Source organism: Cardiocondyla obscurior, linkage group LG24 (assembly GCF_019399895.1).
Source record: "Cardiocondyla obscurior isolate alpha-2009 linkage group LG24, Cobs3.1, whole genome shotgun sequence".
Lineage (NCBI taxonomy): Eukaryota > Metazoa > Arthropoda > Insecta > Hymenoptera > Formicidae > Cardiocondyla > Cardiocondyla obscurior.
This window is the reverse complement of record NC_091887.1, coordinates 3,630,455-3,702,185: the sequence shown is the minus strand read 5'-3', so window position 1 is coordinate 3,702,185 and position 71,731 is coordinate 3,630,455. Positions and strand designations below refer to the sequence as shown.

General features: G+C 38.7%; 1 protein-coding gene and 1 long non-coding RNA gene across 2 annotated transcripts; one reads left to right on the top strand and one right to left on the bottom strand.

Annotated features, from left to right (window-relative positions):
- Positions 1 to 16,177: 16,177 nt before the first annotated feature.
- LOC139111459 (uncharacterized) lies at positions 16,178 to 17,291 on the top strand. The gene is made up of 2 exons (XM_070671750.1): positions 16,178 to 16,476; positions 16,580 to 17,291. Exons 1-2 carry the CDS (start codon positions 16,351 to 16,353, stop codon positions 17,180 to 17,182), a joined length of 729 nt encoding a protein of 242 aa, XP_070527851.1. The 5' UTR covers positions 16,178 to 16,350; the 3' UTR covers positions 17,183 to 17,291.
- Positions 17,292 to 24,624: 7,333 nt separating this feature from the next.
- LOC139111419 (uncharacterized) lies at positions 24,625 to 34,665 on the bottom strand. The gene is made up of 2 exons (XR_011547196.1): positions 34,419 to 34,665; positions 24,625 to 24,735 (listed from the first exon to the last, which is right to left on the bottom strand). It is a non-coding gene; the product is annotated as an uncharacterized lncRNA (long non-coding RNA).
- Between the last annotated feature and the right edge of the window lie 37,066 nt (positions 34,666 to 71,731).

Sequence of the window (71,731 nt, the reverse complement as noted above, 5' to 3'; positions counted from 1 at the left end):
GGACCGGGACTCTGGTACACTGAGCAGTGAGTCCTTTTTTTAGTTCAATTGCACTTTTGTTTAATTCTATGTGTTGATTTGTGGCTCGCAGTTTCGCTAAATTATGCTATTTTCTTACGGCGAGCATAGAGACACTCGCCGTTAACGTATGGTACCCGAAAAATGGGAGAAATACAAGTCAGTGGGGACAGTGCTTTAAATCGTAAATATATAACCACTTCTTCTGAATAAAACTTCGAACTTAGAAGAGACAAAACGACGGAAGTAAAGAAGCTGTACACCTAATTCTAAAATGTTTTTACTTTTAATTTACATAATCTAGAGGACGAGATATAATAATACAAAATATAATATAAAAATTTAAGAACAAATTATAAATTACTTGAGGAGGCCTAAACCGTTAGTAAATACAGAAGATCTCATTAATACTATCTAGCGTGCGAATGTAAGAATCACATATCTTTTCTTATATTCGGACCAATGAACAATCAAGAGGCACGATAGTGCTTCGCGTCAATATAGACGCAGCGCACTACCGTGCGTCTTATACGCGAATCAAAGTTTTGAGAAATCCATATATGTTCGAATCTTAATAACTGCTGAACCAATCGCTTTTAAATAGGTCCATCGTGTAGATTAAGGTCGATTTATATAAAAAGTGTTTTTATTTTTTTGTTTAATTAACTACGAACTGAAATATCGTGATTTAATTTTCTTTTATAAGAGTAAAATAATTAAGATTCTCCGTCTTACTTTCCGGCACAAATCTTGTCCTTTTCATTTTTGCGCCGTTAGATGGTGCGGATAATTTATCGATCGACTCATTATCAGTTTATTGACATGTCACTGACGTTTGAGGTTATTAGTGATATAAAAAAGCGCCAAGTATAAGCGCGCGAAATTAAAATTACTATAAAATGAATAAAATCACCCCCAAAACTAGACCCCCCGAAAAAAACATAAAATATTTATTGTAATATTGAATTCGCGTAATTCTCAATCCCCCAAAATTACCTTTTTTTAAAAAAAGGTATAAAAAAAGCGCCAAGTATACGTGCGCGAAATTAAAATTACTACAAAATAAATAAAATTACAATCAAAACTAGACCCCCTAAAAAGAAATAAAATGTTTACTGTAATATTGAATCGCGTAATTCTCAATCCCCCCAAAATTACCTTTTTTTAAAATAATTTTATTTAACAAAATTGCATGCATAAACCAATAAGTAAGCAAAAGGTATCAATAATTTAATACACAATTTTATAAAGAACCATATTTAAAAAGCGATTAGTTGAATTATTGTTGAAATCCGAAAATCAAAATACAAAAGATTAAAAGACATGGCGTAATAACACGGTCAATTTGGCTGTATGTATATGTAACGGCGTAGTACTCTGTAACACTCGTATTAAAATTCACATTTTTATTCAAGGAGAAAAACAATAATTTTTTTTTCAAAAAATAAGAATTTGCTTAAAGCATTTGATTCTATGTATAAGAATAAAAGTAGGTGTATCTGAGCGGTTCTGGATCACTACGTGTTAGTGTATCCGTGTGACCTATGGCGAGGGGTAATGACGTCACGCGGGGAGGGGGGTGTTAATCGTTCCCTCTCGCTCGCACTCGTTCGCGCCGCCCATCATCTCCTCTCGCTCGCACCCGTTGAACGCATGGAGCGGTTCTGGATCACTACGTGTTAGAGTATCCATGTGACCTAGGGCGAGGGGTGATGATGTCACGCGGGGAGAGGGGGTGTTAACGGTTCTGGGTCCGTGAGACCTAGGGCAAGGGGTAATGACGTCATGCGGGGAGGGGTGGGTATTTATAAATCGCCCCTGTGTCGGCGATTCTAGGAACGAATTGTTTAGAAAATAATAACATCATCGAAACTCTGAAATGCAATATTATTTTTAAAAATGATAAGCGTGTCGTCGCGCAGCATGTTTGCGGCATCGCGACTTTCAAAGGAGTCGCGATTTTTCAAAGGAGTCGCGATTTTAAAAAGGGTCGTGTGGCGTCGCGGCGGCAACGGGCGGCGACGGCGGCGGCAAGCGGCGGATCGCAAGGTATCGCGCCCAGCGTCCCCTCTCGCTCGCACTCGTTCGCGCCGCCCATCGTCTCCTCTCGCTCGCACCCGTTGAACGCACAAGTGTCGCGCGCCCAGCGGTTTCTCTCGCTCGCACTCGTTGAACGCAAAGTATGGCGCGCTCATCGTTCCCTCTCGCTCGCACTCGTTAAGCGCCGCCTATCGTTTATCAACGATTCTTTTATGCGCTTATACGATTCGAATGCGGGTGACGCTGTACACACCCCCCGGGTAATCGCTCCTCCTTATCTTATTTCTTTCTCTCTCAGATACATACGTTACATACGAACAAGGCGGATTCACGAGGTGGACTTACGCCTCACAATTATAAGAAGATGAAGGATGGAATAGAAATAATTAAAAATGTTACATAAAGACTACAAAGTATATATTTTCTAAATATGCGATACAATATATTTCATTATACTGTTTTCTTACACATTTATTATAATCGCAAGCATTTCACAATCTATAATTTGTTGTTCGTCGAAGGAATCGCTGCTGCGTACAGCGCTCACCGCTTCGGTACGACTTCTTGATGCGGAAGCGATTTTACAAAATTGCTCGTATTTGTCGTCGATCTTCGGTAGGGCTTTGGTGAGTACGTTGAATTTCAAAGCGACGCAATCATCAAAATCCAACATTCGCGTGAACGTAGCCTCGGTCATAGCCATACGTGCGTCGAGAGATTCAAGTCGCACAAGTTTCATTTCATTCATATAACATATTCGCACTGTGAGCGAACCTATGTTCAAACAGTCGTATGGTTGCTTCGGTCGATCGCGAAGCATATTCTGAATTGTCCATCGATGCTCGCAGAGTTCCTTCCAGGTGTCAAGCAACATCGACAATTCATCTCCTCGATTATCGCCTACGATGATCTCCACAAAACTACGCGGACCAACGTTCACGCCGATCTCGAGATATTTGTATCCCGTGCGGGTCAGCGGGTATCGCCTGCATAGTAAGCGCGTCACGTATCGTTTCGGTGGATCGCTGGAAATTAAATAAGAACAATCGTGAATATTAATATATTAATTTTAAAGTAAATAATTTTTATAATAAAAAATACTTACTCGTGAGATGAGGAGGGTTCATTACCGCAATCAATTCGACGCACTTTGTAGCAATTTCTCTCGGTGTAATACATTGTCGTATTCGTAATCGTAGACGTTGTCGTAATCGTTGCTGCTGTTGCGGCCAAAGCGAAAAATGTACTGATCGCACGATCAGAGGGTACCTCGAGTCGAGGACGGTTGTAAAAATCCCCTCTTTCATTATTTAAAATTTTGCATAGAGTGGGGTAATATAAAACGCAGTTAGACAAATTATCGGAGAGGGTAATTAAGAGAAAGTGATTGGTAGAAGGTAATTGAGAGAGGGTAATTAGGAGAGGGGTAAAATAATCCAAAGGCGCAGAAGTATAAGTATGAAAAAAAAGTTTATTCAAAAATTATACATTATCATCATTTTGACGGTTACGCCACCAATTGTACAATTTAAATACATTTTGCACGGCGCAATTTTTGGAATGTCTCCTACAGCGGAAAGTATTCGAATCGTTTAAATCGCTAAGTGATTCAACATGTTCGAAATCATCTTCGATGTTTCTGACGATCAGATTGTCCGTGTAGAATTTGTGACCATCGTCATAGTCGCCGTAGTAATCCTCTTCAAGCATATCTCGCAGCCAATCGCGTTTCTCGAGTCCTTTGACGTATACGATGGCGTGATCGTAGCAATCTTCCTCGTTCTGTAGGGCCCTGATGATCTGGCGTTTAGCCTGATTGTACGGAACGTCCCCGTCTTCCCACGCTATACCGTGATGATTTCGTACCAACCAGGTAACGAGGCGTCTGTCGTCTCGCGATACAACACCCCATGGCATAGGCTTTGCAAAGACGTAATGCGCAAGAACGGTACCACCTCGCAGCACCGCCGCTTCCTTCACGATGAAACGTCGTCCGATGGGATATCCTTGGAGATCGACGAACGTTGGCGTGGACATGATGATGATGATGATGATAACGATGCGACTCGATCGGAGGAAATTTCGTTACTGAACACGCGCGAGCGTATTCATCAATCTTTGTTTAATCCCCTCTTTTCCAAATTGTATTACTTTTTTAAATGCTTCGAGACAAAATCCGTCACGCGTTCCTGAAGTCGTTCGCTTCGCGACTTCTTATCCGTTTGCGTGGCTACGTCAACCACTGTGTTTCCCGTGGATGTCACTCGATACGTCATTCCTCTGTTCAATAAGTGATCCGTCGGTCTAGGATCCGTTTGCGTAGCTTTATCTTCCTTCATGCGACTCGCGTTGTCGCACCAACAAGACGGTTGATACTTTGATGGTTTCATGACGACGATAACAATCTCTCTCTATCGACGTTACGCATACGACGGAATGGAAGTGAATACGCAACGTTCGTCGATTCACCGCTTTACATACACACGTCGAAGATCATTTCTACGTGATCTTACGTACAACGTTGGTCAACGGATTGTATTGAACCAAACGATCGTGTATGATGAGACAGTAAGCCGTGGTATTTGGCGCTACATTGTCCTTGCATTCAAACTCTAATCTCACGTCCACGGTAGCGGTTTTAACCGACTCGTTTTGACGCGAGCAGTCGATGATGACGAACGGACCGTTGAGCAGAAACGACGTGACGGTGAGATTCGGTTCGAGATACTCATAGCCGTAATATTCTTTGCAAAAACGCGCGTACGCGTCGTAGAGAATCGCGTATCTACGTTTGCCAAAGTCGAGGTTCATATCGTCGTACGGGTAGCACTCTGAATTGAGATAAAGCTTCACGTTGGTCAGTTTGCAATTGTCGAAACGACTGTTGTCTTCAGACATAACGTTTTTTCGACCCGTCTGCAGAGCAAAGATAATGTATCGAGGTTTCTCGAGTTGCGTGGCGGTCTTGATGGCCCATGAGTGTTTGGTCGTGAGTTGCAGTAGCGGAAACTCGTACAGATCCCATGAGCGAAAACCCATACTGACGAATCGGCCGCTCTCCAAGGTGCGCAACATCGCCAATTTCTTTACTTCGTTCAAAAGTACATGAGGCATACGCCATTGTATCTTCAGCAAGTCAACTTTAGGCTCGAGCGCGGAACTGCCCACTAGACAGTTGTTGTCGTTGCGCGCTCGTATAAGAATCAATTCGTGACGAGCATTGATCACGACGCGCCTATAGTCTTCGCAAAATCCTAGCAGCATGTTGAGCGGTACGCAGAAATTGAAGTAACCGTTCGCATTGATCGTGGGACCGAGCCATCCCGCGTTCCGCAGAATCACGCTCCTGTCGGATGAAACGGTCGCGTAATTTTTCAGCGTGCTGGTTACGCCAACGTTTCTGTTACGATCGATCTCCACACCGTCGAGCTCGTATCGTATCTCATCGAACATGAAGGCGATACAGTTGTCCCCGAGGATCACGTCGGCTCCCGCAACCACCTTGCCCTTCGTTAATTTTCCCTCGATGTAGAGAAAACTCTCGTGCGGCAGCGTGTACAGATCTTGTTGCTGTATCGGTATTCTTATCTCATCGCTGTATCCGAACGTCGTATTGGCAAACGGATTGTATGCGTGAGTCTCAATCTTGACGATTCGATCGTCGAAGACCGGTTCGTCTTGGATATTCAGAATGTCGGCCATCGTTTAGATAAAATTATTTCGCACAGCGAATCCGAGCGATCTCAGAAATTCAACGTTTGTTTCGGTTAGTCTTCTTCTTCTTATCCTTCCAACGCTATTTACAGCGATATGTTGTCGCGGTTCAGGCTGTTGAATCGTACCAGTACCGAAACTGATCGTCGTAACGCGTCTCGTTTCGTTCGGTATTAACATGCCACGTTATCGTTGTCGTTGTCGTTGTAGTCGCACGTGCAATCTGATGGTGATCTCCTCTCCGCGAAAGTCGAGCGGTCGTCCGTTTTGGTTGGTGACGCGTATCGTGAGATCCGTAACGTATCGCACGATGATCGGTAGGTAAATGACCTGTGTGGGCGTTTCCGTGATCTTATATCCCGGTGGCACTTTCGGTGAAAATTCATGAATCGTGTGCACGCGTTCACCGTTGCAGTATGCGCCCGCGGTTACGTTACATTCGATGCGAATAATATTCAGATTGATTATATTGATCGGTAAGTCGGACTCGTGCCACTTTCGCGGTTGCAGTACGCGATGCGGTGAGAATCCGAGAAGCGGTCCCAACGAGTTTGGTTTTGAAAAGTTCACTACGTACGCGGATTTGATCTCGCTTTTCATAGTGTTGAAGTTGGCGCGAATCGCTATCGAGAAATCATCATTCTTCTCATTCTTCTCATTCTTCTCGCTCTTCTCATTACGATTTCCATCGACGGTGTCGCGTTGTCGCGGCATCGCGTGTTTCAAAAATTTGTCTATGGCCTGTATCTCGTACGATCCCTCGGGAATCGTAATTTCTTTACCGTCCGTGCCATAGTAAAATTTGTTGTTCGTAGAATCGACGTTCGGTATGGTGTTGTAAGTCGCAAAGTCCGTGAGCCCGAGCTCGTAATCACCGTCACTGAGATCCAACGCCGGTGAGTAGCTCGAATGGAGAACACTGCTCCTACCGGTTAACGTGAGCGTGATCGACATGTTTGAAGTGATACTGAGGCAAAGTGCGTCGCGACGTCAGTTTTTAAACGTAATCGCGTCGATTGTACTTAAAAAACGTAGACACAGCTGTCCGCAGATACTCTGATCGTACGTTTGATAAGATCGTCGATTGTACTCTATCGATGAGACGTTGACTCCGAGATATCGCACCAATTCCACAGGCGGTCGGAGATTACCGAAGCCGTCAAAGTACGCGACGCGATCTCCCCTTTTGGCGTACGCTACCCAGTGAGTCCCCGGACCCGTCACGTTATCCAGGTTCACGATACCGCTCTCGTTTGTACGTGCGCCACTCGTAGGTAGGGCGTCGCGCATAAATACACCTCTGAAATAAGGAACGCGCATACGTCTGGCCAGATGATTTAATTGCACGTTCGTAGTAGCACCCGTGGGCATTTTTAACGTCTTCTCGACGTTTTTTTTTCTTCCTCTCTTCGCAACAGTCGTACCTCTGCCGTACCTGTACGGCTTGAGAGAGAGACCCCGTCCACCGTTGTACGGGGCCAGATGTACGCCGGATCCACCGGCTGCTGCGCGCGCAGCTCTTCTCTCATTTACAGCTCTCGCTATACTCGCAGCTCCACCGACAAGCGATCCGACTGCGCCGAGAATCGGAATAATCGGCAGCATGCCGCCGCGCTTTGCTGTTGGAAGCATGCGTTTTTGCGAATCGTACTTCTCCGCCTCTTCGTAATCGTTCTGTTTCTCACAGTCCTCAACCTCTTCCTAGTCGTAGTAGACATACCCATGCCAATTTTCGTTTTAGCTTTCATCGCAGCCCACACGGCTGCTGCGGCGGCTCTCTCACGTAAGCCTGAATCTCTCGCTATAACGCGTTTTCCCGCTCTCTTGGCGAGTTCTCTGTCCGCTGCGTGTCTGTCCGTGAGATCGTTGCTTCGCGCGTACGCCAAGTCGTGCTCGCGACACGCTTCGTCCAACGGATTGATGCCTCGATCACCTCTCGCTATGCGTTCCTTCAATCGAGTTCCCGGGCCACAAAATTGATAACCGGGGATGTGCAGTTCGAAGGGAAGGGCGTTTATCGCGCGATTCAACAGACCCTTGCCGCAGCACTTTACTTCCGACGAATCGGTAGACGACGTTGACACTCGCCGCACTCTCGGATTAACGGAGCAGGTCCGTCGATGTGCGTTTCTTGCCAGGGTTGATTGTAATGCTCGAGGCACCTGCGGTAGGTTCGAACCTCCGGATCTTCCGTCAAGTGCGCGGGAAGTTTGTCCCACACGTGATGAATGTAATCACCGCAAACGTGCAGTAACACGTCCTTTGGTATGGTGCTCAACTGTTCCGCGGTTAAGTTCAACACGTCAAGAGGATGTTTCAGCGCGAGATACATATCGATTAATGAGCTATTCGCAGGTTCGCGCGACTATAAATAGGCGCGCGAGCGGTTGTCTCCGTACAGCGGGGACAAGATGCGATTCGTGCGACAACCGCAGACGATACGCGTCGCGAATTGTGACGATAGATTACGATTAATGGATAGTCTCGAGGGAGAGAAAATACGCAGGCACGGTGAGATGCTGCCAAACACCGTGCGCGCGATCGTGTGCGGTCCATCAAACTGCGGTAAAACGAACGTTCTGATCAGTCTGTTGGAAAGTCCGCACGGTTTGCGTTTCGAGAACGTGTACGTGTACTCGAAATCGCTGCAACAGCCCAAGTATCAGTACTTGGAACATCTGCTGACACCGATCGACGAGATAGGCTATTTCACGTTTTCCAACAACAGCGACGTCGTTCCACCGAGTGAGGCACTTCCGCATTCGATTTTCATCTTCGACGATATCGCGTGCGACAAGCAAGACGCCGTGAGGGAGTACTTCGCGATGGGTCGTCACTCGAACGTAGACTGCTTTTATCTGTGTCAGTCGTACGCGAGGATACCCAAGCATCTAATACGCGATAACGCAAATCTGCTTATTTTGTTCAAACAGGATGGAACAAATCTGAAACACGTGTACAACGATCACGTCAACACCGACATGTCGTACGACGAGTTCAGCGTGTTGTGTCGCGAATGCTGGCAACGCGATCACGGTTTCGCGGTGATCGACAAGGACAGTCCGCTCGACAACGGGCGATACAGGCGAGGATTCGACGTGTTCGCGGTACCGTCGAGTTGATTTAACAGGTTGTCGAAATCGCGCGACATCCAGTCATCGAAGACGCTTTGTCGAGAACAGATCGGAGGATACAATCGATTGATCGATATGACGGGGAAAGATGACAACCACGACGTGCGCGAGCGTGAAAAGATTACGCGGGAGATCGAGAAGACGAGCGAGGCGATTCGCAGAAAACATCGAGCCATAAAAACCGACACGATCGACGCCGACATTGCGTCGGAGAAGCGTCTCAAGCCCATCGTCGAACCTCTAAAACGGATGGTTGAGACCGTCGAGGAATCCGGTATCGCGGTACCGAAGATGGAGTTAAAATCGGAGCGTTTGACGCCGAAACTGGAGCGACGATTGTGGTCGACATCAAAACCTGAACGGCGTTTAAACGTCACGTTTGACGATTCGTTGTCATCGGCAACGTTGGGTGATACGATTGTAGCTAATCCGTCATTTGGTGATACGACCGTCGATTCATACGTTACGACCGAAAACGCCGAACCTCCGTCGACGCCACGGCCCCGGACATCAACGCCGCGGTCCGGCATATCGACGCCGCGACCTGGCGTATCGACACCGCGACCCAGCGTATCGCTGGCAACGATGTACCTTGAAGCGGCGAGCGGTGACAGAAGAATAAATATCGACGACGTTTTCGGTATATACTTTGACACAAACAAAGTAATGCTCGGAAACAAACACGTTGAATTCGACCATAAGAACGACGATATAATCATCGCTGGTAAGAGATATCCTGGAACGGAAGGTCTGTATGAGTTGATTTTCAAGAAGGTACCCGACGTAACTGCTTACACCGAGGCGGATAAACGTCACTACAAAAGCATACTCGAATCGACGAACGCGCATAAAAAAATTTCAGCGACGACGGTCGCGTCATGGGTAACAGAGGCTCAAAGTATTTGAAGGTGATCGCACCGCTGATGTCGGGCGATTCGGCCAAGAAATCGAGAAGAAAAAGTTCCGGTAAAGGATTACCTCACCTCATGACGTTGAATGATCACGCGATCGACTACGTGCACTGGGACGATCCCAACGAGCTCGTGGATCGTCTTAGATTGCTGGATGCTTCGCGTCGAGCCGGTCACAACGCTCACGACAATGAAATTCTGTCAATTATCGAGGAACTGCGTGAGGCTGGTTTGATTATAAATTAATCGACTGAAGGAATCAAGCGACAGAATCGGCGTGCTGCGGGACGTGATTGATCATGTCTAAATCACGCAAGTCTAACGACACGGGTCCTGAGAGGAGGCGACTTGTCGACGAGTTACACGCCCCGGCGAGAAGAAACTTTCCGCGAAGACGCGTCGTGGTCAAGGGATACGACGATTTGTGGCAGGCTGATATCGTCGAGATGCAACCGTACGCGCGTTTCAACCGAGGTTACCGTTACATTCTCACCGTCATCGACGTACTCGGCAAGTATGCGTGGGCAATACCGCTGAAGAATAAAGGCGGCAGCGAAACGGCTGACGCTTTAGCGGAGTTGATGCGAAAGAGCGGGCGATGTCCGAAAAATTTACAAACCGATATGGGAAAAGAGTTTTACAACACCGACGTACAACGGCTCTTCACGAAACGCGGTGTCAATCATTACTCAACGTACTCGGTGTTAAAGGCGTCAGTAGTTGAGCGATTCAATCGCACACTCAAAAACATTATGTGGAAGATGTTTACGCTCAACGGCAATTACGAGTGGTGCGACGCGCTACCGCGTCTCGTAGACGAGTATAATAGGCGCAAGCATCGAACGATCGGCATGCGGCCCATCGACGTGACACCTGAGATCGCCAAGAAACTTCTTGACACCGTGTACAGCGCGATAAAGATAGCCGCTCCGGCCAAATTCAGGGTCGGTGATAAAGTACGCGTGAGCAAGTTTAAAATGATTTTCGAAAAGGGATACACTCCAAATTGGACCACCGAGGTTTTCACGATCGTCAAGGTGCAGCAAACCAATCCAGCAACCTATCTGCTCGAGGATTATCGCGGTGAGGCGATAGCCGGAGCGTTCTACGAGCATGAGTTGCACCGCGCGACACATCCGGACGTATATCTGGTGGAGAAGGTTCTGCGTAAGAAGGGTGACAAGGTCTACGTGAAATGGTTGGGATTTGATGGATCACACAATTCATGGATCGACAAAAACAGCATCGTTTAATAAAGTTTTTTTATTTTTACACATGTATATGCGATTCAATGTATTTAAAAAATAAAAACTATATACTGCATAGATGTATATCCTTATTATTTTACACATTTATATGCGATTCGATGTATTTAAAATAATAAAATATAAAACTGCATACTACATACTGCATACTACATACTGCATACTACATACTACATACTGCATACTGCGTACATGTGTACTGCGTACATGTGTACTGCATACTGCGTACATGTGTACTGCATACTGCGTACATGTGTACTGTATACTACATACATGTGTACTGTATACATTAACGCAATCTATAATACATTAACGCAATCTATAATACATTTGATACATCTGTAATACATATATAATTATAGAGGTATGCGATAATGACCCCATGGTAAGGTGTTGGTCGAGTCTGGCACGAGATATCGCTTGTCATCATACGGACTCAAAGCGATCTTTGTCTCGGATATGGTGTACACTTGATGCAATTTCGATCTTACGCACGATTGGTCGCGAGTCATAGCAATCTCATTCTCGAGACACTTGACATAATCGTCAAACGTTATAGTTCGCGCCACGACTCCACTCTTTACACCTTTTGCTTTTTTAGTGTCACTTTTACCGTCCACCTTGATCGCATACATTTTCGCTCTGAGTCCTACAAATTCTGTAACAATCGCACCGTTGCACTCATCCTTCATTAAACCTGGTATTTTTTTGTTCGCGAGAGGCATACCGTACGCGTTATCAGGTGGATAGTCGCTCGTGTCGAACCGAGCGATATCACGCTTCATCATCTCGTATACATCGTCACACTGGACGCTGTACACGAGACTATCCGTGTCGGTATACATGACGCTACATTTGTCTCCAAAAGTTGGTAACATGTACTCGTGATGAAACTCGTACAAACACACCTTAGATATGTCGAGTATGGACATACCAACGTATATCGGCTTAGCGAATTTTACCTCGAGTTTACGCAATTCCACAGCCACCAAATTTTCCGCGAATACACTTCTACTGTGAAAATTAGGTTTGGCGATCATCGCTTCCACACCGTACCGACCGTCCCACTGCGAGAGCAATCGAACGTCGACGCGATTTCGTACGTTCTCCATCGTTTTACCAAACACCGCATTGTTCATAAGTTTAAACAAATTTTTCTCGAAATCATTGGTCGCGCGAGTTCGATGTCGCGTGTTGAGCTCGATGTAATCGCGCAACCATGCTGACTGAGTGAATCGCAGCGCGCGGTAAACCTTGATGACGCGAAGACCATGACGCGTGCACAGCTGCAGATTGCGATAGTGTATGATGTATCGCTTCTTATCGTACAGCGTAGCCAAAAGTTTTTATCATGTTTTACCCCGGTGGTTTCTCTCGTGTGGGACAGAACGGCAGATCGGAGTGCATGTCGTGCACGCTTGCAGGATACTCGAGATCCACCTCAAGGATATAACCCGTGGGCGAGTCCACGGCGATCGCGTCTACGTCGAGGTTCGCGAGTTCTTGGTCGTTGGCCCATTCAAAATCCGCGTACGGTAACGGCTGACACATAGCCCAACCGTACAAGTTGTTTACATCGTAATACACGATGTACGACGAAGGTTTCAACGAGTCGTACCCCGACCGCATGTATCTGTTATTAGCTCGCGCGTATCTGTTGGAGCATTGACTGAGACCGCCGCGTATACCGCGTTCGACGAACATCACCATATCGATGTCAGTTAATAGTTCAAAATTAATACGCGTATGCTTGAGCATCGCGTCCCACGTGAAACCGGGCAAGGTGTAATAGTGCGCGGGATCGAGTCCGTAACTTTCGACGCATCTATCGCGAAAATTTTCAAATACGTCAGCCAATAACAATACATCGGTTTTGAGGTACAGATCGCTGTACTCGCCTAAAGTTCGAATAGAGAATTGCTGCCATACGGTCTCGGCGTGCGCGTAATCTGTCTCACTCACCGTGTCACCGGTCAGCGAGCTGAAGAACGATTCGCGCGACGGTAGGCTCGACTCATTTAATCTTTCAACGCTGTCGACGTACTCGTACGGAAATATACCTTTTCGTGTCAAGAGATTGAAATTTTCCTCTGAAAGTTTTGCAAATTCACCGCGCAAGATTCGCATTTTATCTTTAATGAGTAAAGACGATAATTTGTCAAGGCTAGCGTTCAAAAATTTGTACGAATCTATAAAGCGCAATTTTATCGCAGTTCGCAAGTCCTGTCCCTTAGCTGTATCGTTTACATGTTTTGTAAAAGAAATGTATTTTTCCTTCGTTATCGGCAACAAATCGACTTTACCCTCATACGCCGTGGTGATTTCCTTTATGACAAAGTGTGCGTCGTAGCCTGACAAATTATGAAACACGACGGGGATGTAACGCGTGTCGCGGTATTGCAAGTTACATTTAGAGTGCGCGGGACCTCTATACCGACCGGTCATATGGCAATGATCGCGCACACGCTTCTCGTCCACCGCAAACGGACTTTCACACACGTGGCATACTGTCGCGTTCTCATGCTCCTCGCGCTGCATATTCGACAAAGTCTCCATCGGGATGGTTTTCAATATTATAATTTTTACGCGATGAGCCAGTTTCACTAACTGCTCAACGAACCACTCGATGCAATCGAGTCCGCGATGATATTCATATCTTGACAGCGACTCGTCGAACGAGCATCGCACGTAGTATCCCACGCTGAATACTTCATGACGTTGGTAGTTAAACGTCGTTTGCTCCGGCGACGATGGTGGATCGATCTTTCGCAACACGCACTCCAGATCGGCGTATACGATGAATGGTACGCGTTCCTTGTTGTAATGATTGGAAAAGCTGAGCCATTTGTCATCCTCGCTAGGTAGTCGTATAGCGCAGTTGTTTAAAGTTCCACAATCCACGATATGAATCTTAAATTTCTCGCTCGAATTAAAGTAATGAAGACACCTAAAATAAAATATTTTTTAATATATTAAAAAAAAAATCAAATGAAATATTCAAAATTATACGTACCGATCACAAATATATTTACGATGCTCGCATCCGCTTAATTGTGAGCTGATGAGACGTGACAGATCACTGATACATGCAAAGTGTCCTACTTCCTGTTTATCGTTGTCGTCGTCGCGTTGTACGTACAATAAATTTACATGTTTCTCTTTCTTCTCGTTAGTGAGGTGTACAGGTAGAACGTTAATTTCTTTTCCACATCTCTCAGTGGCGTACACATTGATCGAGATATCGTTTAATCGTTCGAGTCTCGCAACGTCTTTAAGAGTCGCGGGAAACTGTACACCCTCGACGTTCAACACCGTTGTGTAATGCGGGTACGACGATTCCCGATTCACGTTCTGCTTCGCGGGATACAGAGCCGCCACTACCGACCACGCGAGACACTTATCGTCCATCGACTTTACACATATCACTGCTTTTTTAGCGGCTAACTTCCGTGGCAATGTAACGTAGCATCCCACGCGCATCGGATTGTACTTATTTACGTTGATTATCAAATTCAAAATTCGCGACAACGCCCATCCGCTGTCACGCTCCTGAAACTCCTCGAGAGAAGCCAGCGTGGGTTCGACAACGTGTAGCCGGTACCACTCGCGCACATCCGTTTCTTGAAAAATCTCACAGTTTTTCGTGGTTATACTTTTGTTGGCGCGTTTATCCCCAGCCGTAAACTCACCGTTGAACGCAGTATTCACTTTTACACAATTGTTTTTAAGCACGATGTCTCGTATGCGCTCGTATACCACGTTACCGGCATCCTCCAGGAATCGCAGCGGCTCGATATAGTTTGTGTTTATCACCACACCCGTTGCGATACGACTTTTGAACGCGGTCTCGATCTCACGCCAATCGAGTTCATTAGTCGTTTTGTCACCATCACCGTCGGCAGCACTAGTGCTCGCGTACTCACCACCCTGGTGCACGTAACGTTCGTATAAATGTTTCTTGGCACCCAGGAGTCGCGCGATACTCGCCACCGTGGATTGCGCGCACCCGACGGATACGCGCGCTCGCTTAGCGCGGCTACGTTCCTCGAGCTGATTTACTAGCTCGTCACATCTTTCAGCCCAAGTGAAAAATTCTACCAAGGTAGTCACGGTGTTAGCCTGCAGCAGGAGTTGACGCTCTTCTTCTTCGAGGAAACTTCGATCCATTTTTATGTTTATCATACGTCTCGCGCACTCAAAAGTTGAAAGACAACAACAGTAGCAATAAGTACGACAAAGACAACGATATTAACGATAAATACGGCATTAACAATAAATACAACAAAACAACAACATTAGCGATAAATACAACAAAAAACAACGACATAAGCAAGACAACATTAGCAATAAATACAAAAAAAAAAACCTACATTAGCAATTAACGCGAATGTAGAATCGAAGTACATTGCTCGTTCACGCAGTTGTGCACACCGGGCACATATCACACGAGATTATAACAAACGTTGCAGCTTTGCAATTCGAGCACCACGTACCGTAGAGACTGTCATAAGATCCTACAACGTGTTTGCGAATCTTGAAGATGGGGTCATATAAATCGTATTGCATCGATATCAAACAAGAAGCGCACACGTTGTATCCTCGCTCGTCACCGTAATAAAAATATATAGCGCAAAATTTCGTACGCGGAGTAATCGCGCTTAAATTCTGCAAATTGATCGTTTTCCGCGTAGTATTTTCAACCATTTCATCATCGTCGGTGTTGCAAGCACTATCCTCCGACAAGGGATGAATCTCGATTTCTTCATCAACTTCGATTTCATCATCAACTTCTATTTCTTCATCAACTTCGATTTCTTCGTTGTTCATTTCATACATAGTCGTCGATCGCTCAATCACTAATGAGATTCACGCATTGTGACAAAAGAGGTATAACGAATGCATTATATCCTACCCCTACTACCAATTAATCATGTGATTTCATTTCTTACCCTCTCTCAAATTATATTGAGTCATTTGCTAATATTAAAAACCGTTAGTAAAAACCGTTAGCTTATCTCTTTCAGATAAAAAATTCGGTTACCCTCGTCTAAAATTATTTTAAAAAACTTTTACTTCTCGGAATTTAAAACGTTGACTTATTTCTTTCCGACAAAAGAAATGTACACCCATCGAATAGCAACTACCCTCTGTTTTGCAGAGTCTTTGCGTTTAGCCGCACAGCCTTTGATCTCTGCATAGTCTATTTTATAAATGAGGGTTGAAGCGAGTGCACATATGTTTACGAGGGCAAAGTGAGTGAGAACGAGAATGATAATTTTTATCTCTATAAACATGAAAACAATTTGGCTCAAGATGAATCCTTCAACCGTCGAGCAGTCAGTTCCTTGCAACCACTCATCAGTAATTGATCGTCATCGTTTGTCACCAAAAATTGTAAGTATATATTCTTATATATTCTTAAATATTTTTTAAAACCATTTTAATACATAAAAATTTATAATTTTATACTTTTTAAATTTTTTAATTTATTTTTCAGATGATTTCCAACATCGACGTAAGACAGCTGTCCACTTGGCCGATTGAGGTACGCGTGGTACGCGTACAATCACCTACAATGTTTTGGGTGAAATTAATCAACGATGAAGCAGCTCATAAGGAAATGCTGGAACGAATGGCCTTACGCATGAGATTTGCAGCATCTCAACTGATACTGTCACCGAATGAAATAATAATAGGAACTCTCGTTGCCATCCGCGAAGGTTCAAAATGGCAAAGAGGGATCATCGAGTACGTCGGTGCTACTTCGATTACTGTAAATCTTCGCGACTGGGCTCGCACAACTGAAAGAATGCCGCATGAATGTTTACGACTAGAGAGCCAATTCCATGAAATGAGGTGGCAAGCAATACCATGTGTTTTAAATGGAATCTTGCCTCTGCGAGCTCAGGTATGGACGGAGCAGGAGGTTGTGCACGCAAAAATCATCATGGAAAAAACGCAGGGATGGATCATTATCAATGATGTTCTCAGTGACAATGCTGCACTTGTTTCATATCTCAGAGGCGGGCAAACGGAAAACGTGCCTATGATAGATGTATCTACATTATTTATACAAATAGGTATTGCAAAAAAAATTTAAATGGGATAAAACGCCGACTGAATCAGTTGCATCGCAAACACAGTGAAAAAACAATATCGTTATGTGCGGTGTGTAAAAAGGGTGTTAAAAAGGACCTTAGGTTCGTTCATATGTATATCCGCTTCTAATCATGAGCGCATTTACGAACACACTTATGGAAGCGGGGTGGGAATAGAAACGCAGCACATATTTTTTTCTCACTGTTCACTTGTCAGTCGGAGAGTGTAGACTGCAGTTTTTTTGCTTTTTATTGTTTTGCTTTTTATTGTTTTGTTTTTTATTGTTTTGTGCTCTTGTTGTTTTTTTTTTTGTGCTCCTATTTTTTCCAAAGCTCCTGTTATTTTTTTTCCAATTTACCATCATGAGTTGTCGAGATTACTTAATCCGTGTATGTTCGAGAGCTGAGTGTAAAATGCATCACGAAATCCGGCGGTGCACAAAGGCATCGTGCTTAGCCGGTCGGTCATGCAAATTCGTCCACCTCACGCAAGATGAGGTGGACGATATTTAACCTTGTGCGACCAATGACGATGAGGATATACCACGAAGTAAAACGCATCGCATTTTTATTACGAGAAACGTACCCGAAGGAAGCACAACCGCATACATGTACAAAATTATTAATCGGAGAATGCATATGGGACTGCATCTCATGCAAAAATAACAAATTTCAAAGTAAGTTTTCTATTTTTAAAAATATTTTTATTTTTAAAAAACTATTTTTATAAATTTTTTTTTTTATAATTTTTAATTTTATAATTTTTATTTACAGAATATCAAATGCCTAGATGCAATTTTTGCATGGTGCCGCATATTACGGCAATACAAGGTCTTGTGTGTGAGCACACATATTGCACACTGTGCATCAATGAACTGCCGTTCTATTTATTCGGCCCTATACCGGCATATCGTTGCATAGTGTGCAAAGAGTTTAAACTAAGAAGAAATTTATGTAAGTACATATTTTTATTGTTTTTTATTTTTTACATCTTTTTAATAAAACATTTTTGTTTCAGATCACAATTAAAAAAAAAAAATGTCAATTAGTTGTAAGTTTTAGTTGTAAGTTTTAGTTGTAAGTTTTCATTGTACGTTTTTTTAGTTTTTAGTTTTTTTAATTTTATAAACATTTCTTTAGTTTTAACTTCTTTTTGTTTTTAATTATATATGTAATTTTGATATTTTATATGCAAAAATTTTTTAGTTTGTAAGTTTTAGTTATTTTTATATGTTTTTAATTTGATATGTTAAGAAAAAATAATTTTAGTTTTATGAAAAAATAAATTTTATATTTTTAAAATTATAAGTTTAGTTTTTTAATTATATGTACCTAAAAGAAAAAAATAATTTTATTTTTCAAAAATAAATTCGTATTTTTATTCTTATTTTATTTTATTTAATTTTGTTAATTTAAAAGATAAATGTACAGATATTCCATACATTCAAGCGTACGTAAGGTAACTCAATGTTGTCCGAGATCGATCGCAATTTTTTTTTTTTCCTAAAATATCTTCGCAAGTCTTAAGCGGAACGTGAGCTTGCGCACGTTCGTGAACGATGAGCGCGCCATACTTTGCGTTCAACGAGTGTGAGCGAGAGAAAACGCTGGGCGCGCGACACTTGTGCGTTTAACGGGTGCGAGCGAGAGGAGATTTTATCTCGAAGCATTTAAAAAAGTAATACAATTTGGAAAAGAGGAGGGATTAAATTAAAGATTGATGAACACGCTCGCGCGTGTTCAGTAACGAAATTTCCTCCGATCGAGTCGCATCGTTATCGAGGGGACGCTGTGCGCGATACCTTGCGATCCGCCGCTTGCCGCCGCCGCGCTTATCATTTTTTAAAAATAATATTGCATTTCAGTGTTTCGATGTTGTGCATTTCAGTGTTTCGATGTTGTTATTATTTTCTAAACAATTCGTTCCTAGAATCGCCGACACAGGGGCGATTTATAAATACCCACCCCCTCCCCGCATGACGTCATTACCCCTTGCCCTAGGTCTCACGGACCCAGAACCGTTAACATCCCCTCTCCCCGCGTGACATCATCACCCCTCGCCCTAGGTCACATGGATACTCTAACACGTAGTGATCCAGAACCGCTCCATGCGTTCAACGAGTGCGAGCGAGAGGAGATGATGGGCGGCGCGAACGAGTGCGAGCGAGAGGGAACGATTAACACCCCCCTCCCCGCGTGACGTCATTACCCCTCGCCTAAGGTCACACGTATACACTAACACGAGGTGATCCAGAACCGCTCAAGATACACCTACTAATAAAAAAAATGAAAAAACTGGTTCTCTCCTTAAATAGAAGTAAAAATTATATAATTTCTTAAACTTCTTTCAAACATGGTCGGTTTCACTGCATGTACAGTCACCGGCAATAATGGCTTGTCGCACTGCGGCGACGGCGGCTCCCGTACGTGAGGTGGGGTAGTGTGCGTGAGGCCTCACCGCGGATCGCGTACGTGAGGCGCGGAACGCTGAAAGAAGCGAGAGGACAGGGGAAAATTTGGTGGGGGGCGTTCTCATGCTCTCTCTCGCTCGCGACCCGTGAGTGTAAGAGAGAAAGCATGAGTGAACGCTAAAGAATTATTATAGGCGCACCTTCGCTCTCTTTCTTGCACGCGTTCGTGTTTATACGGGTAGACAAGGATAGAAGTATATCGCAAGAGTACGCTATTAATTCTAGCGTATACTTTAAGACATTTCGCGACTTTTAACAATCGAAATTAAATACTCATGTTACTTATATTTTAAATATATATTTTTACATTACGTATAATTTAATTTTGAGATAATTTTCGTTTTCTATCTTGAGAAAGACAATTTTTCTCAAGACAAAAACGAAAATTATCTCAAAATTAAATTAATAAAAATATATATTTAAAATATAAGTAACATGAGTATTTAATTTCGATTGTTAAAGTCGCGAAATGTCTTAAAGTATACGCTAGAATTAATAGCGTACTCTTGCGATATTACTTCTATCCTTGCTACCCGTATAAACGAACGCGTGCAGAGAGCGAATGTGCACCTATAATAATTCTTAGCGTTCACTCATGCTTCTCTCACTCACGGGTCGCGGCGAGAACGCAATTTTTCCGTCCTCTCGCTCCTTTCGGCGTTCCGCGCCTCACGTACGCAATCCGCGGTGAGGCCTCACGCACACTATCCCACCTCACGCACGGGAGCCGCTGTCGCCGCAGTGCGACAGGCCATTATTGCCGGTGACTGTACACGTAACGCAAAATACTAACGTGTCTCTTGAATGATAATATTCCTCAAAAATACTCTAACCCACAGAAAAAAACATTGAATGTGTATTTAAAATGATTAAAACTACAAAATGAATGAAATCCCTTCAAAATTACCTTTTGTTCACAATTGCACGCGACAGGTGGAAAGGTTCGAAAATAATAAATTTGCTTTCAGGCTTTATAGCAATGAACTGTTTTTTATGCTTCCAAAGGTTTTGAATAAACTTAGGCGAGTTTATTCAATAAATGAGGGTAGCTTAAATCTCTTTAAATCTAGTCTTTAAATCTCTGCGGAATTAAAAACCAAAGCTCGAAATCACGGCGGATTTAAGAATACAGCGAGTCTATGCGAGACTGCTATGCTTCTATTACGATGCACGTAGAAGCTAGTTCGCGATGATGCGATGCGCTTGTATTGAGTGCTAGCGTTAGACTGCCTGGATCGGCCGCGCGATTAGGCTAGGATGATTAGTGCTTTTGTCTTTTGACAAAGAAGAACCTTTGCACTTGGATCTTTTCGATGGGATATTCCCGTTACTAGGCGCGATACAGCACGTATAGAAATATAAATTGATAATCGCATAAGTTGTCCCGGATGCGCAATGACAATGATCCGGCAGGACAATGCGATACTGAACTGACTCAGAGCTCTAATCTTTTTTAGAAAAAACAATGACTTAATCCTGAACATTCCGCCCGCCTCGTTAATGTTAACGAAATTACAAGCAAATACATATAATAGATATTGTTTATTTTACATAATTTTGCCGCCCGCCTTGGGGTAATTTAATTATTGTGCAAACATTATTTAAGTTACGCTTATTTTAATTCGCACAGCTGAAAAATAAAAAAAACAAATAGCACCCGCCCGCCGTGGCGGTAATTAGTCACGCAAGGATTCAAGAAAAACAAAAACTTATTCACATGGTCTTGCTGAAAAGAAAATAAAGTTTACAGTCCGCCCGCCGTGGCGGTAATTAATAATTATCGGTAATAATTATTAATGACATAAGAAAACGTCTGTTAAAGTTCAATGGATGAAATAAGTTGGCTGCAAAGTTGTTGCCGAAATGCGGTGGCAAGCTTTCATTGATTCCTGTTGAAGAATTCTGACGACCGCAGCAAGCCGCATGCAGATCGTTGCTGGAGAGCTACGGTGAAGTTGTTCATCGGCTCCTGCCGATGACACGGATGGCCGGAGCAGGCCGCAGGCAGACCGACGCTGGAAAGCAACGGCGACGACATCCATCAGCTTCTACCGATGGCGACGAAGTTCGACGGTTCCTCCCGAAGAACTGAGCAGGGCCTTGACAGGCCGCAAGCCGGCCGACGTTGGAAGACGACGGCGAAGGTGATCATCGGCTTCTACCGATGACACGAGGGGCTATAGCAGGCCGCAGGCTGGCCGATGCTGGAAAGCGACGGCGAAGTCAATCATCGGCTCCTGCCGATGACATGAAGTTCGTTGTTGTAGAACGATGACAATGATGTTCCACGGCTCCAGCCGAGGAACAGAACTGACAGGGCCGCAGCGGGCGCGAAGATTCCGTCGCTGAAGAGCGACGGCGACGATGTTCAACGGCTCCAGCCGAGGAACGATACAGCCAGGGCCGCAGCGGGCGTGAAGAATCCGTCGCTGAAGAGCGACGGCGACGATGTTCAACGGCTCCAGCCGAGGAACGATGCAGTCAGGGCCGCAGCGGGCACGAAAATTCGTCGCTGGAGTTCGACGAAGACGATGTTCCACGGCTCTAGCCGAGGAACATAGTAGCACGGCCGCAGCAGGCCGGAAGGTCCGTCGCTGGAGTTCGATGGAAACGATGTTCCACGGCTCCAGCCGAGGAACATAGCAGCAGGGCCGCAGCAGGCCGAAAGGTCCGTCGCTGGAGTTTGACTGTGACGATGTTCCACGGCTCCAGCCGAGGAACATAACCAGATAGGTCCATACTTTATTTACAGAGAGGCTTTTGCAAAATCGGCCGTCAAGTCCTCTGGAGTTGTCTTTCCGCTTGTATTCCTGGAGGATCTGGACATCGCTTTTTCACTGCCGGCTGGGAGAATGGCTCCAGCTTCGATGTCAGAATGGTTGCTACATTCCTCGGCCCAGGAAATTATGACGGTCGAAGAAGCCGGTGAAGATCGCGGTGTAGATGCTTTAGACCTTTGTCTAAGGCAGGCGTCGTGCACGGAAGTGTGGTAGCGATCTCCACACTCTGAGCAAATTCTAGTTGAGGGGCATGCCGCAATGCCATGTTCTCCAAAACAATTAATACAGAGTCCAGACTTCTGGACCAGCTGCATCCTAGCTTGAGGCCCCATTTTGGCTAGAGCTCCGCATGCCAAGATATAATGGGCTCCTAAGCAAAGGGAGTATTTGCTCGGCTTTTTTTCGGAAATCTGCGCGAGATTTCCGGATCGCAAAGTTTGTGAGGCGCGCAGCTCTTGGACGCCCGCCGGAGTCCTTGTTGCGGTTGATTTTCCTGTAGTCTGCTGCAGTTCCTCGATTTTTCCTTGCAGGAAATTTAGTACGTCCTCTAGATTTGATGGCTTTTGGCAGGCAGCGCGTGCAGATCTCCAGCCTTAAAATAGGCTGGGATACATTTTCGAGATGACGGCATGAATGAAGAAATCATTCTTCTCAAAATCTCGATCAAGACTCTTTAAGAAATCCCGCGTTTCCTTGACCTCGCGTAGCAGTCCGCGTAACTGTGCTTCGGATCCGGATTGCACAATCGGAAGATTCATAAAGCTGGATACAGTGCTCTTGACTTGGGTCTACTGATTCCCAAAATAGTCGTTTAATTTCGTCCAGACGCTCTGGAGATTGTTGCCGATGGCTAGTTCATTGTCAAATATTTTAAGCGCTTCTCCTGAGAGGCTATCGTCCAGAAGCTCCATTTTCTGCGGTTCGGACAAGCTCTCGTCTTCTAAGATAGTGGCTCGGAACGCGGTCCGGAAAGCACTCCAGTCTCGAAGTCGCCCCGAAAATTTTACCGTCGCCTTTGGTCGCAGATGCGCGACGGGACTAGGAGGTGTTGCAACAGCCTCAACCTTTTTTTTGCGCAGCTTCAAGAGTAGTTCTGTGAGCCCAGAGCGTTGATGGATGTATTCCTCCTCAGCTTGATTGAAGGTATCCATTGTACAGTAGTTTTTTTTTTCTTTACATTACCATGTTATATACCATGTTATATCATATCGGGGTGAACCTAGGTCTACGTTTGTACTGTTTTACATGGATTTGTAATGTTAACGTTTTATTATCAGGGCGAATCTAGGTCTACGTTTGTACGGTTCCACATGGGTTTGTATTGTTTAAATATTTTTTTAGCTTCTTCAAGTTCTTGGCGTAATTATTTGATCTTATTAGTTTTATAAAGTATATTTGATATTAAAATACACATTTTATGTTCTATTTTTGGGGAATCGTTCTTGGAGGGGTTTACTGTTAGGGGGTTTTCTTTTTTTTTTATTATTTTCTAGTTTTTTTTCAAGTTTTTTAAAGAATATTTAATATTAAAGTACACATTTTATGTTTTACATAGGGGGATTATAATTTTGGTGTATTATTTTAAGAGAAGTCTTTTTTGGGGGTTTAAAATAATTTTTTGAGGGTGCTTTTCGCGCGTCTATACTTGGCGCTTTCTTATACCTTTTTTTTAAAAAGGTAATTTTGAAGGTAATAATGACGACGTATCTTTATCAAAATTTTCAACTATCAGTTTTTGCATCGTTATATCTTAACTTTTTAACTATATACAAAAAAGTGAAAACATTTTTATTATAAACTTGACCCTATTCTTTCTACTGAATCCACTTAGGGCTATTTCTACCAACGCGGATCAACTTTGATCTCCGTTTAACTTATCTTTTATATCTTTTTAATTGTAAGAGTTAGAACAAGATAAAAAATGAATTAAACAGAGATCAAAGTTAATCCGCGTTGGTAGAAATATCCTTTAAAGTTTGATCGGTCTAAACCGTTATTTGAAATTCAATAATCTTACAATTAGCTATCGCCCACATGGCGACTCGCGTTAAGATACGCGTAAGATTCGCGTTGATACTCTTGATGCAAGACGGTACAACATCTCTTGATTTGTTCGTTAAACACATATACTATTTTATTGAAATTACATTACTCCTGACTTTCAAAATTAAAACTCAGAAATTATAGTGAATATTCAGAAAATATCGTTCTTTTTTATTTTATCTTTTACAATATCTATACATAACTGTTTCTGTTGTTTTCTAATTGTAAACTGCAACTGTTTTATTACCATTTTTGTTGTAACTACAAAACAAAAAATACGTGTTAGTATATTTGACATCAATTCACTGTTATATTACAATATTATAAACACTATAATTTATATTAAGCAATTTAAAAATATTCTAAAGTCGTCTCTATTACCACCTATTATATCACATGTTTCGTTCTTAATGATGAATATATATATAGTAATGCTTGACAGGCTCAGCTTTACAACATTTAGAGTTTAAACGTGTGGTGGATTTGCACCCGGCTGATGAAACCCGCGGGACATCGCCGAACACACCGGCCGCCGCTCCGGCGGCTCCCGCGAACTCACCCGTCACGTGCCAAGTTCGTGGTGCGCGATTTGACTGCCCCGGGTCGTTCTGCGGACAATTTCAGATATCTTTCCGCGTCGGAATCGGATATCTCTACACGGCCTCAATTTCGGTTTGCATTGGCCAAATTCCAATCCGCGCTCTAATTTAGTCGGTAGCAATCCGCACTTCAGGGCGCACACCGAATGTGCCTAACCGATAGCGAATTAATCTGCGCACAAATTAGTTACACCTGCTCGCATGTACTTCTTTTCTTCTAATGTGAGGTGTTTTTCGGTATCTTCCGATTTCGGAAACTAGTGGCTCGCTCAGCATCCAACAACCACCGGAAACTCAGACCCGACCAAGACCGGGCTTCCTGGTCGGCCGCTCGCATAGCGCGCACCGAGCACACGTAGTCGGTGCGTGATCTCAATCATGCGGCTCAATGTCGGATCTTGGACTTCTCTCGACCTGGTCGGTCCATTGTGACTTTCTGGCCAGTCTGTGTTTCTACAATACTGTATTCGCGCTTATGTAACTGCCTGCGCTTCAATGTCTTTGTTTGCGTTCTGGCATTATTGCTTCAACATGCGCTTCAACACTGTGTGTGAGTGCAATCACACTAACTGTGTGTGTTTGCTTGCGTGATCCGCATGTGTGTTTGCGCTTTGTCAAACACGCCTTGTATAAATATTAACAATTTGCGGGGAAGTTCTTCTTTAAGTACAATTCAAGCATTCAGTTCATCGGACCGCAATGGTCCTAACAGTGTAAGTGTCCCAAACGCAATAAATAAGTACAAAGACTTGAAGTGTGTTTATTGCATTCGCTTAGGACAAGTAACAAATCCTCAAAAACGATTCAAAATCAGCGCCCTCTGTCTTCCAGGTAGCGCCTCTTGCTTTTTTTCTTCATGTTATTTTGTTAGCAGCCTTTTTTGCTCTAAAGTGCTTTGTAGTCGATTATACTAATTGCGAAATAATAATACAATGGATTATATTAATACATGGATAATACGTCCGCAATATCATACATAAATAGAACAGGTGGTGTTTATTCCTCCCACCTAAGTGAATTAGCTAACAAAATATGGAGTTGGTGCAAAGACAGGAAATTGTGGACTTTTGCATTTTACATTGCATTAAAGAAAAACGTTAAAACAGATTACGCATCACGAATTGTCAATACAGATAATGAATGAGAGTTAAATGATAATTCATTCAAGAAAATCAATAAAAAATTTGACTCCTTTATTGACTTATTTGCATTCAAGTTAAATAAAAAATGTAAAAGATTTTGCTCTAGATATACTAATCCTGATGCTACAACAGTAGATACGTCAACTATTTCTTGAAAGAATAAAAAATTTTATGCATTTTTTTTCTTTCTCACTATTTCAAATATCACTTTGAAAAATAATTTCAGACAAGGCAGATGATATTGTGATTGTCCCAAAATGGCCAACCTAACCTTAGTACTTCCTGTTTATGTCATTATTAACTACATCACTATTAATTTTCAATCTAAACAAGAATCTTTTGCTATCTCCTTGCAGAATGAAAAGTTATCCATTTGTACAAAAATTATCTTTGATGATAGGGAGATTATCCGCGAAGTATATATAATCAAATGATTTAATAAAGACATCGTAGAAATTATGATCCATTCTATCACTGAGACTACTATTAAACAATATCAAGATCCATTGAAACTATGGAGGAAATTTATAAAACCAATCAATTAAGTATATATAACACCAAAACTTCAAATATAATTAATGGAAAGATACATAAGTGGTGCAAATTAAGGTTTGTCAATGCCACATGTAAAGCTATTGCTCTTATTTCCTTATACAATATTCATAAAGATAGTCTTGTATCACGATTTTTAAAAGACATTTTCAAAGAAAGACTTACAAATCCCAGATACACCACCACGTGGGATACAAAACCAGTGCTTAATCTGCTAGACAATCTTCACCATCTCAAAAAGCTAAGACTCAAAGAAGCAATAGAAAAAGTTTTAACTCTTTTAGTTTTTGTTACAGCACATCGATTATAGACTTTGGCCCTAATTAATATTTACAATATACTGGTCTCAAATTTGGAAATAGCAATAAAAATATTAGAGTTAATTAAAACATTTATCTGGGTTCCTTCCAATTTGAACTAATACTGCCATTTAAAAAAAACCAGAGTTGTGTGTGGTTTTTATTATTTTAGAATGCCTAGAAATCACAAAAAACTTAAGAACAGAAAATAACAAAAGACTATTAATCTCTACAATAAAGCCGCATAACATTGCATTATCACAGACATAGGTCACTGGATTAAATCTTTATTTACTAAAGCTGGCATTAATACCAAACAATATAGCTCATACAGTGCACGTTACGCAGTAGTATCTGCAGCTTTTAAAAATGAAGTAAATATAGACACAATTAAACAAATAGTTTATGTAAATATATACGGAAATATGTGAATAGTGCTATTATTGTGTTTATGTTTAATTTTTTTAGTAAATATTTGTTTTACGTTAAAAATGCATAGAACATAATATGTGTATTTTAACGAGATCTACAACTTTTGTCTGATACATTTTTCAAAATTCTCAGTAGTTATAAAAATAAACATAAAAGTTTATTTTATAATTTTTTTATGGTTTTTGCTATAAAAATCAATTTCCACCATTTACGACTATGAGATTCGTAATCAGTACGTTAAAATACATAAGCACACGAAGTGGTAACAAAGTAGGGGGTCCAATTCTTTTGGAACTTTATCTTTCTTTTTTCCTAAAAGTCTTTAAAATAATGAAATAACTTCATTTTAACAAAATCTCTAAACAATATAAAGAAAGGAAGTGAAAGGTGCCACATAGAAAGTAGAGGGCGCTGATTCCGAATTATTTAAACTTTAATTGTTGTGAAGTTGAGCATGCTAAGCATTGCTACATATATTCATTATTTCGAACGAGACGTTACACATAATTCTGATCGAATTTCGCCCACCTTTAGCTGGTTCATTTAATTAGTTAGTTTTTTGTTTCATTTATTTTCGAGTTAATTTTATGGGATTAAATCTCTTTTTACACGATTAAAGCGCACACACAAATAATTTTGAGTTTAGTTAATTTAAAGTAGAAAATTCAAAAAAGTTTAATAAATTACATTCGCTTATAAAAGCATTTGTTTAGTGATAGAATATAGAAAATAATAGTTACCTACAATTGTAATTTTTTTTACCGTACCGTCATTTTGAAAGTTTGGTCTTTGATCTGAATTGAAGACCAAACTTGTACCGTGCCGATACAGTAAAAAAAAAATTAAAATTGTAGGTTAAAGGATATGTTATAAACGTCTTTTGTTTTCATCATTCACAAAGTATTTAAAGTTTTTTAATTGAATTATTCGAATACAAAGCATGTAATTTTTGCACGTAACTCTTGATATTTTTAATACAAATATTCAGTGAAAGCTACTTTAATTGTATTGTATGTAGTGTACGTATAAAATTAGTTCAATTACGGAGCTAATTATTTGCTACACGAATTGAAAAATTCTTTCCACGATCAAAATATAATAAAATTGAGAAACTATACTTCCTACACAGACAAACTACAAATTATTTTTGTAAATAAATTATTGTTTTAAAGGTATACATTTTTTAAACATTTTTAATTAAAAATATTTTTTTTTGTTTTTATTATTGTACGTACTTTTCCAGTTAACAATTTGACAATGAACTGTTACCAAATTAGCACCAAACAGAGTCAAACTTTGATGGCAAATTCTGTGTCTTCTATAGACATGTGTTTTGCTTACAAAGCTTGCCTACAAGACACGATAGCACGATAACGCCAAACAGTGAGCAATATTTGAAGATAAAAGTCAAACTTTGATGGCAAATTCTGTATCTTTAATAGGCATGTGTTTTGCTAACAAAGCTTGCTTACAAGACACGATAGCACGATGATGCCAAACAGTGAGCAATAATTTAAGATAAAAACCTGACAGCAAATTAACACTAAATACAGAACAAATCTTGTATATAAAACTTGACGCCAAACTAATATCAAAAATCGAGCAAAGCTTAGTGGCAAACTTTAATGTGATATTGACGTCTAAACTTGATGGAATAATTGGATTGCAAATTTACAGCAAAAACGGAACAATTGTCATGACGTAGTTATTTATAAATATTATTATTGTTATTGTTCTTTTCAAATTAAAAAATAACTCTATTTTACTACAGAGATCTAAAGAACATTCTATTGTCTAAAACATATTTAGAATTTAGTAGTCCAAAAATTGATAAGGCCATAACAGAAAGCTATATATATCATCTATGGATAAATTTTACTTACGAGTTGATACGTCGTGTGGAGGCGACACTGCAAACTACAGAGACAAAGTTTGTGGTATTTTTATTGTCCATTTGCCGTCTAATTATTTTATCAAGACTTGCTTTGTATTTGGCTAATATGCTACTAAACGTTGCTACCAAACTTTGCGCGGCTTTTGACATCAATTTGTTGTCACTTTTGTCGTTAAATCTTGCTCGCTATTCGGCATCATTTTGCCATCGGGCTTTTATCGTTAAATTTTGCTTGCTGTTTAGGGCCAATTTGCTAGCAAATTTTTATGAAACTTTGCTGAATATTTGGTGTTAATTTGACGCCAAAAATGTACGCATGTTTTGCTGCATGTTTAATGACAGTTTGTCAACAAGGTTTAATAAAATAAACTTTGTTCTATATTTGTACTCTTTTTGTCGTCAAAACTTGTAGCAAGTATGTGGCGTTATTTACTCGAACAAATTCCGCTATCGGACTTAATCATAGTATAGTACTAGCGTTGAAAGTAAGAAATCCCGAGTATGAAACCAACTAATCTGGTTCTGATTTTTTTTTCGCTTTTAGTATGTAATTTAATCATATAAAAAAACATTAATTTTGTGAAAAATTTTTAAAACTATATAAAATAAAATAATACGTGGTAATACAGACAGCTTTAGAATTTTCTTAATGTATTGTAGAAATTATCACAACACTAAAACCTTTTATAAATATATACATATTTTAGTTTTAATAATTTAACAAATTAAATAAAAATTTAAGAAATAATATACAATTGTTTAAGAATTAACATTTAAAGTGAGCGGTCGATCTTTAATGCTTCATGAGGCAATATCGATCGGATCTATTAATCAGCTTATAGATAGTTCCACTTAGAGCCACTAACGATTGATCGCTTAACAATAAATCGTGCTTATTTTTATATAGCAATAAGAGTTGACTATTAGAAAAAAAATCTTCTAAATTTTTCATAGTTAATATGCTTGTTATATATTATTAAACAATCAAAGGAGTAGTTGTCTTATGACAAAAAACAAAAATAAAAAAGTTATAAGTAAAAAAAAAACTGTAAAATATAAGGGAGACTGAGCCTTGTTGGCACCATTTTTATAATTTCGTCATGAAATTGAAGCATCTAATTATCGTGATTAAACTGTGCTAATATGATAAAGGAAACTTTTTTCTTCATTTTTATGCCAGAAGAAATCACGTATACAGTGTAACTTGTATTGTAATAAACAACATACGAATGTAGTACATTACTTCCAATTTACCCTGATAGTAGGGTAAGTTGACACATATCATAGGGTAAGTTGATTGTATGATATGTGCCGAGTTAAATTAATGAAAAAATAATTTTAAAAACATTATAAATACATGCTTTATTTTAATAAAAATTAAAAATTTTTAAGTTATTTTATAATAATTAATTTTTGACCGAAAACGAAGATCGTTATTACGTACACGGAGATTTTTACAATACACAAAAAAAACAAACGAATTTACAATGAGGCTTAGGTTGAATTAACAAACACAAAACTATGTACAGTATTTACACGCTAGATAGCTTGTGAAGCATTGAGCACGAACAAAATGCAAAAATGTTTTGATGTAACTAACGTTGCGCGATCACAATGGTTTTCTTGCTTAATTAAAAGATTAAATAAAAAGGAGTTGCTTGCTCGTTTTGTTACTTTGTTGTCAATCCAAAAAAGGAAATAAATCTAACTCGGCTGTTGTCAGTTTGTTATTGTTTCCGTCGAAAAACTGTGGGTTTGGAAATTTCCTAAAAAGAATGTTTCAAAAATGTGTCGGTGATAGGCTTTTGAAAAAACCGGCACGTTTTGCGGAATGGAGGTGTGCCAGAACAGGACAAGTGTCATTGTTGTCGCCTTGTGTCTGTTACGAGTAAAAGTAAACAACTGCACACGTAATGTTCGTGTGAACAATCACGAGCACAAGACAACAACACGGTCGTCGTTATTCGATTTTAATCATACGTTAATTTTGCGAGCATGCATCTCGCAAACAATTACATAATAAAAAATAATCATAAATTATAAAAATATACATATTTCATACGTTTCTAAAAGTCCCCGCACAAAACTTATAGAAATGTAGATACAGCTAAATTAGCTCAAATTCATATATGTTCTAGTTCATGTCATCTTAATCAAAAGTCTTCACAGGCACTACGCTCAATGGTGGCCAGATTTTAAGTTATAAAGGGTCTAAAGTTGGAAAAAATCGATACTTCCAACCTCTGACTTTTCATAATTCGAAAACTGGTCATTTTCAGAACTAGCGCCTGTGAAGTCTTTTGATTAGAGTGACATAAACTAGAACATATATCAATTTGAGCGAATTTAGTTGTACTTTCATTTCCATAAATTTTGTGCGAGGTCCTTTTAGATACGCTGAACTCGGCTAAACAAAATTACCACTCATTGACCCGTGTTTCATTTCATATAGTAACACACCAAGATTGACGAACTTCACGCCTAATTTATTAACCCAATAAGTCCCATAAAAATTGAGTCAACATGCCCCATCTTTACATACACTAATTTTTAATTAATTTATTATGAAAAAGATAGTGCTATTACTCAAATTATCAATCCTAATAATTACAAAAGTTTTTATTTTACTTAGTGATATGATACTTAGATTTATTATTTCAACCTAAAGTAGATTAATAGAAAATTTTGAAACGTTCAAAAATTTACTTGACTGCTCGTGAATTACATTTTTCCATATTTTTTAAGAAATATAATATAATACTTAATCAATTTAAATAAAACTTTGGGAAAAGTACCAATGTTATAAAAAAATTAGTTTGAAATAACGTTTATGTGAGTTTTTTTGTATAAATATATAAACAGGACACAATACAAACTAATATACCTGGTACCAACAAACTCTGGTCTCCTCTAATTAATTTCTTAAATACCTGTAATTACTGCAAATATTATAATTACACCACATATGTGTATATTTGAACAAGATTTTAGTGTTGTAACCATTTTTATGGAAAATTTAAAAAATTTAGTCCCATGCTAACCCCAGTCACGCTCGGAGATGATCTTTACAGGTTAAGTAGAAGATTAACAAAAACATTTAACTATAGAGTTGGTTCTTTGAAATGGTTCCCATTTTTCAAAATATGAGCCCCTGACTTTCGAACTTTATAGTGTTTAAGCCCCACAAAATTGTAACTTTTTATTAAATAGCAGCTAGTACAAAATTAAGTTCAAAATGTTCCAAAACTGAATACCCTAACACTTTTTGGTATTTTGTCATTTAACCACATTCCGATACCTATTATACAGGGTGTATCAGCCCATGTGTCGAATTTGTTAGGAATAAATAGAACTCGGGTAGACAAATAAGAAAGTCCCACATCATTTTTTTAAATTCTCAACCGTTATTGAGAAAAAAATTAATTTGTCTAGCGCAAGAGCGACAAGGAAGCTACGCGTGAGTGAGCGCGACAGGCAACGGCACCACTCGCCTGTCGCGCTCACTCACGCGTAGCTTCCTTGTCGCTCTTGCGCTAGACAAATTAATTTTTTTCTCAATAACGGTTGAGAATTTAAAAAAATGATGTGGGACTTTCTTATTTGTCTACCCGAGTTCTATTTATTCCTAACGAATTCGACACATGGGCTGATACACCCTGTATATGCGGTAAAGTATATATTTTCGAAAGGAATACTTGAATTTTATACAAAATAGTCCATTATTCTGTTCAAAATGCTCCAAAAATATTTCAGCGTAACCCGAGACTTCAAACTGTTCAAAAATAATGATCTAAAAGATGAGTCATAAGAAGTAGAACACCTGAATATTTTTGTTGGATTCAGAAATATGAAATATGGCTACATCGAAGTTAAAATAGTTTTGAAGGGTGCAGATTGTTATTATATTTTTTTATGATATATTTGTTTGTAAGGTCAACCTTGAAAATATTAAAAAATATGTTACAACAAAATATTATGATAGCAATATGCATCCTTCAAAACCATTCTAATTTCGATGTAACTATATTTCATATCTGTACATCCAGCAAAGATATTTAGTTGTTTTCCTTCTCGTGACTCATACTGTACAATAATTCAAAGACCATGTGCGTAGCAAATGTCGCAAATTGGCATCTAAATGTCTGTAAAATGAGTTGTAATAATCCTAGATTATTTTTAGATCTTTTAAAATTAATAAAATTCTATGTAACATGTATAAAGACCACAGATAACTTTACGTAGAATTTAATTAATAAACATCTTAACGTGATTAGAACACAAAATATACAAGTGTCATTTTGATCATATTTTGAATATTTTAAACGTAATTTTGGATATGTTTAATAGAAAAATGAGATTTTGTCGAAGAGTCATAGTACACGTGTAAAGCTATCTTTTGGCGCAATCAAATCGTGTTAGATTTTTGTTTCTGTTTGTTTTATGAAAAAATACAAAAATAAAAAATTATTTAAGACATTTTTATTTACAACAATATGGACCTTGATATCTTTTATACTTTAGCCGCTCGAAGGCTCAAAACTCAAGGACTTATTTTTCGAAAATTGGGACCATCATAAAAAACCAAATCGACTGTTTGTTGGAATTTGCCTACGAATCCTTTATTTAATCTATAAAGATTAAACGCAGGCGCGACCAGGTCATTTCGAGAGTGGTGTAGTTGGACATTATTAAAATAGACATTATTTATTTCAATACCGTTCAAATGGATATCGAAAATTATGATTCTTTTTTCGGCAATTGAGTTGGGTTAAGTTAAGTCAGTTTTTTTTTTAATGGAGCCTTCTGCAAGAGGACGGAACTCACTGTATGGGTGCACATATAATTTGCAAATAATTTCGGTATTCAAATGAACGAAGTCAATTTAAAACGTGCGCATTGCAATGTATTTATTTAAACGTTGTCTAATTTACACATACATACTGTCATTTCTACCCGTATTTATAATATGGTGCTCTTTACCAAAATATATTGAATAAACTATTAATGTTGTTAAACTCAAACTTACATTACTTTCCACCGCATTGTCCAAGTTTTCTGCTGATAGGCTTACAACCGGGCTCCGGTTCTGCATTTGCATCAGCAATTACTATCTTCATTAAAGATGATATCAGTAAGACAGTAATCATTAAATAAATAGAAAAATAGGTTCCAGTACGAATTTTTTCCATGTTTTTAAGTTATTTTAAATACTGAAACAAAAATCAAATTTAGAACATAACAGAGTATTTGTAATTCTATTAATTTATGTTATTGTGTATAAAAAAAATTGATTATATAGATACAGTCATAAAAAATTTTAACGTAAAATGAATGTGTAAAGATATCACGGTTGTTTATCATACACACACAAGTAATAAAAATTACATTTTGCACATTAAACAAGTTTTTATAAAGTATTAAAAGTTTTTAATTTTTCATGTTTTATCTTTTTATTGTATTAAAAATAAAAATTTTATTGCATTTTTAATATAGAAAATACATTACATGCTAAAATCATCCTACAAAGTATAAAAAAAACGTTTTTATACTCTTATAGATATTAAGGACTGATAATGATAAATACATATAATAAATGCGATCACGACTTTACACAATAAAAATTATATTGTGTACTCTAAAGATAATAATTTTATATTGTAAATTTTATTATAGTTTTTTTAGAAAACATAATACTTTTATGAAGTTAGTAGGAAATAAATACAGGTTTTAATCTATAGGACAATCAGGAAAGTGCGGGAACGAGAGAGAACCTGTGACATGAGAACGCTAGGAAGGGGAATAGCCGACCGTGTGCCGCGCGAGGCGAGGAAGTTTTGAATTGTGGACCAAGCACCGTAAAAAGAGAAAGTTTTGTAAGTCCCGAAAAAAATAACAATAAAAAAACCGGTTTTTTTTTACTAGTTTTTTGGACCTCAAATATAAAATTTTTTTATGTCAAATAATACTATATTGTTACGCCGGGAACGGGTCGGCGAACGTCTCCGCGTTCGCGTCTCTCACACTCACACACTCACACTCACGGCGCCTGAACTCCGCGAAAGAAAGGAAGACGTTTTATGAAAATAAACAGGAACGGTTTAATAATAATCATGCAAGCGTTACAACATCTGCACTCCTTCGAGACACGGGCAGAACTGTCATTTTAACCATCAATAATAATCCTCGTTCCCCTGGCAACGGGGAACCGAAACCTCGGAGCGAGCCGGCAGCTTCATGCTGCTCCGTATACCGGGCGTAACAATATGATAGGATTTTAATCCCCAGAACAATTTTAAAACTAGCATAAGCACGGTTTTGACGATATAAAGAAATGAAAGCCACGAATTATAAGAAACCATCACTTTCACTTCTTCATATTTTTGCAACCGTGTCTAGTAGTAGTAGTAGTAGTAAAGTATTAGTAGGTGTGACTGCGAGAGTCCCTTTCGGTTACTTAGATTCTTTAGATCTTCTGTGACTCTGCACTGTTTCACCGAGGGTGTATTTTTGTCTTCAGCCCAGCATGGTCAGCCAGGCTTATCAGACTGCTCACCCTCGCTTCTTTGAGCTGTCTCGGGTCTGTTAACATTTTTCCCCAGGATAGGTATCTTTTTAGCGCTAGTACTGGACAACGACACAGAATGTGTAAGCTGTTCTCGTTTTCTTCCTCGCATAGTCTGCATTTGCTATGCTCCACTATGCCTAGGTTATGCAGATGTACCCTGAGGGTTCCGTGTCCGGTTAATAGGCCGATCCCTGCTCTCAGTTTCTGTCTGCTTATTGCCAAGAGTTCTTTCGTTTTCTCTGGTTTGGGTTATTTCATCAGAAGCTTTGCTTGCTGGCATCCTGGTTCATTTTTCCATGCCTTCCAGTGCCTTTTCTCAAGCAGCCCCTTGATAATTTTTTTCCATGACAAAAGGGACGTACACTTCCCGCCCTGTAGGTTCCATTAAAGTTCACTGCTTGGCAAGTTCATCAGCCACCTCATTGCCATGTATGCCCTGGTGTCCAGGAATCTATACCAAATGACTTTGTTAGTCTCCCCCACCTTATTTATTGCCCTCATACAGCTCCAGACCGTCATTGATTCCGTGCTTTGCTTCACTAGGGCATTGATTGATGCTTTGCTATCAAAGCAGATGTATATTCTTTTGTTGCTCGTTTAGTTAGCAATCTGTATTCGCGCACACTCGGCGATTACTGTTACCTCGGTTTGAAAAACCGTGGTGTACTCTCTAAGAGGCAGGCTAGATCTATGTTTCCTCGTGGGTCCAAAAATTCCTGCCCCATGACGGTTATTCTTTTCCGAGCCGTCTGTAAACCATACATCAGGTCCCAGTCCGTTCAGGAAGTCTGCTTTCTTCCATTGGTTTCTGGAAGGTATGAGTACCTCTGCGATTCTCCCTTTCTGGTATTTCCTAGGGATTCTATCTTGTTTATACGTGAAAGGAGAACTGTTCAGGAAACCAAGCGCCGTGTGGCCAATCCCAGTGTCCCTCCACTCCCCCTGACAGTGTCGTCTATATGCCGTTTGTCTGGTGTTGTGAATGATTAGCTGGTCTAAAAGGTAAATACACAGCGCCACTTGTAGTGCCGCCGTGGATGTCATTTTTTGAGTCTTTATTGCAGCTCTTAGGTAGCTTCCCTGTAAGCTCTTCAGTAGGTTCTTCGTCTTCACCCTTTTCACTCTGGGCCACCATATCACTGCGCATATGTAAGCCTGGGTAATAGCACGGCTTTGTACAGCCATAGTGCCACCCTCGGTTTCAGGTCCTAGGATTTTTCTAATGCCCTTTTACAGGCTCAGAAAGCTGTGAAGAACTTCTTTCTTTTATCCTCCAGATAGAGTTTCTAGTTCAGCTTCGTATCTAGTAAAACCCCTTGGTATTTCACTGCGGTTACGAAGTTCAATTTCTTCCCCCCTTCCAGTTTTAGAGGCCTGATGGGTTTCGGTTTGTATTTTCTGGTGAATATTATGGCTAAGGTCTTTTTGAAATTAACCGTCAGTCCATTAACCTGGCACCAGTTTTGTGTGATCTTGAGTGCTCTGTCTATGAGCTCCCCATGGATCGGTAGAAATTTCCCTCTTTCTATTATGGCTATGTTGTCTAAATAGCCATAGGTGAAGACTCTCGCTGTTTCTAGTTTGTTTAGCAGTTTATTTACTATAATTCTTCACAGCAGTGGAGAGAGCACTCTTTCCTGTGGGCATCTTTTGTGGGTGTTCTTTGGACTGAGACTCCCCCATGCTCGACGTTTAGTTTCCTGTTCGCAAGCATACTTTGGGTCCAGTCAATCAGTGCCTCTAATATTTCATGTTTGGTCTGTGCTTCTTACATCACCTTATATGAGGTGCTATCAAAAGCTCCTTCGTTATCCTAGAAGACCCCCAATGTGTAGCTTTTGTTTTTCAGCTGACGATGCAGTGCCGTTTCTGTCGACTTGCCCTTCCTGTAGGCGTATTGAGAGGGCCGGCGGGTGTTGGATAAGTGGCTTTTTTTTCAGATATCCATCCATCAGCCTCTCCAGTATTTGTAGTACAAAGGAGGTCCGACTAATGGGTTTGTAATTTTTGGCAATAATATGCCTGTTTTTCCTTGGTTTGAGTATAAAAACTACTCTAGTTTCTCTGCATGCTTTCGGAACATATCTTAGAGCTATGCTAGCTCCGAGTATTTTTGTTAGTGGTCCCATCAGCACTCCCAGTCCCCTTTGCAATAGGGCCGGGAATATATCGTCTGGTCCCGCTGCTTTATAAGGGTCGAATGAGTTTACTGCCCATTCTATCCCCTTGGGATGTACGACCTTGGCTGCCAGTAACCATTTCCTGGGCTTGTGGATTTCACTGGGCTTTTTTTCTGCGCAACCTGCCTTATTTTGTCTTATCTGGAAACCCGGAATATGGATTTCCATCAAGTGTTTTAGTGTGTTTTGCACATTGTTCGTACAATCGCCATTCGGTAGCTTTATACAGATCAAATACGATTTATTTTTTATGCTGAAGATTTTGCTCAGTCTCGAGGTTTTTGCTGTTCCTTCGATACTTTTTCAATAGTTTCTTCAGCTTTTGCGCTTGGCTTTGGTGATGATTTTGCTGTACTCCCTTTGGGCTTGTCTAAAGTTCTCTCAGTGGGTCCAGCAGCTCGTCCAGTACTTTTTGCCTTATTAAAGAGACATCTTGCGGTCGACTTGAGCTATCCCAGCTTCTGGTTTTACCATGGGACCTTGATTTTACCACTTTTTAGTCTCTCCGGGCAGTTATTTTTATAAGCCTTGGTTATTACTTCCTTAAGGCTCCGTGCTGCTTCGTCCAAATTATTTTTGATGTGAAATCTGGTTTAGATTCTGGTTACTTGGGCAGTTAACTCTGTCCTGAAAAAAATTCAAACAACGGCCTATCACCCAGAAACAAACGGAGCGTTGGAGCGTTCGCACCGAACACTAGCCGAATATTTGCGTCACTACATTGAACAAGATCAAACAAACTGGGACGAGTGGCTGCCGTACGCAATGTTCACGTACAACACTACGCCACATACAGCCACAGGATTCACCCCCTTTGAGTTAGTATTCGGACATCTAGCGACAATACCGACAGCTCTAACAACCGCACCAAAAACTACCTACTCGTACGAAGATTACGCACAAGAACTTCGAGAGAGACTGCGAGCAACTAACCACCTAGCGCGCGAACATGCTAAGGGTGAAAAAATTAAAGCCAAAATCACGTACGACCGTAAATCCCGCGGACGCGAGTTTCAAGTAGGGGACTCAGTTCTTTTATATCACGAAGCCGTTCGTCGCGGACGATCAAAAAAACTAGACGCGCTATGGATAGGTCCATACAAAATTACGGAAAAACACAGCGACGTTAACTATAGTATTAAAAAAGGACGAAGAACACTTAAAGTCCATGCAAACCGCCTAAAAGCGTTTATAGAACATTAACAAAGCAAGCAAGCCAAACAAAAAAAAAAAAAACTTACCGATGAATTCATCAGAAATAACCTCCACACGACGGAACTTCAAATCCCGGCTGGTTTGCATCCTTAGCCTGGGTTCGGTCCGCAGCCAGAGCATCTTCCGGGCCCTCAAAACGCGCCTGGACGCGCATAAAACGCAATTCTCCAGCCCAAAGCGAGCGGAACACTCGAAGCAAAACTTATCCACTAAAAACACACAAGTAAACTTTAAGCAAAACAAAACAAAAAAAAAATTTTTTTTTTTCCGTTAACCAAAAATACGTACTCGTTAGCTAAATGAAAATAAAAATCAACTCTTATCCAAACGAACTCCGGTGGCAGACTAAGGGAACGTCAAACGATAGCACAGGCGACTATTCAAAAGAATAAAAAATTAGCTAAATTGACACATTTTAATAACTTACCTGCGATCAGATTCAGTTCACGATACACTAGCACATAAACCAACTCACATATAAAATTTCAGATTCTTGCTCACCATAGCAAAAGGGAAGAGTGAAATCGCGCCATTCGAAATAAAACCGTTCACACACGAACCCGGGCTATACTATGAAGATTGCGGACAACTTCAACTTTCGGATTCATCCTGGACAATCGCGATAATAACGAACACAGAAGATTTTACTACTAGATATCACAAAATACAAACACAAATGACAGAAGCAGAAAATATGTGTATTAAAATCCGCGAAAAAGAAAACGGTGTAGTATTACAACAAAAATGTCACAATTTATTCTTTATAGTTTGTAAGCAAAATAATAAGGTTACAACCGCATTAAATAGATTAACATCTCTGTACGAAAATTAAGGGTCAAAAAGAAGCCTACTAGATATAATAGGCTCAGCCGCGAAAACATTGCTCGGTGTAATGGATGCAGAAGACGATAAGCGAATTACGGAATAATTACAATTATTAAATGCAAATCAACAGACAATACAACACGTAGCAAAAAACCAAATTAAAATAATCAACAGTACGATTGGTCATATACAGAAATTAGAAACTATACTCGAGTACCACGATCGCATTGTAATGAATGCAACGACATTCCTGAGTCAGCAATTAGATAAAGTAACGCAACAGCTAGAGGTAACAGAATATATGAACAACCTGAGAATACTGACGAATGACTTACTGACCGACTTACAAGACACGATTAACTTTATTACTCACGCAAAAACAGGAATACTTAACGTTCAATTATTACTGATCAACGACATAATCTCAGAATTATTAGAAGCCACTTCGCATTTCTCAGGAGGAGCCCATTTTTCCTTCAACATAAATCAAATAAACTGGAACACCATTGAAAAATATTGTTCATTCAAAACGTATTATCAAAGCTATTATACACTCGTAGCAGTGTTAAAATTCCCAATAGTAAACTACGTTAAATACAGCCTAAAAAAAAATTACCGTATTCCCTGTACATGACCACTCGAACTTATTTAAAATAATTAAAACCACCGACGAATATATAGCAATAGATAATGATAATAATAAGTACATAATACTAAGCGCAGAAGAACTTAAAACCTGCAAAAATAATCGCGATAACTTTGTATGCGAAAATAGCTACCCATCATATCAAGTATCGAATAACGCACCATGCGAAATCACCGCACTAATGGAACCAGAAATGCGACCAACGTCATGCGAAACACGATATATATTATCAAACGTAAGCTTGTGGATAACATTGAATGAACCCCAAGCATGGATCTATTCCAGTAGACACGCAATTAATAGAAATACGTTGTAAAGATAGGGCAGTAAAAAGGGCGAAAATAAGCCACACAGGCATAATTAAAATAAATGTGGTGTGCAAATTAATCACGCCAGACGTCACCATACAGACGCATTCCTCGATGGGGGGAAGGAAAATACGCACGCATATTCCCACCTACAATTTCACACACGCATCAACACGTACGAATAACACCGCAGCCATTACTAACGCGCTTAGGCAGATTCAGCGTGAACCTGTCATAAGAAATCAGCGCGAATTGTTACAATTAAGCGTAGACTTAAACGAAATAAATAAAGACCTAGAAAATAACTACCACGTTGCAAATACGAAAATATTAATATATTATACAACAGGAGCAAGCGCAATATTATGTGTAATTACGATAACTGTATTCACCGTTGTATTAGTTTTAAGAAAATGTAAAAAACGCGAACTTCCGGCCGAGCTGCAACCATAAAAAGAAAGGAGTCGGGAAAAATACGAACCCCGACCCCTTTCTCCCCAAGGGGGGAGGAATGTTGTAACCTGAGCAGCATTCTGAAGAATGCGCTCTGGTTGCAAACCATTCCGGAAATCGCCCTGCACTTTCGCCATCGGGCAAGGACCTCGGGATTATCGCCCGATGTCGAAATAGGGCGATGAACCTGTATATAATAATTAGAATAAGCCCGTGCGGTTGACGAACCTCTCCGGTCAACCACCGCGGCCAAAACTCGCTGAGGTTGCAACTCGGCGAAGTATATGAGCGACGGCTCGGAAGCTGTCGCGGGCATTCTTATCAGAAGTAACGCAACGCGTATCAAGTGTAACAACAGGAAAATGAAAAGTGCAACACATTTATAAAAGAAGATTTATTTCACCCACACCCGGCTCCTCTCTGGTGTGGCAAACGTTCCGGCGAACGGACCCGCAACCGCACCGTACCACGGTGTAACACAGTGTTCATTACATTTTTTAATGAAATTTTAAAACAACAGTAAATGAATGTTAACATACAGTGTTCATTACATTTCATTTAAAGCATGTGTTCATTACGGGAATGAACACATGCTTCCATTACATGTTTATTAATGTAGGCATTTTCTGGAAGAAGTATGATATTCTTTTAGAATGCCAGCGCGAAGACGCGTTATTATTTTGACCGAGGAACGCTGGGCCTCTCGTATTGTTATTATCACCGGCGAAAAATAGCGAGACTCACGGACGGGTCGATAACTTCACGAGCGAACGTTGCGATTCGAAATGTAGCGAGGAATATAACAATTGGCCACGAATGTAAAAAGTAGGAGAGAACGCGAGGATATAAAACGACAGGCCCCGAGCGGATCGAGGCTCTCTCTCGAATAATAAAGTGATAGATATACAGCTCTCAAACGTAAGTCCAGATTTTTTTATTTCACAATCCTGAGAAACTCAATCTACATTAAAATCAATAAGAAATGTCTAACAGTGTATAGCACACAAATTGCATAAACCGTAAACTTAAGCAGTAACGTAAGAATAAGTTAATAAGAAAGTGCATAGAATAATTCAACCAATCATAAAATATCCGGTAGATGTCATCAGTTATTTTAACGCACACAAAGAAGTCAACCAATCAAAAACAATCTTTAGACTCGTAGAAGTCGTAGACTGAATTTGTTGTATGTATGTATGAACATTTATATTTCGGCATTGTATAAAAAAGGTTAACATAATCTCATATACTCTTTTGCATTGTAAGATTTGATAATTTATTGCAAGACAAATTCTAAATAAGGAAATAAAGAAAAAAGAAGATATTTGAACGATTAAAATTATATAGGTATGATATTAAATCCACTTTTTTTATGTATGTTTATACAATATATAGTTAATAGTGTATATGTTTTATACTTATTTATATTTACTTTGTTTTTTAGACATGGATAATATATTAGACGATCCCGAGTTTCTATTGGCATCGTTGCAATGATTTGGATTAATTATTTTGTGGAAACTAAAGAGAAATGAACGTAGAAGATATTGGGTTCACCCAATTAATGAAAATCGACCTGTATACAGGGTGTCCTAAACATACGTAAACAAACTTTTAGGGTAGATAGAACGTCTAAAAAGAAAACAAAAAGTCCTATACCGTTTTACTCGTTTTCAATAAAAAAATTAATTTATATACGCGCAAGAGCAACAAGAAAGCGTGGACTGAGTGAGCACGCGATAGACAGCGGCGAGTATCGCTTAAAGAGAATGGGCGAAACTAGCGCGTAGCGAGCGAGACAAGGAGACAACGCGCGAGCAAGGCGATGCGACGACACACGAGCGAAATGAAGCGACAACGCGCGTTGTCGCCTCGTCTCGCTCGTAGCGCGCTGACTCCGCCCATCGCTTTTGAGATATACTCGCCGCTGTCTATCGCGCGCTCACTCAGCCCACGCTTTCTTGTCGCTCTCGCGTGTATATAAATTAATTTTTTTATTGAAAACGAGTAAGAATTTCAGAAAACGGTATAGGACTTTTTGTTTTCTTTTTAGACGTTCTATCTACCCTAAAAGTTTGTTTACGTATGTTTGGGACACCCTGTATACAGGGTGTCCCAGACATAACGAAGGATACTGGGAGAATAGATAGAATTGATTGAGACAAGTAGAAAAGTCCTATATCATTTTACAAAATTCTCAACCGTTATTGAGAAAAAAATTAAAATGTATAGTAGATAAGAGACAAGGAAGCTGCGTGAGTGAGCGTGACAGGCGACGGCGCCATTTCTAGCCATTCGCCTGTCACGCTCACTCACGCGCAGCTTCCTTGTCGCTCTTATGCCTATACAATTTATACATTTTAATTTTTTTCTCAATAACGGTTGAGAATTTTGTAAAATGGTACGGGACTTTTCTACTTGTCTCAATCTATTCTATCTATCCTGCTAGTATCCTTCGTTATGTCTGAGACACCCTGTATACAGGGTGTCTCACCCCATGTGTCGAATCCGTTAGAACTCGGGTAGACAAGAAACCCACACCATTTGCAAAATTCTCAATGGTTATTGAGAAAAAAATTAATTTGTCTAGCGCAAGAGCGATAAGGAAGCCACGCGTGAGTGAGCGCGACAGGCGACGGCGCCATTCCTAGCCATTCGCCTGTCACGCTCACTCGCCCGCAGCTTCCTTGTTGCTCTTGCGCTAGACAAATTAATTTTTTTCTCAATAACCATTGAGAATTTTGCAAAATGGTGTGGGACTTTCTTATTTGTCTACCCGAGTTCTGTCTATTCCTAACGGATTCGACACATGGGGTGAGACACCCTGTATAACAAGGTCGCTCAAAGTTAACATGACGTATATAATAACCTTTCAAAAGGCACGGAAATGCCCCGCGCCACATATAGGCGCAGTGTTCTATCGAGATATTGAAGTGCTTTTACACGAGACGTCGTTTGAGAAAATTCGTGCACGCAGCGCTCAATTCGCTTAAAGTTAACATATATAACCACAAACGTATATATAACCACAAACACACAAATGTATCATACGCCAAAAAAATTTGTTTTATGAGTATTAATTAATTTAAGACTCTTGTGCAATATATGTCGTGTACGAAAATGTTACATTTTAGATTCCATATTGTTATATTTTAGCTCTTAGACTGCGTAGATTAAACGTAAAAAGAATTTTAATATTTAAGTCAAACCCAATCTTTTTATTGAATCTACAGAAAATTTGATCGGTTATTGAAGTGCATTATGACATTATAAAGCCGTTATTAAAGTACATTATGACAAAACTAAAATTTGACGGTCATTATTTTGAATTTCCTATTTTTTTTTTTTAATAGTGACTAAATAAATTATTAATAAATGATTAGTAATAAATAGATATTAAAATATAATACAAATAATATAAAATATTTGTAAATAGTCTTACTTTTGCATCATCTGGCTCGTATATTACAATGAATAATTTGTTTCCTATCCAAATTTGAAATGGTGATAAATAATTTTCTGTCAACCTTGTTAGAGTCTCTAAGAAATCTAAAAATATTATTGTATATTAATTTGATTTATAATTACTTTAATATTTTTATATTATAAATTGACTAATTTTCTATATCAAATTATTTATAAGAACATTTATATGTAGCTTTTTTACTCGTTTTAAAGAAAATAACTTTTTCATAAAATTAATAATAAGAGAACGTTCCAAATTTAAGAACTTTAATAATTTTTAATTTAATTAATTTAGTTTTATCTATTTATTTTAAAAGATTTTAAAGAAATTTTATAAATTTTATACAGTTTAAAATGTTAAAATATGAATAAATTTATTCTGTATAATGTAGTAATATAATATATGTCGCGCAAACTGAGTAGACCCACAAGAATGGTATACTCATTGTTAGTGCGAAAGGAAATTTAAGACTATATGATAAGAAAAAAAGAAAACTTTTTTATTTTGGATAAAGCTTTTTATATAAAAAATATTGTGACTAATGTCAAATCTAATTGTTATAAATGTATTGTATTTTGTTCTTTTGGTAAATAAATTTATCAAGTTTAATTTCTTATTTTTGCTCGAGTCGTTTTTGATATTTTCATTCAACCATGTTTGTTTTAACATAAAATATTATATTTCTTACCATTACGATTCCAAAATATATAGTAACTACCAATAAATGGTAAATTTATTGGCCCTGGTAAATTATTTAAACTTTTAGTAAACAAAATTTTTTGACAATAATCCCAAATTAAATAACTTAAAGTAACAGTTGTTAGAAAAATCAATACATTGAACATCATCGTAAGTAATAATCACTGTAATACTAGTGCAACTCTATAATTTAAATGTCACTGTTAAAATGGGAATAATATTAACGCAACGATGATTTTATATTATTCCTCTACTTAAGTTAATGATGATTCTACTGATTGATTATATAAAATAAAGAGCACGTTGAGAATGTGACTACGTACACAGAGAAAAATCTTTTATGTGTGGTTACAAGTTACTTTTCTCACACTTCATAAAGGATGCCGCTTAATTTGTTACATATTTATATGCTGTTTACACATAATAAGTTTATTCTTAGTTATTATATGTTTTGTAAAATAATTAATGTAAAAAAATGTTATGTTATTATTTTAATACACACTTAACAAAAAATATTAAGAATATTATTTTTTCCCTCCTATATAGTTTTTTCAGATCTCTTTACTTTTTTAAATAAAAAAATTATTACATATATTTGTATAATTTAAAAAATTAAAATTTTTTTCTTAAAATAGATTAAAATTGTTTTAATTGCTAAAACTTTTAAACACAATAATAAAGTTAATGTAAAAAAATTGTTTTTTAATTTTATTTTTTAAAATTATTTTATTGTTTTAGGTTTACATCCATTAGTATGTTAAGAAAATTATCATGACCTTGGTTGTCAAACACAAAACATGCTTTTTTTTATCTGATCATTGACTTTTATACTCTAAATGGAAAAACACTTTTGCATAAACATATTAAGTCAAGTAGCGCGAATAAACATGACAACTATAGAACTTGAATTTATTGTCAGAGTAAGAACAATTTAATATTTTATTGTTATAATATAATTTTCTTTTAAAATGATTCAAATGATAAATTGTATATAGGTATGCAAGAAAAAAGTTATATAATTTATAAAAGAAGCTGTTATATCCAGGAACGTATATTTGGTTTTGCAGTATAAAGTTTAAAAAATTTAATATTTATTTGTATTAAAATATTTGAATTGCCTGATTTATATTGACTTACCATGTTATATCATATTAAAGCGAACTTAAGTCCAGGCTTATACGGTTTCACATGGGTTTTTATTGTTTCAAGCGTAAGTTCGTACCATTCCACACCTCCCACTAGTTCGGAGCAAACTTAGGTTTACATTTGTAGGGTTTTACATGGGTTTGTAATGTTCAATATAATTTCTAGTTTCGACAAATTCTTGGCGCAATTATTTGATTTCATTATTTCTATTGAGTATTCTTAATTTAAATTATACGAGTAATTCTTTTCAAAAAAAATTATTGATGAAGTTGATGGTATAACAGATTCGAAGCGAATCTAGATTGTACGGTTTTATATGGGCTTGTAACGTTTAATTTTTGTAAAGAAATATTAAATTTGTACTATTTCGTTTAAAAATTTATTTTTGAGTATGCTTTTTGCGCGCCAATATTTGGCGCTTTTTTATACCATATTTTTTTTTTTTTTAGAAAAAAGTAATTTTGAGGAAACTTCACTCATTTTGTAACATTAGATATACATATATACAGGGTGTCCCGCCACGTGTTAACCATACAGCAGATCTAAGTAGATATAAGATATATAAGTACAAAAGTCCTATACCGATTAGGTCAATTCACGATATTAACATTAATAATAATTTTTTTTACTTGGCGAATAAGAGCGCGCTCTTAGAAGCGATCCACGCCTAGCAGCATAGACTCTGCCTTAGTATTGACGTTGCTTAGCAACCGGTAAACCTACGATCTGCCGATCTTCCTACGGCGAGCCAAGATAAGCCTTATCTCGGTTCGCCGTGGGAGAGTCGGATGATGCTGTATCAGCAACCACTCCGAGTTAAAAGACAAATGAAACAAAGGAATGACAAAAGACAAAGAGATATTAAGTAAGAATAAATAAAGCAGAAACAGTTGCGAGACTTTATCGCCGAAATTGATGAGGTTGCATTGACCAAGTAACTGAGTTACGGCAATGCAACCTGATGACGCTAAAGCCGCCGTCACCATTAAATACTCCCGGGTCGTCACCCAGAGTAGGCAACATAACAAATTAATAATGTAAACTATTTCGAGTATTAGTAATGTAAACTATTATTAGTAATGTAAGCCAACTGTATTTGTCAATTTTATTTTATTAATTTAAAGGGAAAACACAAACAAGAAATGGTATCGGTTTCGGAATTAGTTTGTTGTGAAAGCAGAAAAACTCCAAAAAAAATACTATTTAATGTTTATTAGTGGTAAAATCGAAAACTTACTCTTAGTTTGTAAGACATGATGTACTTTGTGATCCTATGACAAATCTGATAAAAATGTTATAACTTAAAATAATACATATTAAAAAATAAGATTTCTATTAATTATCACGATTGCATCGTCGTCGTATATATTCCAGCTGCCATGGAACTTGTCCTTCTGCAGTTAAAAAATAATCTGCTAATAAATCTCGTTGCCTATACGCTTCTATTGTTGCTCCGCGTGCATTAATTAGTAAGGCACTTTGCATTTGTGGTTCACTTCTCCATGCACTGTTTATGATTTCTCCATCATTATTTTCGAAATCAATATAATTTTAAGAGCAGTATATCCTGTTTGCTAATGGTAATTGGTCATCGATGGTCTTCAAAAAATTATGTAAGCACACATAATTATTTTATCAACTGTCTTTGGATGCATACATATAGGTCATCGCAATACTCTCCAACGTCAAACAAGAATACTGAAAGCATTTTCAATAGTTCTTCGTGCACGCGACAATCGATAATTAAATATTCTTTTCCTATCGTCTAAATTTTTTCTTGAATATGGTCTTAACAAATTTTGTGATAACGGGAAAGCCTTCATCGCCAATAAAAAAAAAATTAGTACTTAAGTTACTCCCAAGAAGTTTCATTTTTCTTTTAGGTACATTCAATTTATCCTGTTTTAGAATTATTCCAATTTCCGAGTCGGAAAAAGTGCATCGTTATGATTTCCATAAGATCCGACATCAAGTAATATAAATTTATAATCATGGTCACATGCAGCCATTAAATATTTTTTAAATATATAAGTGTTACGTCTCCGACTCCGCGTCTCTTTTTTTCGACATATATTGAAAATTTAGTTAAGGGGAAGGTAGACCGTAGTCTATTGTAATACAAAAGAAAAACTTCAGAGCCTTTCAGAAAGACAATTCATAAAACACTAACATATTCCGGGACAAGTTGTTGCGTGAAAGCATAAAAAAAAAAAACATGCAACAAATTGTAAACGGGCGCCAACGAAAAACCAAACAAAAGGAATTTGTCTAGACATAACAAAAAATCAAAACCTAAGGGGCTCATAAATATTTCAACGCTGATAGCCTGTCCATCACAGGAAAAGAAAAAATAACTTTTTCTTAAAAATGTAATTGCGCATAGATCCTGAGCTTTAAAAAAACCAAAGGCGCGAGAGGCCCGTGATTACCGGAGTATGTGGTGCAGACAAAAGCAATAAAGTCAGGTAACAATGCGTCGTACGGATGGTAGAAGTTTCCCCACCATCTCTCTTTAAAAATGATAATAAAATTCTGGAAAGCTCGGAAAAGATAACTCCTTAAAGCGGGGGTATTTCGTAGACATATTATTCTTAAAAACCAATGGATCTCGGGAACTCCTCACCAAAATCTAGAAACTAAGGGCGAAAACTTAGAAGTTTAAAAAATAGAGAAGGGATGGGGTGCGAATGCCCAATAATTGTAAGATAGGAAAAGTGGAGGAACAAGCTCAGCAAATGAAAGATTTGAATTTGAGAAAAGTGAAAATTCGGGAATAGTCCTCCCCTTTTCCAAGCTTATAAAATCTTGTGTTTTGGCGGAGCACGCTCTCTTGCATCCCAGCTACAGCCGCATAAGTTTTTGTAAACCTATCGTGAGTGCTACTCAGTGCATGATCGTAGAAAAAGCATCGAAAAGATCTCCTCAAAGAAAGTCTCAACGATTCATTATGTATTGTCGCGAAAATTGATTCCACTAAATGTATTGTTTAAATCAAGTGTTCTTTTATTTCAATCAAAGTTAGATAAATTGAATGTGTGAGAAAATCCGCTTCCGAATATCGGCTAGGATACGCTGTCGAATAACCAGCAATTTACGGTGGTTCACGCCGCGAAATATTGCTGGAAGTTTGGCGACTATCCACGGCTAAAGAATCGGCAAGCGATTCTCGCCAAAGATGAACTACGAAGATTTATTCATGAACGAGTCAAAAGCTTTGGAAATCGTCGGTGACGAATCTCCTTCGACCCTTTCTTTGTTAATCTCGCAAAAATCTGTTCAAATAGAATTAAAATTAAATTACAATTTTTAGTGGAATCCAATAATAAAAAAACAATAAAGAAGAGTCGGGCGCAAAGAAACAAACAGATACGGAATCTGAGGGAGTTGGTCCGCCGGTTTTTTATACAATATCTGCTCGCGGCAGCGCCAAGCGAGGAGGTGTTTGTGTCTCCTGCGCGCAACGAAGAGAGACCGTGGTCTCCACGTCCAGGCGCTCCGCCACCGTCGCCTATCCACGGAGACCCGGAATCGTTATTTGGATATGTCCCGCCCGAAGAAATTCCCGAAGTTCATCTAGAAACATCGGCCGACATCCTAAATTTATCGAATCAGTCCACGGAGCCGGGATCGGAACAATTCCGCCCCACGACTCCATCGTATACTCCGAATTCATCCCTCATCTCCGAACCACGGTTTCCCGGAGGTGAGCCTCGCGCCTGTTCCTCTCCTCTCTCACCGCCTCCTTTTCCGTTCGAACCCGAGGAAGCCGACTCTCTGGGCGAAGATGAATCCATCTCTCTTCCAGAAGTAGACTTCCCCGATCAACCTCCATCTCCCGTCCCGAGTATTGAGGTTCTCGAGGAGCATCCGGAACCAAGAGAGGTTTGAGACCCTCTCCTGGAGCTCCTACGCAGGGCCTGTACTCCGTGGACAGATCCTGTTCCGGAAAAGGCCTTCTCCATCGGCCCTGACCATTTCGAGCCAGAAGAGATCAGGAGACAGGCAGCTTGTTCTGCTCCTGATTCTCACTTTTTTATATATTATCCTGGGGTGGAGTTTCCCTTCCTGGCCCCGATGCGGCTAATAGACCTGGTTTTCCCGAGGACTACAGTTAGGGTGATAGAGATCGAGGAGATCACCCTGGACTAAAAACATTTACACACGCACACACACACATTCTTTCTGTAAACACATACTTGGCTCTGTCGCAATGTTAAATTTATATTTATTAATCAGACTTAAACCGTTTTCTTACTTCTTAATTTTTTCCATCAGAACGATAATTTTATTTTTATATTTTAAACAGATCAACTAATATTTAAATTGTTAATAATATCTGCCGAAACACTAAATCTTGTTTTTATAAATTTTTATCATAATGATTAGAATTAAACTTGTTAACTTTTGTTTTAAAATTCTGAGTTAATCATTTTATAATTACCCTCATTATCCTCCATAAGCGAATAATCACGCCTGGTTCTATCCCAGAGAATAAGGATTCATCTCCTTTCTCTAAAAAAGAACCAATTACGCGCTCAATCTAGATCTGAAATTATTGAATATTTAATCTGCGCGTAATATAGCGTGGTTTCGAATCTCGAATCCCACGCAAAATTCGGTGGTGCGTCAATTCCCTACCTTACCCACGAATGCCTTTCCTGAAGATTTCCTCCAATTAATCATTTAATTAAAACATAACCCTCTTGACGTAACATAAGCAATAATACATTTATTATAATTTCGGTTGTCTCTCGAATAACATTATATGTCGTTGATTCTCCAATTCGATAAGCTAGAGCAATTGATAAAATTTGATCACCAGTAGCTAAATATCTGTAAAATATCAACATGTTATATTATATTTATATATAACATTTGCCTATAATTGTGGTACTTTTACACATAAACTTTTTAATTAAAAATATTCAATTTTTTGTATACATAAAATATATTAGATATACATTTAGTGGAATAAAAGCAATGTACCTTAAGGTAATAGCTAAACGTTGTTCTACTGAAAGAACTCTCCAGCTTGTCTTTTGAAGTTCTGGCGACACCATGTCGAGTAATTTGTAAAATGTATCTACATTCATCCGAGTATAATGAAAAAACATTGTTAAATCATCTTGTAATTCTTGAAACAATGTTGTAAAATCACTATACAGGGTGTCCCAGTTGATATAAAAAAGTTCTTAGCTGTAGGTTGGGCTTCGAAAAATAAGTAGAAAAGTCCATACGGTTTGTAAGTTAGGCGTAAATAATCGAGAAATTAAAGATTTGACGCCCCCAAGAAGATCGCTGAGCTACCGAGATGGAAGTGGGCCCATCACGCGACCAAAAATAGATTGGGCGGTTCGGTTTTACGAGTGGAGACGGTGCGGGTGAAGCGACGACATGGCGGAGAGGTTGGCCGTCCGAAACACGCTATTATCGCGTTAATGTATATTATCTATTCAAGCATCGAGCAATGCGCGAAGGAAATTGTAGGTTTATTTTCTTTTCGTTTCGCGATTATTGATTTTGATTTGATTTCTTTATATTATAACTTTAATAGAAGCAACCTGATGAATATTATTTTTAATTTCTGACCATGGATTAGCTTCGCGTTTTCATATTTCTGCGAAAATATGCCCTAATCCACTGAAATTAGTGCTGCAAAATGGTTCTGTTGTTGAATGCATAATCGTGCTCTTGAATAATTTGACGAGGCGCGATATGTTCGGCATTGTATTGAAGGCCGCTATGATGTTTCGCGTACCTCTTCTACATTACGCGCACATTCTCCACTCGATTTATGTACCCACACAAAATAATCGAGGACGAGATCTGGAGATCTTGCTGGCCACGAAATTGGACCACGATCCGGAATCCAAGACCATCGCGCGCGACGTGACATGGTAGTCGTGCTGGAAAATCAGTTTGCCGCATTAGAGGAAGCTCCTAACAAAATTGGAAGATGATTTTCCAAAAATTGCGCGTATCTTTTCATCGAGGCGCGGAGGCAAAGTTGACCAATCTGCAAATAATACAAATATTTAAAATTTGGTTTTTATTATTTTTATGTAAGAAAAATACTTACTACTCTTGCCCAGACGTTTAACTTCCATCTGGCACACTGACGAACGGCGTGGATTTTGATGTTGCCACATAATGAAATTTTAAAAAAAAATTCCATTTGGAGTAAAATTGCCTCGTCGCTCCATAATATTGTCAGGAAACCTCATCTTGACGACATTGAGCTAGGAAGACTGTCAACATATTATTAATTATTATTAATTGAGAAATTAAATTAATTATAAGTATCAGTTATAACAAAGTATACATACATATGTACGTTAGACAAATGTATGTATACGTTCTCAACGTATTTAGAGTCAAGCAGGTCGACTAATGTCGCGTCGATTGTGACGTACATAACGTTTACATCGACCTGCTTGTCTAACAAGATTAAATGTTTTTCAAATTAAAAAACGATCAAATTTGCAAGATTCACGATTCTGATAATAAAACAACGAATTGCTCGAATTAGATTTAACAAGAGTTTGCGTCGATCGTTTTATTCGCTTTTTCATGTATTTTGTCAAAACAATGAGTTTTAAGAAATAAATCTTGACAAGATTGCGCTTGCATCTGGTCCTGAGAAGATGTTCCCGTTGGGAAACGGATGCATCCTCCGTCACGCGGTGTGTCTTGATACACCCACATTTTCACGCGCCGCACACTTCGCCGGATTTTCGAACTCGAGCAGCCTCGATTAATGTTCCGACGAACACCGCGATCAATGACGCTGTTCTCTGCACACGAAAACCGGTGCCGAACGCATCTTAAAATCCCAACCGTTGGATGGGCTCGGTTGGGAATCTTCGCGATAAATACGGGCTAACGTTGTGAAGCTTTCCGTACAACATAATTCGCAAATACAACATGCTTAAGTGGCAACGTTAAAGAAACAACACAAAAGTTAAAGTGCTGCTTGTAACAAGGCGCCTAATATTATAACTGCTTAATATTGATAAATACATTCAACTTTTGCGTGTTAATTCTCATTAACAAAAATTTATTTCGTTTTTTTGTATAATTTTTGTTTAATTTTTTATTTTTTTGAATAAAATTGACCACTCGCAAAAGTTGAATGTATTTACCAACCGGTATTAAAATTATTAGTTATAATATTAGGCGCCTTGTTACAAAAGCAGCACAAGCAATATTTATAACTTTAAATTGTTGTTTCTTTTAACAGTCGAGTGCTTCTTTGTACGAACGTGTTGCGAGACATTAAGTGCTTTCAATTTTATATTGAAAAATGCGGTATACAGCTAGTGAGTACACAGATATGTTAATCTGTTACGGGATGGCTCACGAAAACGCGTTAGAAGCAGCCCGTATTTATCGCGAAAGATTTTCCAACCGAGCCCATCCAACGGTTGGGACAATTTTAAGATGCGTTCGGCGTGCGCGAAATACGGGTTTTGTCAGTGTGCAGAGACAACAGTTAGTGCAATTTGATCGCGGTGTTCGTCGGAACATTAATCGTGAGGAAGCAATTCTAAACGAGTTCGAAAATGATCCGACGAATAGTGTGCGGCGCGTGGCTGAAAATGTGGGTGTATCAAGACAATTAGTGCACCGCGTGATACGAGAGGATGGATTGCATCCGTTTCACTACCAACGGGTGCAACATCTTCTCCCACGGGACCAGATGCAACGCGCAATCTTTGTCAAGGTATTTATATTTTTTATTTCTTAAAACTCATTGTTTTGACAAAATACATGAAAAAGCGAATAAAACGATCGACGCGCAAACTCTTTTGTTAAATCTAATTCGAGCAATTCGTTGTTTTATTATCAGAATCGTGAATCTTGCAAGCAATTTGATCGTTTTCATTTAATTTGAAAAAACATTTAATCTTGTTAGACAAGCAGGTCGATGTAAACGTTATGTACGTACACAATCGACGCGACAACATTTAGTCGACCTGCTTGACTCTAAATACGTTGAGAACGCGTATACATACATTTGTCTAACGTGTACATATGTATGTATACTTTGTTATAACTGATACTTATAATTAATTTAATTTCTCAATTAATAATAATTAATAATGTATGTTGACAGTCTTTTTAGCTCAATGTCGTCAAGATGAGACGTTTCCTGACAATATTTTATGGAGCGACGAGGCAATTTTTACTCCAAATGGAATTTTTAATTCTAAAAATTTCATTATGTGGCAACATCAAAATCCACACGCCGTTCGTCAGTGTGCCTTCCAATTTAGATGGAAGTTAAACGTCTGGGCAGGAATAATTGGCAATAGAGTAGTAAGTATTTTTCTTACATAAAATTATAATAAAAACCAAATTTTAAATATTTGTATTATTAATTTGCAGATTGGTCCGTACTTTTTGCCTCCGCGCCTCGATGGGGAAAGATACGCGCAATTTTTGGAAAATCATCTTCCAATTTTGTTAGAGGAGCTTCCTCTACAAATGCGGCAAACGATGATTTTCCAGCACGACGGAGCACCACCGCATTATTCACGTCGCGCGCGAATGGTCTTGGATCGACACTTTCCGGATCGGTGGATAGGCCGAAATGGTCCAATTTCGTGGCCAGCAAGATCTCCAGATCTTAACGTCCTCGATTATTTTGTGTGGGGATACATAAAAAATCGAGTGGAGAATGTGCGCGATCGTAATGTAGAAGAGGTACGCGAAAACATCATAGCGGCCTTCAATACAATTACGCCGAACGTAGCACATCGCGCTACTCGTCAAATTATTCAAAGAGCACGATTATGCATTCAACAACAGGGCAACCATTTTGAGCAGCTAATGCACTAATTTTTAACAGTGGATTAGGCCTATTGGGGACACCACTAAAAAAACGCGCCAAGCTATCTACCTCGCGAGGTGGTGTGGAAACGATAGCGTTTTCATACCGCAATAATAGAATTTCCATAGTCGAAACAATTAAAAAATAATACTTTATTCATCAGGTTGCTTATCTATTAAAGTTATAATAATAAAGACATTAAATCAAGTAAATAATCGCGAACACGAATAGAAAATAAACCCTACAATTTCCTTCGCGCATTGCTCGATGCTTGAATAGATAATATACATTAACGCGATAATAGCGTAAGCTGTGATTTCGGACGGCCAAACCTCTTCCCTCACCATGCGTCGTCGCTTCCCTTACCCGCGCACCGTCCTCCGACTCGCCTAAGAACCGAACCGCCCAATCTATGATTTTTGTAAAGTCGCGTGGGATGGGCCGTACTTCCAGCGTCTCGGTAGCTTTCAGCGGCGCGTTCTTACTCGCACGGGGGGGCGTCAAATCTTTACATGTTATTTTCTCGGTTATTTACGCCTAACTTACAAAACCGTATAGGACTTTTCTACTTATTTTTCGAAGCCCAACCTACAGCTAAGAACTTTTTTATATCAACTGGGACACCCTGTATACATATACAGGGTGTTTCGGATCAATGGACTTTCCCGAATATGGTAGGTAGGTCTCATCAAGACAAATCGAAAAGTCCAATACCATTTTACAATTTTCGCAATAATAACCGAGATATGAGTATGTATCTTATTACCGATTTCGGGCGGAGCATCGGTGCCTTTCTCCCCACTCGACGCATAGATTGGGCTAGAGGCGTAGCCTCAGTGTACGCGAGCGAGGCGAGGCGACGACGCGCGAGCGAGGCGAGACAACGATGTACGCGAGCGAGACGAGGTGACGACGCGTGAGCGACACGAGACGACGATGTACGCGAGAGAGGCGAGGCGACGACGCGTGAGCGACACGAGACGACAATGTACGCAAGCGAAGTGAAATGACTACACGCGAACGAGAACAACTTCCGAATTTAACATTTTCACGGTAGAGACGCTATCGTTTCCACACTATTCATGTCCGACGAACGTGCTGGCCACGCATTTGCCTGCCCCTCCCCCCTGTTCGTCCCATCCATCTATCCGGAAAATTATTGTTTAAGACGCGCGTGGCGGGAAAAATAAGACGGAGCGCCGTCTTGCCGGAAAATGGTTTGTCTCGCTATTAAGGCATGGAGGATGAAAGAACGGTTCGATCTGACAATGAAACATGCCAATAAAATTTTTACAAAATTTATATGAATATTTATTAAATACATTTTTACTAATACTTACAACTACTTCCTGAACAATGCTTTGTCCGTCCATAAAATGTATTTCCCCTGGAAATAACTCGTTTCCCCGGCATTGGACAAGAAACTGTACAAGTATTTTTTTTGTAAATAATTATTATAAAAAAATCTCGTACTTTGTATTTCGTCGCGTAGTAGAAGCTGGTGCACTTGTTGTAAATTAAAAAAAAATGTAAATGAAATGTAAGGAAGACGAAACATCTACGATATCGACTACGCGGCGGATACTATTTGTCGGGTCTTCATAAAAGGCATTTAAAATTTCATCGGTGTGATTGAACAAATTAGCATATCAGTACATTCGGCTGTTGTAAAATCCATTATAAAAAGATACACCGTAATCGCAATGCGCCGACACGTTGAAGAACATGGCAATCCAGAAAAAATAAAATTATAAAATTATTTTAGTAATAATCAACAAAAATTTAAAACTTGCAATTACTTTGCTTATTTATCGACACATACGGAAATGCTCTAAAGTAACTGATTCCGATATCGAGCGTTTCGTTCCGTAGCAGCACAATGTTCTCGATTTTCAATTGTTTTTCGTGGCGTGCCATGTGCTTCGGCCTGTCGACACAGTGTCTTACGGTGTATCGTATCGCTTAACGATGGAGTTTTCAACGGCCGAGTTAACAGACATGTTAATTTGTTATGGTGTAGCGGGTGAAAATGCCAATCAGGCAGTGCGTGTATACGCGGAAAGATATCCGCACCGAGCGCGACCGTCTTCCAGAACTATTTTACGCTGCCTTCGTCGTGCTAGAGAGACGGGATACCTAGGTTTCAATAGAGAAAATCGGTTGCAAGTCGATCGTGGTGTACGGCGAAACTTTAATCGCGCCGATGAAATTTTAGAATTATTTTATGAAGACCCGACAAATTCTATCCGCCGCGTAGCCGAAATCTTCGGTGTTTCGCCTTCGTTTGTGCATAAGGTGGTAAAAGAAGACGGATTGCATCCGTTTCATTTACAACGGGTGCACCAGCTTCTACCACGCGACGAAAGAGAACGCGTCATCTTTTGTCAAGGTATTACCTTTTTTTCTTTTCAAAGTACGAGATTTCTTATAAAAATTAATTACAAATAATATTAAATACTTGTAGGATTTCTTGCCCAGTGCCGGCGAAACGAATTATTTCCAGGAGAAATATTATGGACGGATGAAGCGTTGTTCACCCCAAACGGAATATTTAATTCCAAAAATTTCGTTTTGTGGGATCACGTTAACCCGCGGTCCATTCGCCAGGGCGCCTTCCAAGTCCGGTGGCAATTAAATGTATGGGCAGGAGTAATAGGAAGTCGAGTTGTAAGTATTTTTAATGCGTAAAAATTTATTTTATAATTAAAATTTGCAAAATTTTTATTGACATATTTCAGATCGGGCCGTTCTTTCTCCCTCCACGGCTTAATGGCGAGTTATATGCAGACTTTTTGCAAAATACTCTGCCAATACTTATGGAAGACATTCCATTAGATTTAAGAATAAAAATGATCCTGCAACAAGACGGCGCTCCGCCTCACTTTTCCCGTCGCGCGAGAAATGTATTAAATAATAATTTTCCTGATAGGTGGATGGGGCGAGGGGGGCCAATTTCGTGGCCAGCACGTTCCCCGGACATGAACGTGCTGGACTATTTTGTTTGGGGCCACATTAAGGCAAAAATAGAACATATGCGTGATCGTACAGTTGAGGAGGTCCGCAATGCAATTATAGCGGCCTTCCATACGATCACGCTTGACATAGCGGAAAGAGCAACGCAACAAATTGTTCGGAGAGCCGAACTGTGCCTACAAGCACAAGGGAGGCACTTCGAACAATTTTTGCGTTGAGCTTTCCGGGTGGATTAGGCCTACTGGGGAGACCACATTAAAAAAACGCACTGAGCTATCTACTTCAAAACGTAGTGTGGAAACGATAGCATTTCTACCGTGAAATTATCAAATAATTAGACAAGAAATCGTAAGTTGTTCTCGTTCGCGCGTATTCATTACACCTCGCTCGCGTACATAGTCGCCTCGCCTCGCTCGCTCGTCGTCGCCTCGTCTCGCTCGCGTACATCGTTGCCTCGCCTCGCTTGCGTACATCGTTGTCTCGCCTCGATCGCGCGTCGTCGCCTCGCCTCGATCGCGCGTCGTCGCCTCGCCTCGCTCGCGCGTCGTCGCCTCGTCTCGCTCGCGTACATCGTTGCCTCGCCTCGCTTGCGTATATCGTTGTCTCGCCTCGATCGCGCGTCGTCGCCTCGTCTCGCTCGCGTACATCGCTGCCTCGCCTCGCTCGCGTACATCGTTGTCTCGCCTCGATCGCGTATATCGTTGTCTCGCCTCGGTCGCGCGTCGTCGCCTCGCCTCGCTCGCGTACATCGTTGTCTCGCCTCGATCGCGCGTCGTCGCCTCGCCTCGCTCGCGTACACTGAAGCTACGCCTCTAGCCCAATCTATGCGTCGAGTGGGGAGAAAGGCACCGATGCTCCGCCCGAAATCGGTAATAAGATACATACTCATATCTCGGTTATTATTGCGAAAATTGTAAAATGGTATTGGACTTTTCGATTTGTCTTGATGAGACCTACCTACCATATTCGGGAAAGTCCATTGATCCGAAACACCCTGTATATACAGGGTGTCTCACCCCATGTGTCGAATCCGTTAGGAATAGACAGAACTCGGGTAGACAAATAAGAAAGTCCCACACCATTTTGCAAAATTCTCAATGGTTATTGAGAAAAAAATTAATTTGTCTAGCGCAAGAGCAACAAGGAAGCTGCGGGCGAGTGAGCGTGACAGGCGAATGGCTAGGAATGGCGCCGTCGCCTGTCGCGCTCACTCACGCGTGGCTTCCTTATCGCTCTTGCGCTAGACAAATTAATTTTTTTCTCAATAACCATTAAGAATTTTGCAAAATGATGTGGGACTTTCTTATTTGTCTACCCGAGTTCTATCTATTCCTAACGGATTCGACACATGGGGTGAGACACCCTGTATATATATACATATATATATATATATATATATATATATATATATATATATATATATATGGTGTTTATTTTCCTTGCTGGAGAACACTCGGACCTCCGCTCCGGTTACAAACAAAAACAAATCTTAAAATTAAAGCATTAACACTACATAGACTACACAAATATAACAATCAAAACATAACTTAACCTATTCTTTACCGCACGATAGAAAGAGAGAGACCATTCTTAACTCATTCATACTATCGCATTCATTCCAGGACCTCCGCTTCCGGTGCTCATTCTTTTATACCTTAAAACTTTTATCATTTTAACTTTCATACGCACACGCCCCTTCCCTTACTTCTTCCAAAATTTTTAACCACGATTCCCCCTTCCCATTCTCACTTAAGATATCTTCTATTGCTTCTTCCCATCCCCTTTTATCCCCCCAATTTACACATTGCGTCCATGTATGCTCCCAAGTCTCTTCTTCCTCTTTACAGATTCTACATTTCTTATTTTCCTCGTCACTCCAATACAAATTTCCTCTCATATCCCTTTTCCTCTGCATATTTTTCTAAATTCTTTAACATTCCAATCATTCCCGCTTCACTTTCTGCCATTATGGCAATATCATCTGCATACGCTAACGAGTAAATTTTTTTTCCTTTGACTCTTACCCCTCCCCATCCCCCCTTTTCCAACTCGTCATCTAAGTCCGCAATCAACAACGTAAACAAGCTTGGGCTCAGCGGACATCCCTGTCTTACTCCTTTATCTGTCCAAAATTTTTTCCCTTCCTTTTTACCAATTTTGACTTTACTTATTGTTTCTTCCAAAATTTCCTCGCATCTATCCGCCAAACCCTCCCTTACTTCTCTCTTCCTCATGGCACTTATCAATGTATCTCTGTCCACTGAATCAAAAGCCGCTTTCATGTCTATAAAGGTAATTATCATTTTTCCTTCTTTTTCTTCAATCTTTTTATTAATGAGGTAGTTCAAAATATATACTTGATCTATTGTTCCCATCTCTTTTCTAAAACCAGTTTGACTATCTGGCAAAATTTTTTTTTTTTCTACGTTATTTATTAATCTCTCCGTCAATACCGCTGCATATACTTTATACGCTGTCTGTGTCAATGTTATTCCCCTGTAATTTTCTATTTTCTCACCATTTCCTTTTTTAACAATTGGTACAATCGTTCCTTCCCTCCATTCCTGTGGTATTCCATCTCCCGCCCATACTCTTTTACAAATTTCCCATAACTCCTTCTTTATTTCCTCTCCTCCCCACTTCCATACCTCATTTTCTATACCATCAATACCTGTGTGGCCTTACTTCCTTTCAATTTTCTCATAACTCTGACTACTTTCTCTAACTCAATTTTCTCTTCCTCATCTATCTTTCTTGGATTCATTTTTCCTACCACTCTCCATTTCACTCCCCCCAATAATTTCCTAAAATGCTCATCCCATTTATTCATTTCAATTTCTTCATTAAACTCCTTTCTTTGTTTTCTTCCTTTATTAACTATTTTCCACACATGGGGATGTGTGGAATGTTATGTGTGGGAAGTGGGGATGTGTGACGGAAGGGGTTCCGTCCTTACTTTTTCTATTTCCCTTTTCCATCTTTCTTGTTTTTCTTTCTTTTTTTTCTCACATAATTCTCTATATTTTTTTTTAATTTTTTTATAGCTTTCACCTTTTCCTCCCATTTCCCTTTACTCTTTTAATACTTTCTTAACTTCCTTTTTACAGTTTCTACATTTATCATCCCACCATCCTTCCTTTGCTTGTTCTCTTTTTTCCTTTTCTTCTTCCTAAGTTTCCTTATTTACAACTTCCTTAACTTTATTAATTCTATCTTTTAATTTTGTCCAATTCATCTCTTTATCATCTGTTTCATCTCTTTTTTCCTTATATTTTTTTTTAAACTTATCTTTTTCCTTTTCCGTCCAATTTAATCTACATGGCCCCTTTTTATTTTTTCTCTTCCAGCTCCATTTCCTCTTTTTTCCCCCTTTAATCTGTACAATCAGCGGATGATGGTCTGAGTCCAATACTTAAACTTAGCATTCTCTCTCTTGTTTCTTCATTTCCAATTATATAATCAATCACCGAGTTACCTCTACCTCCCGTGTATGTCCATTCTCCCTTTTCATCTCCTTCTATATTTCCATTAAAAATTTCCCACCCTAATTCTTCTAAAATTCTACATAATTTTCTTCCTTCTCCATTTATCTTTACATCCTTAGAACATCTTTTTTCTTCTTCCCCTTTTATTAACGCATTATTTCTTACCCCTCCGCCTTCTCTGCCCGTTTTTACATTAAAGTCCCCCTCCACAATATTTCTCTCTCCTTCCTTTCTATCTTTCATCCACACCTTCAATTTTTCCATTATATTTTCAAAATTCCCATTTATATATACTCCCGCGATATTCCACCAATCTCCATCCAAGCAAATTTTTAATAATATCAACCTCTCTTTTTCACTTGTTATCGCCTCCTTGTCTCCCACTAAATCAATTTTCCAGCCCACTAACATACCTCCCATTGCTCTCCCTTTTTTATTCTTCTTCAATGCCTTTATACATTTCCATTTATATCCTTTTGGCATTTTTCTCTTTATACTTTCCCACCCTTTTTCTTGTAACCATGTTTCCATCAGACAAACAACATCTCATTCTTCAATTTTCTTCCGAAAATCCTTATCTTTATTCAAAACTCCAGCTACATTCCAGAATCCGATTTTAAAGTTCCTTCTTTTCTTTTTTCATTCTTAAAATTATTTTTTTCATTATCATCTACAATTATTATTTTATCCTCTTTTTTTTCAGTGTCTTTCTTCTTTTCTATCTCACCGACTTTTACTTTTACTTTCTCCCCTTTCCCGCATCTATTTAAAAAACCTCCTTTCTATTTTTTCTTCACTTTCTTTTTCTATTCTGCTTTTATCTCTTTTTACCCCTTTCTCTTTTACCTCCCTCAGTTCTTCCTTCAAAATATCCCAGATCCACATTACATTCTTCACCCACAATTTCATATATCTAATTTTCACTCTTTTTTTTCTTTCCTTAATTTTTCCGCTGCCACCTTAATCTTCCATTCCATCTTTCTTTCATATACCGTCAAATCATCACTTATCCATTCTTTTCTGTCTTTCAATTTTCCTTTCTTTTTCATCACATCTAATTTTCCTTTAAAATTTTCAAATTTTATCCAAACCATACCGAAACCGCCCTTGTTTATTCCTCCTATTTTTCTGACCTCGTCTATCTTTGCGTTTACCCCTAAGTCTTTTATTATTTCCTCTACTTGTCTCTTCATACCCTCTGCCTCTCCTTCCTTTATCTTTATTCCTCTTATGATAACATTACATTTTCTCATTTCCTTCTTTCTTTTTCTTTTTCTATTTCCAACAGTCTTACTCTCTCTTCTAATCTTACCTCATCCATTCTTTTCTTTTTTATCCCTTGTATATCCTTGCCTGTCTTATCCTTTATAACATTACTTTCCTCTAATTCTTTCTTTCTTTCCCTTTCTTCCTTTTCCTTCATTCTTTTTTCCAATTTTTCTATTTTTTTAACTAACATTTCTTTTTCTTTTCCCCAATCCTTTCTCAAATCTTTAATTCATTTTTTCACCTCCTTCTTATTTTTATTTATTTCTCTTAATTCTTTTCTTATCGCCTCAAAATGTGCTCTCATTTCTCTTACAATATCAAGCACATTCACATCTGTCCTTTGCGTTTCCGATTCCCCGCCTTTATCCATTTCCATTAAATTTCCCTCTGAACCTATTACTTTTACCGGCGATCTTCCAATCTTTAAACTCTTCTTGAATACTTCCTCTTTATCTGGATCACTATCCTCCCCTTGTCTTTCCTTCCTTTTTTCTCCTTTTTTAAAAGATCGAATAATCGGCAAACTATTTGATTTATCCCTTCCCCAGCTTTCCGCTTTAAATGGTCTTCCGAGCTTCTTTTTTCCTTTTTCCTCCCCTTTCTTTAATTCTACATCTTTTCCTTTCTCCTTTTCCTTATTTTCCTGTTCTAAATCGTCACTCATCTTTTTACTTCACTTCGTTCTTTTCTACCTTACCTTTAACTTCTATTTATCGACACTATTACCTCCAATCTTTTTACCCTGTCTACCTCGCTACTCCCTTCTTTACCTACACTTTCTTTTCTATGTTAACTACACTCTATGCCTTAGTTTCTTTATATTGCAAATCACCCTAACCTCTTTTCCCTTTCTCCAACTATACCCCAATTTTTTACCTCTCTACCTGTCTCCCCTCCTTTCCCTCCAATCACCTCTCCTTCCCACACCACTCTTTATCCTAATTTCCACCACTCTCCAAGAAATTCAACTATCTTTTAGACTTTAGCCCACTTTATTCTTTCTGCTCACAGACAAACAACAATCACTCATGCTACCGGAAACGGAAGTCCTTGAGCGACCTTGTTAAGCACAACTTTTTGGCAAAAAAACCGAAAAGGACAGTTGACTAAACGACGATGACAATAATGATCAAGAGGCACGGTAGTGCCTCGCGCCAAGTATAGACACAGCGAGGCACTATTGTGCCTCTTTTACGAAAAACATCGTATGAGAAATCCTCAGATTATTGGATCTCAACTACGGCTAAACTGATTGTTTTCTAACAAGGTTCATCGTGTAGCTTAGGATTAATTTATATCATCAAAATATTTTTATTCTTTTGCTACGTACGCTACGAACGAATATATCGTGTTTTAAAGTTTTTTTTAAAAAGTAAAATAAGATTAAAAAACGTCGTCATCATCATCCGCCTCTCAAAAATGTTCTTTTCGTTTTTACGCTATTAGATATAGTGCTGATGCGATGTTGCCCTTGGCAACAAGAGGCTCATATATAACCGGCAAGGTTCTGTACGCACGAAGCAAAATCGCTGAATCTGTACAGCCTTGCCGATCAGGCCACTCCAAAATTTCCGGTCGGCTGCGACGATTTCAGAACATCGTGGTTGCCACCTGCGAATTGCAGATTGCTATAGTTTTTAACTTAACTAAATTTAACTTAATTTAAAATAACGATTAAACTTCTACTAGATAGATAAGTTTATTTGATTCCCCTTGGGGTTACAAAGATTATACAATTAAACAAACTTATTACTATTCTTAAAACTACGCGATCATATCTACTCCTTTTCGTTAACGTTTTTCCATTCAATTGCCCTTGCTTACTCTAGATTTCCACTCTTTTCTTATTTTTTCTTTTGCCAATTATATCTTTTTCCCACTTTATTTTTTCTTGGCCTTTCTTTCTATTTCCCGCCGCTCGTTTTCTTATCCTAAATTTTCTCCCTTTCTCTCTCTCTCGCTGTTGGACTCCCGCTTTCAAAACATTCGCGTTTTCAATTTTTATTTTTAATTTCCCTTTTTTTTATAATTAAACTTTTTTCCTTTTTCTTTCTCTCCTTCTCTTTTTCATTCTCTTTCTCTTTTCTCTTATTTGTCTTTATTCATCCACTCATTCTTTTCTTCTTTTATTGTACTTCCTTCTTACTTTCTCTCCTGAACTCTTCCAACTTTTTTATTTATTCCTCTCCCTTTCCCTTTTCATCTAGTACTTCTTCCATTCATTCTTCCTAATTTTCTGCCGTCCCCTATCTTCCACAACTCTCTCATACATGCTCCCACGTTTTCTCTTCATTTTTATACTCTCTTTCTCTTTCACTTGCTCCTCTTAGCCACTATTTTTTTCAGCATATACCCTAAATACTTATGTATATACCTCCACTTTTTCCACTCTTTTTTCTTTCCATCTTCATTGTATTTTCTTTATCCTTCCTTCACCTCTTATACATTTCATAATCTTAGTTTTTTCCACATTTAACTCCAATTCTTTCTCTTTTATGTTAGACATTTTTCCAATCTCACCCTCATCGTCTTCATCTCTCCCTCATTTTTCGCCAAGAATACAATATCATACGTAACTTAGCGTATACAGAGTGTCTCAGCCCATGTGTAAAATCCTATACAGATAGGTAGGTCTTGGGGAGATAAATAAAAAAGTTCTTTAACATTTTGAAAAATTCTCAACCGTTATTGAGAAAAAAATTAATTTGTCTAGCGCAAGAGCGACAAGGAAGCTGCGGGCGAGTGAGCGCGACAGGCAAATGGGTAGGAATGGCGCCGTCGCCTATCGCGCTCACTCACGTGTAGCTTCCTTGTCGCTTTTGCGCTAGACAAATTAATTTTTTTTTTCAATAAGTATTGAGAATTTTTCAAAACGTTATAGAACTTTTTTATTTACCTCCCCAAGATCTACTTATCTGTATAGGATTTTACACATGGGCTGAGATACCCTGTATATTTTGTTTTATTTTATCTTCACACCACCCCATCCTTTTTTTTTAATATTCTTCTCTAAGTCCGCAATCATAATATTAAATAAAATTAGACTCAGTGGACATTCTTGTCTTACTCCTTTGCCTGTCCAAAATTCTTTACTCTTTTTTTTCTCCTTTTTTTATTCTGTATCTTGTTTCCCTCATCAACTCTTTGCATCTTTCTATCAAACCCTTTCTCACTCCATTTTTTTCCATACTTTCCATCAGAATTTCTCTATTTACCGTATCAAAAGCCGTTTTAAGGTCCACAAACAATATTACCAGCTTTCCTTTCTTTTTACATACTGCCCGTTTATCAAATAGTTTAACGTGTACACATTGTCCAATGCACTTATCCCTTTCCTAAAAGCTGCCTGTCTTTCCTCCAGCAGCCCTTTTGTCTCTAATTCTTCCACCAATCTTTCTGTAAGTATCATTGTGTAAGCTTTTATAATGTGGGCTTAATCGTTATCCCTCTAAACTCTTCTACTTTGCTTCCATTTTTTTCTTCATTATCGGTATCACAATTCTTTTCTCCCATTCCTTTATTCATTTTTTTTCCTTCCATACTTTATTACATATCTCCCATACCTATTCTTTTATTTTCTCTCCCCTATATTTCCATACGTCTAGTTCTTTAATATTTCCCATTTTCCTTCCTCTTCATAAATTATATATACTCTTATCACTTTCCAATGTATTCCTTGCATTTTTACCTCCTTTGTCATAATTCCTTTCCATTTATCTTTTTCTTTCTTTTTTCACTATTTGTATATTTTTTTTTACCTCCACCATCATTCTTCCCATTGCCTTTTCTTTCTTATTTTTTTCTCGTGGTTCACTGCTTTTCCCATATATATTCACTTGTTAGTTTCTCTATTTCTTTCTTTTACTCCTTTTCTTCAATCAATGTTTATTGAAAATATTATATCCCACTCTTTTATTTTCTTTCAAAATTCTTTATCTTTATTACATAAACTCGCCACATTCCAATATGCCACCCTTATGCCTTCTTTTTCTTTCTTACTATTTTTCTCTCTTCCTTCTCTTTTTTTCTTTTCTTTCCCTTCCTCTTTTTTTCTCTTTTTTTTCTATTTCTATTGCCCTTCCTTCCCACTCCCTTCTTTTCCTTCCCCTGCTTCTCATTCTTCCTTCTGTTTCCTCTTCCATCTATTAAATCTTCCTTTTCTTTATTCCACCACCACCATTTTCTTTCTATATTTATTTTGTTTTTTCCATTCCGCACTTTTTTTCTTTTTTTTATTTCTTCCTGTTGCACCGGAGCAGTGCACGGGGTCCGTCCTCCGAATATACACGTTCCGAATGGAGTTGGTGTTAAATAAATTGTAGTAGTTTGGTATAATCGTTGAAGTATTTATTCTTCCTTGACTCTCGGCGTTGGAGTTACGGGACGCTACCTCGTATACTCCGACTGACTTGCATGAGCTTCGGAGCTCGTGCATTATATATTATTATTTTCGGTCTTGTCAGCGAAATAGCAGAAGGAAGTGGCCGCGTGCCCTACTGCCTTCTGCTGATAGCGCGCGATGTCGAAAGGCTGACAAGAAGGATTCTTAGGCTCAGCAGATTCCAACAGTTTGGCAATCTGCTGAGTTGTATAAAAATGTGGTGCATGCGGTGGTCAATGACCAGCGTGCGCTGTCGGGTTACAACATTCCTTTGCCTCCTCTCGTAATTCCCCTTCTATTTTTCTCTCCTCCCACGTTCCATCCTCTTGAATCTATATATTACTTCTTTTTAACTTTTTCTTATTTTGCATTATCTTTTCTTTTTCCTTTTCTGTACTCATTTTTACAATTATTATATCATCTATTTTTTCATCTCTTGTCTCCACTTTTCTAATTCCTTCAACTTTAGCTTCCACCTCTAAGTCCTTCAACAATTTTTTGACTTGTTTCTCAACTTTATCTGTCTTTCTTATTTTTTTTATTCTTCTTATCACCATATTCTTTCTTCTATCTTGACTTTCCTTTTCTTCTACCTTTGTCTCCATTCTCTGTATCCTATCATTTATTACTTTGCTATTCTCTTTACTAACCTCTTGCTATTTCTCTTTACTTACCTGTTCTTTCATCTTTTCATCTTCCTTTTTTATTTTCTCAATTCTCTTTTCCAAATTTTTTCATTTTTCTCCTTCATTTTTCTTTTTTTTCACCTCCTCTATCTTTTACTTGATGTGTTTCATCCTCTTCTTAATTTCTTTTTTTTTTCCACACTTTTTCTCTCTTTCACACTTCTACTAATTTTTTTCTTATATCCTTATTTTCTTCTTTAATCTTTTCTATACTTTTTTTCATTTTCATTCTCATTTCCTTTATTAATTTTACTAATTCCCTTTTCTCTCCCTCTGTATCTGTCTTATCCGTCGGCGATCTTGCCATCATTTTATTCTTGCTATACAGACTAAAATCTCCCTCATTCCCAATTCATTACTCTCTTTTTTTCTCTTAAAATATTCTTCGATTTCTCCCAAACTTCCACTTTTTTCTCTTCTCTCCAAAAATCTCTTTTCTCTTTCCTTATCCATACCTCATTCCTTTGTCTCTTTACTTCTCTTCTCTTTTATCTACTATCCCGCTGTCACTTTTTTACTTTTGTCTGCGCCTATACTTACTCTTATACTCACTATCTTTATTCTCTTATCTCGCTGTCACTTTATTCACCGACATCCTTGTTTCTATTTTTTACTCTTTACATCCGATCTTTTTCTGTCTCTTCCTCTTTGCTCCATTCCCTCTTCAAATCTCCTCCAAATCTTTACCCTTTTCTTCAAAATCTTTCTTTTCTATCCTCACTTTTCCTCCTTCGTTATATTCTCTCTCACATACGTTATCTTTCAATCTTACTCTCTCTCTCTCTATTCCTTTATCACTCTTTCTCATTCTTTCATTTACTCCTCTCTCACTCACTTCTTTATTCTTTTACTTCTAATCTCACTCTTCCTTTTCCGCACATTTTCTTTTCCTTTTTTGATCTTTCTTTAAAACCTGCACCCTTTCCGTCACTTTCTCACCCTTCCCTTTTTTCTCTCTCCACTCCCTTGCCCTTTCCTTCTCTCTGAGCTGATTAAACTGCTACTACTAAGCGACTACTTTATTTCCCGCCTTCATCAATATAAAAATCTGGAGATCGGACCCTACAGCACCGGCTGTGGTGCAACATTTTACAATTAGGCGTTATAGGGTTACTAATTTCTAATAATAAAAAAAAAGTTTATAACAGACAAATTGTAGGAAGAATATTCTAATAATAGCTTATTAATCGTGTAATCTTTAATTTTATTTAAAATCACAAAGTCTTTATTTCTAACGATGAGTAATAATAATTGAGATATTTATAATAATAGTAAGAATAATAATAAAAATATTAATCAAATCTTTACATTTAATTAAAATAAGTTACTTATTTCTAAAAAGGAGTTTTTAATTAAATATAAAATTATAATATTACGAGATAAATGTCTTTAGTTTAAAAACCTCGTTTTTTTTAGCTTCGTTGTTTGTAGATGCTGCTCGATATTATTTGCCTCCATCGGAAAATTGAGGATAAAGTTGCCATTTAGATAAGCACATCCCATTTGTTTTGATAAAGCGGCGACGTTCTTCTCGCTCTCGTATTCTCCCACTCAGAATGAAACTGCTGCAAAATCGTAGTCAAAAACCCTTTGAAATTTGCATCCATACCTGTTGTTTAACGCCTTCATAATTTGATTAAGTCTTTCTATTTGCCTTCTAGGAAAAGTGGGTTTTATTCCCTTAAGATCACATGGTATAGTTTGCCATCGCAGTTTTTTGAGTCGGTCTTCTAGTTGAAGATAGTTCATTTTGGACCAGTTGACTACACGGGCTCAATCTCTCAGATAGATGGTGTCGTCCGAATGAGAGGTGACATTTATCACTTCTCCTCATTGTCACCGCTTTCTCTCCTTAATGGCCACGAGCGTACCAATGTTGATTTGGTCTGGCGCGAGCATTAAATTTATTCCGATTCTCTTTATCCTTAGGGTGAGATAGTTTAAAAGTTCTTTTAGCTCTCCTTCTCCGTTTTTTAATTTGATTCAAAAACATGTAGGTGACTCCACTCAGAGCACTTGCACATCAAATGAAGAACAGGCGAGTCAGTGGGTGTTGATAATTTTTATCGGTGTTTCCATTCTTTTTACTATATTTCAATTTTTTTATCTTCTTTTTCTTCTTTTTTCTTTTTCTACAAAAAAAGAAGATATATTTTATTATTTGTTCTTATATTTTTTGATGTTTTTAAAATTGTGAGTAAAAAAAGAAAAAAATTAAATTGGTTGTTGATTGGATTTAAATTTCAGAGGATTAAGTATAAAGAAAATGCTTCGTAAATATAATTGTGTTAATTTAACTCTTTAATTCCTTAGAATAGATCGTATAGGCGATTCTTCGTTTTTTTAGTTCAGCATTTCTGGTACACTAGGTTATTTATGTCTCTATTTTTTTACTCCTAAATGTAATAAAAGTTGAGTCAATGAATTCCAGATAACACCAATTAAATACAGTGACTATCCGTATACTATATACTTAGTGTATCTGTGGACTAGTGTATCTAATATCAGTTTAACTTCTGTTATGTAAAGGAAAATTTCCAGCATTCCGGCGCTGATTATTTCCAAATACAAAAAATTTATTTCACATTTTATTCCAGGAAGACGTTGAATTTCTGTAAATAGAGTAGTGGTGTGGCCCATCCCACTCTATTTACAGAGATTCATAGATTACCCATTTCTTTGTGAATAGAGTAAGATAAGCCACACTTCTAGGTCCACTAACGTCTCGGTAGCTTCGAATGGCGCGTTTTTGCTCGCACGGGGGGCGTCAAATCTTTAAATGTTATTTTCTCGGTTATTAACGCCTAACTTGCAAATCCGTATAGGACTTTTTTACTTATTTTCGGAAGCCCAACCTACAACTAAAAACTTTTTTACATCAACTGGGACACCTTGTATACAGGGTATCTCGCGAAATGCGAAAAATCTCTCGGGTCTAGGTAGACATTAGGAATATATTTAGAAAAGTTTAGCACCAATTTGTTGAATTCGCGATTTTAACATTTATACGAATTTTTATAACCAAGCGAATAAGAGCGCGCTCTTAGAAGCGATCCACGACCAATAGCATTGACTGCTCCAGCTTATCGATTGGCTGATCTATCTTTCGGCGGGTCTAGTGAAGATAAGAGACACAGATGGGGGGGAAGGGGGAATCGAACAATCGCTAAGCGACAAAAAAGCTGGGCAGAGTCAATGCTATTAGGCGT

What these genes read in the sequence shown, in the direction of transcription:
- LOC139111459 (XM_070671750.1), top strand. Translation starts at nt 16,351, where the DNA reads ATGATAATTTTTATCTCTATAAACATGAAAACAATTTGGCTCAAGATG. An exon ending in ATCGTTTGTCACCAAAAATT is followed by an intron (nt 16,477 to 16,579) that starts GTAAGTATATAT and finishes TTTATTTTTCAG; the next exon opens with ATGATTTCCAACATCGACGT.